This window comes from Pelmatolapia mariae, linkage group LG7 (assembly GCF_036321145.2).
Source record: "Pelmatolapia mariae isolate MD_Pm_ZW linkage group LG7, Pm_UMD_F_2, whole genome shotgun sequence".
Classification (NCBI taxonomy): Eukaryota; Metazoa; Chordata; class Actinopteri; order Cichliformes; family Cichlidae; genus Pelmatolapia; species Pelmatolapia mariae.
Genome location: NC_086233.1, coordinates 46,833,542 through 46,905,630, shown reverse-complemented (window position 1 = coordinate 46,905,630; position 72,089 = coordinate 46,833,542). Strand labels below are relative to the sequence as shown.

Here is a 72,089-nt window from a genome sequence, read left to right as displayed (position 1 = left end):
TGAGTTTTAATAAAAGTAAACACACAGGGTTAGTTCTCTGGAAACTGCATACCACACTGGGTCTGCTTTCTTTGCAAGGCTGCTTACCTGCTGCATTTTTGCTACATGCTGGTCAGTTTGTGTTATTGTGAGGTTCATTTTCAATTGGAAATGAACATACCATGGGCCACAATTCACCATAACTATGTAATAAGGCAGACTTTTTGTGTGCATCTTGTGGTGCTGCAGTGTCTCAGAGTTTAGAATTGACATAAAAGTGTCACAAACTTTGGATAAGAAGTCCTACATATTAAGTGTTTCCTACGTTAAGAGGATAGCCTAGAAACATGAATGCCACAGGTCATGATAACTGGCACATTCCACACTCAACTACCTCTGAGACCTTGTCCTCTTTTTGCTTTCTGAGAATCGCACTCCAAACTCTCCTTCATTGACCTACTTTCAAGGTGGTGCATAGATGATATATGAAGCAGGCTTTTTTTTGGAGAGCAGGACTAACCAAATGGTGGGGGTTGTCGGGGGCTGAGTGGCTACATACTTCTGCAAATGTACAAGTAGCAATTCTTTTTTACCTCTTGGCCTCTGTGCTACATTTGTCCTTGTAGAAGAGAACATCACCACAAACTGAAAGAAATAAAAAAGGAGGTGAAATAAGTAAAAGCTGGAGTTTCATTCTCAAAGTGAGAGCCAATTCACAAACCCCACTTCAGCCCCTATATGTACAGTATGTGAGTGAAGAGGCCACTTATGTTCAGCCTACAAATCATGCAGGCAGCTATAGGAGTTGGGAGTGATAAAGAGAACATAATAAAACAAGAGAGAGAAAAATAAAATGACTAGCATATTATCTCAGGTTGTAACTCTAATGAGCTCGACAGAAGACAGGAGCCAAGACAGTGAATGTGCAGCCTTTAAACGAAAGCCTTGGCTAATGTCTCCTGACTTGTCAAACAAAGGTGCAGCCTAACAGCATTTCCTCTTATGGTATTGACCTCTAACCTTTGACAATAGTAGGTCAGAATGACTGGCATGCACTTATTTTAACAGTAAACAGAAGACAAGAGTTCTCTCTGTTTTAATAGCACAGACTCACTTTTTACTACAACTGCTTTTAGACTTTAGATGAGAAAGAAGAGTTTTAGAAGAGTTAGTTCTATGATAAATATTTGTTGCAACAATTTGCTGCAGATTTGTGGCATTTTTCTATAAGGTTAGAACTTAAAGAACTTACTGGTGAAGTGAGTAGGATTAGAATAAAATAAGTCAATTGAAACATGGCAATAGAACAATTAAAAGCAACAACAGTTTGGGAAAACAACCACAGAAAAATAAATCTATAAATATGAACCAACAAATTAGTTCACATTAACATTCCTGTTACAGCAGACCTCAAATCTCATCATTATCTTTATCTTTTCTTCTCAAAAAACATGTGAATTCAATAGTCCTTTTACCCTAACAGCAGCAAAACACCATCATCTGAAGAAACTACTTAAACACATCTCTGTGACGTACAGATCAGTGACAATAGAAGTCAGCAAATAAAGAAAGAGTAAAGGCAACAGATTGTTTTTTTCAAGTTGCAAAACCTAATTGAGATGCTTAACACTGATGTAATATACTTTATTACTTTACGTAATAATACAATTTCAGATTATTCAGTTGGCATCAGCTGTTTTTTAATCATTTTAATAATTTTTGGCATTTTTTTCTATATTTCAATTAGATCATTCCAGTAACAATTTGTTATTCAGGGTTACTTTTCTATTGAAACGTGGAGCCAGCAGCACTTAAGTGCTACAATGCGAAGTGTACCAGAAAAAAATTAATTCATTACCAAAAAAGGTTAAATCAGACTGAACATTTGCACGCCAGCTTTAACCCGCAGTGCTGCATGGCCACAGATTATCTATGTGTTTACCTCGAAATCATCATGACTAAGATAAAATTGTTTTGCCATCTTTTTTTTTTTTTGTTTACACAGTTGGAAAAATCTCACCTGGAAACCTTTGTGCTGCATTTTTGGCATCTGATAAGCCTTTAAATACACTAAGTGGACTTCCTTGTATATCGTGTCTTACTGATATCTTAAGATAACACCCCCTTATCAGTCAGGACAACAACCCTGACTGTTTCGACTGTTTTCAGTCCACAGTCCACAGCTATCCTAAGTACTGATGTCTGCTAATATGCTCCCAGTGGTGATGTTTGCATGCTAATGGCCAAACATTTGCATTGTTCCTCATTTGAATCTAGTAAGTATACACCTTAGGTTGTATTAAACTCCACATTCAGCACTGTGCAATCTGAAGGTTGTATAATGGTGAAATAAAACAAAAAAACACAGTCATGTAATCTAACACCTGATCAACAATAAAGTATGCAATGACCCAGCTACAGCCACAGCCGTCATTCTCAGAACAGTGGATTAGAGGTGATGATGATGCACACATTGCAACCAAGAGCAACATGTTCCAACAGGTGTAGGTCCTGTACATCAGGAGATATTACATGTTGTCCCTGCGTCATTACATAAGAGGTTTCAGACCAGGGCAAAGCATGCTTTCATGATGATTCACGAGAGCAAAAGCATTATAAAACATTGAAATGAGTAGTCTGATCATTGATTCTGGGACAGGGAAGCAAACAGGAGACCTTAAATCAGATTAAGACCTGAACAGGACAGAGACAGGTGTGAGCAGTTTCCCAGGTGCACCTCCACAGGCCATGCAGTGCCAGTAATCAGCAGTCGAGGCTGTTAATGACAGGGTGCTGCTGTCAGAGAACTGCAGACATATACACGCACACTCACACAGAAGCACACGTAGTCATAACTCAGAGGCACGCTTGCACGCACACAGTCAATTAAGCATTCAAAAGGCATTTTGCTTTCTCAAGCATCTCACTCATCCTCCATCCGTCTGTCTGTCTGTCGCTGTTGACCACTCAAGCATTTTAACACCTTTATTCCAATCTTTCAGTTGCTGTTGCACAGGTCAGCACACACGCAGTGAACTTAAACTGCAGCTGCGCAGTTACATAAGCACCTGCTAACCTGTCTGCAAACCTGCTGACCTCTGGCCCTTTTATTACCATATCAAAAGTCAGCCAGCAAAACAGAACGCTCTTCAAAACAGAACACAGAATGCAAGCAACAGTGTTACTGATAACATGGAAAACAGCCCAGCATCATAAGTGAAATTTGGCCTCTCTTTACTTTATCTGCAAGTAAATAAATAAGGTATTCTAAGCCTGATTCTTTTGTGTAGTTAGCCATTTTTCCATGATAACAGTATAACAAGACACTGACATTCAAACAGTGTAGGAGGTTTCTGACAAACTGTATTAGAGCTAGAAAAGTAGCTGACAAAGCAAAATGTGCTGCTAATTTCTCATTCAGCATCACAGTGATCCTATAGCTTTAGGTTGATATTGCTAAGGGCTTAAGAAGTCCAGATAGTGTACATATATCTGTGTGTATAACCGTCAAAACTATGCCAAGTATGTTAGTAACATAGTTAGCTCAGCTTGCTAATGTTAGCAGTGGCTTCAAATTCTGGTCATACATACAGTAGGTGACCATGCGTTATAAAAACAACATAGGTCCTATTTTTCTGTTCCTTGTTTATGGGTTCATGTAGCTGATGTGATCCTGTAGAATTGTGTGACACTATGATTTAAACAATGACATTTGGTATGGGGATGCTATAGTTTTAATAGTCTAAACAAAACCTATATGAAAGTTTGTATATTGATTTCTCAGAAAAAATACAAAAGAATTTTTGTGAATTTTAGGCTACAACTTTTTCAGAATTTGTGAATTTTGTGTACATCTCCATTCTGTCAAAGTAAAGCTTTATGGAGGACAGATTTGTGTATCAGCATTTTTGAAAGACATGATGAAATAGGCCACCTGTGCGCTGCTGATCCCTTAATCTGATGGGGGCTCCAGGTATGTGGGCCATGCAGCCGATTCTGTCTTTTGCCTTCCCTCACCGGGGTGTGGTGATGGTGCTGCTGGCACATTGTGTCCTCGGTTCAGAATGCGAATGCCAATGGTGCGTTCAAAACCACACCACACTCAGCCCTGAATACATTTCAACTAGTGGTGCATGTGTTTCTCCTCAAAATTTCCATGATGGTGATTACAGACGTACAGGGAAACAAACACTGCACTTTCCAAAAGCAGCTAGGATGTCACTGTGAGATACCAATGACACCGCACGCTATTTTAACCTCACAGCCTGACCCTGAAGTCCAGTCAGATATGAAGTGTGTCACAGGGTTGTGCAGCTTGTCTCACACGCATCTCATGTATACCTGCTGATTACAGGCTCTGTCAGAACTTATTCAAAAGCGCTCAGCATGAAAAGCCTTGAGGGTATAACCATGGTGCTCATCCTCTTCGAAACTGCTGATGGTAAACACGCACCACGAGCACGCTTCAAAGCCTCCTTAAACTCCACACTAACAGAAACCTTGACCCTGTGAGTGTGCTGTGGCATTAATGGGCTGACATATCATGTACATGCGAAATATACTTATTGGGCTTTTTTCATGCCACATCCAGCTTTATTTGTTTTTTTACATGACAACATAACAATTAAAGAAAATGACATGGTTTTGATACTTACTGTGATGGAGTGAATGACTCAAACACATCTGAAAGCTGAGTGTTTTTTTCTGTCATATTAGTAATGAGTAAACAATCAAAATAAACTGAATTATTAGACAAAATACTACTAATTTGATCTGATGACTATATAGAGTTGACCTATTATTGCCATACTGTACCATGTGTTCTTTATATAAGACTCACATACAAAATCACAGTACAATTCCAATAAAAGCTAATTAAAATAAACTGAACTTTCACCATAAATATTTTAGGAGTGAATGAAAAGGACAGTAACACCACCCATGCTTAATTAAGGCTTTTATCATGGAAATGTTCAACAGATTTTAACAGTGAAGTGCAGATTGTGTAATGCACATATGTGTGTTCCCGAGGAAAGCCTCCCTTCCCTCCCTGCTGACAGGTCTTCAGCAGCTCTTCGTGCCACAGCTGACACTCACTTCAGATTGGCATCGCTGATCTTACATAATCTCCTTCCATTCTCCAGCCACCACCTCCGCCTCAGAGCTCAGTACAGAAAACAAGCTTTTGTCTCCAAACAAAGCCAAAACACCACATCTATCAGCAACTCTCATTTGTTTTGAATTTCTCTTTATATCCTTTTACATCGATATCAAGCATGGCCAGGACTGGTTTAATGACCTACAGCACAGAGAAGAGAAGTCCGTTGCCAAGCAGTTGTGTTTGTATAGGCTGTGGGTTTTGCTAAAGGGAAGCTATGGGTGGTGAGAGGAGGAGGAGTGAGGTGAGAGGATGTGGAGAGGACAGGAGTGGCTTGGCACAAGCTACCGTTGGTGAGCATCAGGCCTCTTTGGCTAATGGATAGAGAATATTGTGTTGTATAGCAGTGCACTAAAGGGTTTTTATTGAGTGAGAGTGAAAGAGGGAAAAGGGTGATTATTATGGCTCCTGGAATAGCATAATTAGAGGAAAGCACTGTTCCACTGTCTGTGGGTGTACATATAGGGGTAGGAGTGTTGTTTTTCTCTTTCTCGGGAGGATAAAATAGTATGCCATGCCTGGTACATTTCTGTCACACTTTTCTATATTTTCTGACTCTTCACAAAAGTTCTAACATTAGGCTGCATATAAAAGATGTGTACTGTTTCTAGAGTCCAGTAGGGGGGACTCCTGGTCACACTGGTTGCAAAAAGAAATCAGAGTTGCTGATTTGCAGACTGTATATAAAAGCTTGAAAATTGACAGCGCTAAAGTGGGTTTACTTTCGTTACCTCTAATCGACCTCTGGTTGCAATGTATCTGATGGCTATGAGAGAATGAGCCTACTGCTAAGTGATTTGGGGTTGCTATCTTTTTGATATAGTCTATGCTTTTAACAAATATGTAGCCAATTATTTTTAAAGTGTCTGACAAGAACTCATTGAAAAAAACAAGACCATCATGTTTTCCACCTTTGGCTATGTTCCTCTGCATAATTAAAAGCAGCAACCTGCCATAAATGCATTCTTTGCAGCAAAAAGAATAAACATTAATAAACAGCAAAAACAATTCCTAAAAATACAAAATTTGAATATCACCACCTGTCAATTTAGCAAAATTTGAATGTATAATTACATATGAAGCAGACAGAGCAACATAAAGCAGTCCTTTTTACTCAAAGTCTAGCTCTGTTTTGTGGAAATTCTTGAGGAAAATATATGGCTTTTTAGTTGCTCCATACTCCATAATGTGGGTGTGATAGCAGTTAAGCACACATCAAGGCTTTGTTCAGGAAATAGGAAGTGAACACTTAGCGTAGTTCGGCTGTGAACGGCAAAATGATTTTCTCCTCAGAACAAAGGCATAATCATGCTGTTTCCAAATTTAGTGCTCCAGCATTTCCTTCAGCAAAGAGCGCATTAACCACAAGTGCACGCGCGCACACTCCCGCATTCGTGTGCAGACACACTTTTACACGCTCTGAGCTAATTGCATACATGCATGTGTATGTTCATACACATGCTGCCATTCCCCACATCAGCTTGACTTGATTAACAGCTGCTTGTGTGTGGAACTGCTGTGCTGATGAAAGACAAGAAGCTGGTTCTTTCACTGCTGCTTGGGCATTACAAGCACAACAATTTACACAACAGTGGAGCACTAAAGTTGGCCTTCATTAGAGGGATTAGGAGCCTAATCTAAAACACTGTTTAAGTCTCTCATCCCAAACCCTAAACACTCTCTCAAGGGGGGCTCTTCCCTCCTACACCAACCATAACATCTCAAACTTCAAACACTCCATCTGTAACCCCAACCTCTGGGTGCTATCCCCTCTCTCATCGACCCCTATCTCAGAGTGAGGGGTTGCAGCGGGTGATGGAACCCACGTGATGGTGCAGCTGTGGAATGATTTATTGCTAGGTTAATTGTTGGGTGAGTGGGAATTGTGCCTGCAGGCTGCTAGCTTTTGTGTGATTACAGGTTCACCTGCTATTAGATTGAGCATACATTTCATTATCTTCTTAGAAGGGCTTGTGTATCCTTCTCAGCCTGTCTTTGGACAACTGAGGCCATGGAGGGAAAGGTTAGAGATCAGGGAATGGAGGCTACACTGGAGTATTGCAGCAATTAAACACAATTTGTTTTGAGCATTTCCTGCACTGACCAGCTGCACAGGGTCTGTCCACCATAAAACTGAGTGGAAATGCCCTGCAGGCCTAACAGCTATCTGATCTCTGTTTATACAATACATGTGTGAATATCAGGCTGTGTGAATATCAGGCCAAGACACTGAACCATCCACTGGAGTGTGTGCACAATGGGTAGAAAGAGTGTAAAGGCATAGAATGAGTCAATATGGCAGTGAGATACACTGAAGCTCACTTCTGTCCAATGACAGTGATACTGAGATGAGTTTCTGCTGCTCACCAGTGTTAGTTGAACTTTCTCTGAAATAAATGTAACAGTGTTGAAGTAAATAAACATGTACAAATATTCGACAGTCATATATAGTTTGAAAGAGCTTTTTGTGATCTTTAAATTGCAAGTAACTTATAAGAAGTACTACGTCCATAGTCTGTCTTTAGCCACAAGCATAAAATGTCCTTAGGTGAAACAGAAATGTCCATCTGGGCCACTGTATCCAAAACACAAAACAGTGTCTGCTCCTATGGTTTGGGGGTTTTTTTTAAGGATAAATTCTAAGTTTTTCGCATCAGTTTGCTGACAGACACAATTAACTATATGTTTATGAGTACAGCATAAATACATTCTTTATTCTATTAAATAACCTCAGAAAAAGTACTTACCTCCCCTTTAAAATGGGGAAACTTTATGCAAAGGTGCACTGGAGCCTACAGTAAATGACAAGTTTAATTTTTAGCTGTATTAGACATGTTGATTGGCATGTTTTGGTTAAGTATTTTCTTTAGGATACTAATTGTATACCATCTGTTACCCCAATAATCCACAATCAAACTTCCATCCGACTCAGTTGTTTGGTGTTGGCTGAACTTCAGTTCAATTTTCCAAAAACTTGGAACATAAAACCACAGATGTCTAAGTTACATCTTTGTGAACAGCGTGAGGTAGCTTTCAAGCAGACATAATATAAGAGAATTTGTGTAGCAGAAGTCACGAGGAGAGAGAGCGAGAGCCTTGACAGTCAGGAATGGGCTGTGGGATGCGGAATGAGAGATGGTATAATCAATCCTGGGGGATCAACCTAATGGACTGAAATCTTCTGTTTCCTGATATTAACTGCAATCAGTAATCAACCTGCACAGCAATTTGTGACCTTATAAAAACATGTTTCAGTGAAGAATCTGTTAGACACGCATGATAAACACTACCAATCTTGAAAATAAAATAAATTTTAAAAAACAGATTTAAAATACCAGAAAACAAAAAAAAACAAAAGAAAATCTTGCTCATTAACAGAGAATACAAATGAAGTAAGAAATTAATGTCAGAGTTAATTTCTGTTCTTAGCACATGAAGGCCTGAAACTGAGTATGGATGGAGGGGAACCATGGAAAATCAGCTGCCACATTTTTTAATGTGTGACTGGATTCATTTTCCCATGGCTTTTCCAGCACCACCTTGGAATCTATACCTTTTTTTTATTAATTCCCACAATATAGGTTCTGGCGGAAGCATGTAGGAAAAGGTACGCCTCTGAAAGCATGTGAGCTGTGAAGTAATCACCCAAATACGCCTTGTTAACTCGAGTCCAGTTGACACTCACTGGGCTTTTATGCAAGCTAAAAATATTTCTCCTTTTCTTTCATCTCCCCTCCTTTTTATTCTGCACGTGAGAGCTTTACTGGGTGCTGCTGGTCCATCGCCTTACTGAGCCCTACAGCCGCCCTCCTGTAAAGTAGTGGGATGCCAAACATCCCTTGATTTACAGCTTGGAGCACACGCTATGCGTTTGCTCCTATGGGCTATAAAAGGCAAATGAGAGCGAGATGTCCAGATCCCACTTGCTATATTAACCTAAATTCTTTCCAATAGAGTAGAGTGGTTGCATGAACTGACTATTACCACATGCTGAAAAGAGGAAAACCTTCCAGGCCCCAACAGAGAGCTCACGTGAAGGGCAGATGGAGGGAAGGGTCTGATAAAATCAGCTGCTGACCTTCTCTTGCATACTAGGGCAGTCAATAACATGCCTTTTCTCCTACACAACCCTGCTCCACAGCCTTGTCTGGCCTCAGACTCTTTTACTCTCTAAAATATGACAAATATCACAAGAAACTCAGTGTCGGGATGTGAGGATTTTTTATTTTGCTTTTGTTTATCATTTTTAACCTAATTTTTGAGGGTTTTGGGCTGTTATTCTGACAAATCAGATCATCTCAAGATGCCACCTTGAGACTTTCTGATAATATTTAAATTGAGATGTGAATGATGAATCCAAAAAACCCAGTGCAATCTGGCAAGAAATCAAAGAGGCATGTAATGTTTAGAACTAAACCTAAACAAGACCAAGAAGAATACAAACTCCAAGCTTTACTAAGTCTTAGCCTAAATAAAGAGTCGGGATTGCCAAGTTATTGCAATTCATCATCAGAGGAACACGACTGTCTCTGTCAGATTCTGCAGCAGTCCTTCAGACATTTCACTCGTGACCGAAGTTCTGGTCTGGCTGACAGCGTCATCCATCGACCCATGCTGCTAACACGGCTCAGGATCAGGAGACTAGCAGAGCCAATAGAAATCCAAGGTAACATGAAAGGGGATGAATCTATCAAGTTCACATACTTCTCTGAATTCCAGGACCTTTTGACCAGTGTGAGCATGTCCTTGTTGAGGTTGGCTCCAGGACCCTCAACTGCCTTTACCCCAGTCGTTCCTCTCAGGATTAGCTTTGCTATGATTTGGCGCTGATTCTCACTGGCCTCTGGAATGCGACGGATGACGGATCTATTTTCCTACATTGTTTCACCTGCTCTAAATGGAACCACATGCTTCACAAGACCGCCTCTCCTTTGTCTGTAATTGGAAGCACATGCACTCTGAAGTCAAAAGTAAAGCGAAGCCGACACAGCCGACAAGGCTCCCTTCCTCTGCTCCCGCCCCACTTCCCCTCCCTTTGGGTCTCGGGTGCCACTTTTTGGTCCAGGCCAAGTGGGAGAGCACTTATTGAACTAACTGACCTGGCATTACACGTCAGACTCAGTTCAGTGGGACGACTGTATCATATGTCCTTTGTGGCATTCGAACCTAAGACTTAAATGTGAGTGACAGTTACGAGTTTGCTGAGGAGGGAGACCTTGACATTGGGTCTGACATGTTTTCAGAACACAAGCAGCATACTGTACTATTCATTTGCTACGGTCTGTGATGTCTAAACGGGACAGGCCATGGATGCAAGAAACGAGCATCATCAGCTCTTACATAATGTCTTTGTGTCAGAACAGGATTGCATAAGAGAGGAATTTATGATATTTGCTGAAATCAAAAGTCACGATGATGCAGCATATCTATCACAAATGTAAGGAGACAAAAACAGCACTCTGTATTGCACATAAAGCTCTTTGGCAAGTCTAAAGCCAGGTTCTTTTTTAATGATTTAAAAGTAAATAGCTCCAACACAATAGACAACTATATAGATTCAAATTCTTGGCACCTATGCAAAAACATGAAGGTTTAAATATTTTCCGCCTTCACACAAAATCACAAAGGTCTGCAGACAGCACTGTGACTATTCCTACTTCAGTTGGATGTTTAACACTAAGTTTAAAGAACTGCTTTCACACCTCACCATCTCACGTTAAGATTTGCCTCCAATATTTGGAATATTACAGGAGAACATAAGGCCTCGACAGGGATTTTTAAAAAGAATCAAAGACCAGGTAGCTGTTCGCCCCGCCCCCCATTTTAGAGTTTAAAAGTTATCATAATAAAAAACTTTGAAATTCTAGAATGATCTTAAAACTGGCTGTATACACTTCAGGTTAAACTCAGGGGTACGTAATTGGCCTCACTGCCCTGAAAGCTGGTACGACCCCCCCTCCCCCTTCTGCAACCAAAACAGTAATTTGCACCCTGTTGCATGTACTGGGCTTGATTAGCAACTCTGGTGCCAAGATTAGTGCAAACCTCTGGCCTCTCAATTTAAATGAATAAGATTGTTAGAACTGATAGCTTGCTTTAACGATTTTGTCTCTTTGTAGACCTCAAAGAAGCTGCAGAGGCCTTGAGGGCGGGAAGACATACCTCTCATTTTTCATGGCTATTACAGAGGGAAAGATTTTAGACAAAAGTACTGTGAGAGTGCACAAGATTTTTGCTGCTGTTGCCACAATTGAAGCTAACGCTGTGCAGCAGTGACATCTACTGGTAAAAAGGATGACTTACAAATACAATTTCAAATAGGTGGCAAAGTAATATTTTTTTGTCTGAATAATAATTCAACAGTGCCAAAACAGTGCATAATATTTAATCGAATAGGGCTGTTTACTGCATTTGTCCTTTAAGATAAGGGAGACCTTGAAAGGAGACAAGTCTAATGGACCATCTTACTAATAAATCACTGTCTTCGTTTTTATTGAGGATCACAAAAAAACAGTCAAAGAAAGAAACGGAAGCACACCCTTTTTAAAATTCTAAGGTTTTATATATCAGGACAAGTGTGAGAACCTCTGTTAAAGAAGAAGTTTTTGCAGCTTCCTGGAACATTCAGGAGTTCGTTAACACAGTGCCAAAGAGGAAAAACGCAGGAATGACTTTAAGCAACCAACTGCTGCTCTCCATCAGTCTGGCAAGGGTTATAAGGTGGTTTTCAAACAATTTGAAGTCCATCATTCTACAGTGAGAAAGATTATTCACACTTGAAGAACATTCAGAACAACTGCAAATGTTGCCAGGAGCAGACAGCTGAGCAAATTCACCCCAAGGTCAGACCATGCAATGCAACAAATGAAACGAAATGAAACTGCAAAAAAAAAGAAAAATGTCATAGGCTACATCTCAGTTTCTACAGGCTTGCGCTCCCTGGTGGCCCTATACACATCTTAAGATATCCTTTCTTCATGAATTTGATTATAACACACTGTACAATGTCCATCGTCTATGCCATGAGCCAAAATAGTTGTAACAACGAACCAATGTTTGGTCCTGTGCAGCTGCTCAGTGGCCATGAGAACAAAAAATGGTAAAATTAAGTATACTTAAAAAACACTTGATTTTCAAGTGTGCCATTGATGCTGCTGCTATCCTCTACTGCCCTGCTGTGCAAAGCACAAAGAAAATGGAGAGGCTGTTGCGGCAAAATTAAATTAACACTGTTAGGTCCAGGGTTAGGTCTGATGCTAGCCTTATGCGCTTTAGAGAAATTTAAAAACTGACATTTTTGGAATAAATGTCAATAGTTTTTGTGTGTCAGTTAGTGCCCTATGATTGCCACGGCAAAAAGGATATATTTTGATACCACAAGGTTAGACTTTAGGCATGTTAGAGTTGCAGTTGGGTTGCAGTTTAGAAGTTGCAATTATGATTTGTCAGAGGTATTTCTTTTAATATTCACAATATATCAAAAAATAGATTATTGGGTGTAGCAGTGAATTAGTTTCAATTAAAATTTAAAAAGTTAAGTTTATATTTTCTATAATAATTCCTTTTTTAAACAAGTAAGTAGGTGTGAGTAATTATGCTATGAAGTGAAACAGATACTGGCAGACGCCAGTGTTTACTAAAAAATGTAAGCTTGAGAAAGAACAGCTGCTATTTCATGGTGGGCCAGATGCACAGATGATATGATTAAGGACCTGCTCTCAATCACGTACCTCTCACTGTTCACACAGAGTCAGATCTCTATCTGTGCATGATACATATACATGATTACCTCAACACAAAGACGGGAGCAATTTTGTTCAAACCTTTTTTGTTGTGTTTGATGTTGGTGTTCTGTTGAGTGGGACGTTTAACTCAGCTTGTTCACTTATATTACCAAATACAGACTACGGTATTTTTTTTTCTCCTGTCTCTCATGGTGCCCAGTCTTGTAGGTGGCCTTGGTTTTAATTGTCAGTGCTGAGATTTCTCTGACTTAAATTCTAGTCTCAGAACAATTTAAGTACTGAATAGATTTTTTTTATTTGATTTCGTTCATCTTAAAGTTAAAAAATGCAAGGTAATTAGTCTGTGACGTAACACAAGGGACACATTTTTCAATAGACAGAGTTCAAAAGTTCAGTAAATACTAGAACTTATAATTTTTGCCCTTTGTAATTTGGAAGAAATAACTCTTTAGCAGAGCTTGTGTAACAAAGTATTTCAACTAACACTGCATGTCACAGAGAACCACATCTGCTTCTTTGGGATGTTTTATATGTGCATGAAGGCTATTATGTATATGACAATATATGAGAAAAATGGAATATATGATAAAAAAAATTTATTCATATGTGAGTCAGTCCTATATGCTGCAGATATATGTCCCTTGATTACTTATTAGAGAAGTTCTGTTTTTTTCTTTTTCACGCACAGCTTATATTTTCTAGTTTCTGCACCAGGAGCAGAACATGATATGTGACCAGTGGAGAGGCTCAAACTGTTTGCATGCAATAAAAGAGGGGACAGTGAACCCAGCCTGCTCCTCTTTTCCTCTCCTCATGCGATCTCAGCACAGCCAATTATCAAGATGAACTTGCGATTGATCTTATTGCACAAAGGCCCACGGCAGTTAGCAAACCTTATTCTATTTCTTCATGCAGTCTGGAATATTTACTAAGAACACTTTTAATCCCTCAAGTCTGAAGCCTATTGATTACAGGAGGCAGATACGTTTCAGCAAAGACCACAATCAATAAACACAGCTGTGTGCGGACGATATAAAAGTCTTTAATTGTTGATAATTCAATCAGAAAATTGTGGATTTGTTGCACAGAGGCAGTCACATTTTTTTTAATCTTCAGCATCATTGATAGATTAGGTTTAGAAAGGAGTGATGAGTAAATATTATTTATGCGTGAAAGACAGACATGATAAATATCCCATAAAATGTTTTTTAAGCATAGAACATCATTGAACAACCCAAGAACCTCACTTATTACCTCTTGAATCATAAAATTTTACAGTGGTCAAACCACCACTTCATGGGGTGTTGGAATAAATAAAATATTTAACAGCTACTTTGACTCCAGGTGGTGTCCAGAATTTTCAGCATCATTATACAACTAAACCGTAAGAATCTTTTATTTAATACACAAAAGGAATAGTATTACAGTTTGAAGAAAGGCATTTCATTCCTTTCTTGCTTGTATCAACAGACGTGTCCTTTTAAAACTTACTTTTGATGTTACGTGTTAAATGGTGACCTTTAAAGGTAGGCTGTTTCCCTGTTTCCAAAGTTTATGCTAAGCTAACAGGCTGCTGGTAGCTAGCTTTGCTTAGCATTTAACGTCCATAGCAGTTCCTCCCCCAAAAAATCTTCTATAAGCACAGCCCACCTCTACTACATTCAACACGCTGTACTGCAGCAACTACAGCAGCATTTTAATGTAGAGGACATCAGACAGTTATATTCATCCACATTCTGCCCCCTTGTCCCTGTTAAGCTAAGTGAATAGGGCAAAGGCAGTGACATTCATCATATACAGGAGGAACAACCATAAAGGGCAACGTGAGGCTGATAGAAGAGGGAGAGGCAGGCAGCACAACACGCTGTAAAAGCCAAAGGCCTCCGGTGGGGACAGCAGTAGGGAAAAAATGTAGACATCAAAGAAAAGGGACAGCAAAAATGCAATGTCTCAGGTGGGTTTGCTGATCAAATTTGTGATCTGGCACTGTAGGCACACTTCAGCTCCTTTTATTATTCGCCATTAACTACAAAGTACATGAAGCAGCTCTTTGTATCTGCAGTATAATCTGTCTCTACAACAGGTGAACAATGCACACACTGCAACAATGTGAGTAGACAAATGGCTCGCAATTAAAAGACACTACACGAAATCCCTTGGTATCAGCTCGACTGATAACTGGCAATGCAGCTTGGCAGCTAGTGGGCGTCGATGTGAAGCGCCACCCGCAAGAAAAACTGATAAAACAGTAAACAGTACGCTTGTGTGCTGGCAGGGTGAAACAATTCCTCATTTTTATGAGGCTGGTCAGTTGAGGCAGTCAGAGCTACACAGACAGGCGTATAAAGAGCTTTGTGTAGCTCAGACAGAACATCTCTTGAATCTCAAGTGTTTAAAGTTGGCCTATTTCCACCCTCCCCTAAAGTCTTGGTCAGTGGAAGATGTTGTACATTCATTAGAGGAGAGAACTGTCAAGAGTCTGGCTGACAAATGACCTTAGACCTTAATGCTCGCCCAGCTGTAATGTGTTTTTTCTTTTCTGGGAACATCGTAGTGCTTGATGAGGTTTTACTGTTAAAGTATAAGGCTGATTATATTGTGTATTTTTTTCTCGAGGTCAACAAACTTCACAAATGGACCGATCCCAACAACGAATTGATCTACTAATGCACCATCTATTAGAATTCATTTGTTCCTGCAATGCCCAAATTCTTTAAAAAGAAATCTCTTAACAATATGGTGGAGAAACACATAGACCCTGCCTACACTTGATTATAAATTGCACCTTCTGGGATCAAATTACACACGGACAGTGCTAAAGATAAAGAACAATCAATATCATGCAATCTGATCCACTTACTCAAAGCGCTTTCTGTGTTGGTTTGAGCCACATATTTATTGTAAGGTCAATGCTTTCATTTTCTGAATTGCCTAAAACAAGAAAAAACCTGGAAAATTGTTATGAAGCATTGTCCTTGTTGCAGACAGAACATTTCCTTCATTTTGTCTCACAAATTACAATATCAATAGCCGGAATAACTCGTACACAAATATTAGTTCTCGTTCTCTTTGCTAACCTAAAGTAAATCTGGCACTTGAGTGGCAATGAAACATCTGTGTTCAACAGTAGCAAAGACAGCTGGAGACACATGATTGTCACAGATTCGCAGATATAAAACAGCAACGTGTCTCTGTAGTCCAATCTTGATCCAATCGCCCAAGAAGCATTTTAGCATTAAGTGTGAACAGGGTCGCAGAGTTTATTTCAATCTTAGAGTGGACTGAGCAAAGCCTAAGTTAGACACAAGAATCTTTGATTTCATTTTTTTTCATTAGGACTTGTTGACAGTCTAAAAAAAATACAAAATAACACATTTCATATAAAGATAACAAAAAGCAAACAAACATAAAACAACTATGCTTATACAGTATAAAGTAGAATTATAATAAATTCAATGGAGTTGCTACAATGGCAGTTTCACAAAAGAGAAAAGAATTCACTTTTTTGGGCGGCTGTCTCTAGTCTTCACATTTTTTTGTTATTTTTGTTTTTCCTTTTTTTTTGCAAATGAATATGAAATATTAAGACGTGGTTTTTTTTTTCTCTTTTTTCAGTTGTGTGTAACATACGTGGATGTTGTGAGATTTGAAGAAACTGTGTCAGTTCTACATCTGGAGCGAAATTATAAGAATTATGTGAATGAGCCACAAGCAGTATAAACAGGGGGAACAGGAAAATACAATCCTGCAGACAACTGAGAAGGACGGAAAGAGAGAGAGAGACGGGTGGACGGGGAGAGCTCCTCTAAGTATCATGACTCATATGCTGTGGTTACATAATCAGTCTGGGGCCAAGCTAAGTGATAACATCAGGTACGACCTGCCTGCTGCACTCGGGACATTTAGGAACATCATCTGTGAAACACTCGACTTGACTCGTCGCTGTTATTAACATTTAGAGCCATTGTTAAAATCAGTGTCATTTCAGACTTTTCTGTTGCAGCAGCAGGACCCTGATTGCAATCAGCACTATTTTCAACAACACTGAGATGTTCCGTTATACGTTAACAGGAATGTGTGTGTGTGTGTGTGTGTGTGTGTGTGTGTGTGTGTGTGTGTGTGTGTGTGTGTGTGTGTGTGTGTGTGTGAAACTCTGGTTTATCTCTGTCTCTCTATAACTCTATCCCTGCCACACAATGAATCATTGATGGCGTTTTAGAGAAATAACTGAGCAGTGATTATTATTGCAGAGGGCTATTGGGAGTGTGTCAGCCCCCACCCAGTTATTTAGTAAGTTGGCTTGATCATCTGTCTCCTCCTGAGAAAGAGAAATTTCCAGTGAATTGACCGAGAAATCCAGATGACTGTCAATAAGTCCGGTGCCGCTGTCCACAGCTGCTAGTCCCAGATTGAGTGCTTTCCTAGTATTTGCAAAGTAAAGGGCGATGATACAATCCACTTGCAGGCCTCTCATGTGCACCTCTGTTTCACTTTGCCACCCATTACTCCGTGAGGGAACATTCCCCCAGCCCCAGCAGGCCGTCCACATCTTCGTAGAGTACTAGTGCCTGAGACTTTGTTCAGTCTGTGGTGGGGCAGAATCAGAGGGCTTACATGCTCTTTGCTTGTAATGTGACTGTTTGTACGTAAATTAATATGCAGGATCCTGTCAAGACGAGAGAAAAAAATGGAGTCAGCGGCTTTCACATGAGTCTTTTGCACTGAATAAGCAATGTTAAAAGCCGAACAAAGAGGCTTCATATTTCAGGTACCTCTGTTGCGTTTCCTTGAATGGTTGTTAGTCTGCAAGACGGAAGAAACAACTGAGTCAGTGTTCAGATATTTATAGGACAATTATTTGACAAAAAATGTTTTTATTCTTCTCTGGTGTTTCTGTCTCACAGTCAAGACTGTGTTGAAAAACACCCACACACTCCACCCAGCAGTTTGAACATCTTGGCTTCAATACAAACAAGAGCCAATACTTCTCATGCCAGAGGATACAAAACTGAATCAATCCATTATTATATTTAACCTCAATGAGCACAAGGACATGTATGCGAGAAGAAAGCCCTCAGGGCCGCAAAACGCAAGAGCGAGGTGAGTTTACTCTAAACTCTTAATTCAGGAGGCATGGCAGTTTATCACTTATATTTCCCCATCAGAAAGTCATTTACATACATAAAGATGTTTTACTTTGTAAACAGAGAAAATGAACAACATTTAAAATATGCACAAAAATGTGGCTCTCTGTAAAGCCCATGTTGATTAAAAATACAATTTTTGGACAGAATAATTGTCGTCAACTATATTTAACTTTGCAAATATCAGTACCCTGTTGGGTATAGCAAAGTAAATGTTTATCATTAATATTCAGTAAAAATAAAGGTCAAATAAAATCGAAGACGCTGCTGGCGACGTGGTTCCACGTGGTGGCGTGGTTTCATGTGGTGAGATGCCTGAGAGGCTGCCAGATGTCGGCGGTATAACAGCTCACTGTTCGCCACACCGAGTTCTGTTTCTAAATGTGAGAGATTCGTGTACGTAATGCGTGCTGCAGTTCACCTTTACGTGTAGCTTTGGACTGACTGGCAGCCACAGTTGTCAGGTCTGCTGGCAGACCTACATACACACCACCATAGTTCCTGAGAGGAGAGCAGAGGAGAGGGGAGGAGAGGTTTTAAAGACCAAGTAGCAATTAAAAACCATAGATGGCATTGATTTTTGTTTTAGTGGATGTTTTTAATAGCATTACCAGTATCCCATCAAACTGACAGACCTCTAAATGAAATTCATTTATCATTTTATTCATTTATTTTTTGAGTTATTGTTCATTTACTTGTTTAAACCTTGCACTTTATTATGAGAATGCTGCAAAACTAACTATTTGACATTTTTGCGATAAAAAATTTATTTCAAGTATATTTCATTTCAAGTATAGCCGTCTTAGCAAAATGCACTCAAGGGCACTGCAAAGTACCTTCTTTTCTCATCTTCTGCTGAGGGATCTTCTGTCCTGATTGAGAGAATGGGCACAGGTCAGGTCATATGGGAGCAGAGAGGAAATAAAAAAAATCACAAATATACAAAATAGAGAGAAAGTGCAAACATTGTTCTTTTGGAGGTTCTTTTGCTTAGCCTCAGAAATCTTCGGTATGCTGCTCAAGCCCTGTAGGGAATACTTCTCTGTCAGGAACTTCTATAGACCAAACCGCCAGTTTTATTTCAGGCCTGCTGAACAACAAACTTGAAGTGGTCTCAGGTTTGATGTGGTGGCTGATCATTAAGATCAAACATGGTAACAACATGAAGCCGATGTGAAGGTTTATTCACTGTGTGCTATCCCTTTGCAAGCCAAGCTGTATCACGCTTTTTAGTTTTGTGAGTATATTATTCCCTTAACCTTGTGTCTTGCTCTGTGAGTGTGTGTGTTGGTGCATGTGTGTATGAGTGTGTGTGCACATGAGCTTTTGTGTGGTAGTTTGCTGTGTAGTACAGACCTAGATAGCTGTGATTAGCTTCACTGAGTCAATGCTTTACTGTCAGCTCTCATGGGTCCTGTGCTGGCTGTTCAGATGGTTATGAAGGAGAATACACACACTTACACACACAAACACAAACTACAATAAAGCACAAACACACACACAGACACACAGTGTTTCCAGGAAATGCTTTGGAAAAAGCTGCCCCTCCCAAAGCTTTTTACTGTATTCTAGATAGCAAAGAAAAGTATATCTCCTGTATTTCAATTAGAATAAATTTAAAAAAAAACCCAAAGAACAGAACACAAAACTACTATTTGGGGGCCAAAATAAATAATTTTTAACCAAAAGTATATACAACAAAAGCAGAGTGGTTAGTCTGAAATTAAAATATTTCTGTCACTGTCAACAGGGACAATCCATTTTTGGACCCACAGTAAATTTACTTTTAATTTTTGCAGTTAGCAAACTACGCAGTATTAGGGCCACATTAGGGGAAAAAATCATTTTAACAATAAAGTCGTAATTCTATTTTGAGAAAAAAGTCCAGATTACAGTTATTGTTTGACGACAAACTGCCAAATTTGCTATAAACCTCTACAAAATGACTTGTGTAAATGACCTAATGAAACAAACTGATCAGCTATCTTGTGATACAACGTACGTCCTCTTTATTGCACAACGGTGTAACCAACCATACTCTACATTATGCTGCCTAAGATTTTGTTAACTGTTCATCTTTGACTGTAGGAGGAACCCACACAAAAACAGGGAGAACATGTGAAGTCAACACAAAAGGCTCCAGCCAGATGGCAGAGTCGATCTCAGGACCTTATTGTTGTGAGACAACATTGCTAACTACCACTGTGGTGCCCAACTTCACATGTCACATGTAAATTTCCAAAGGTTGATTCTGTTCATCTGGACGTAGCGTTTTCAGTGGGAGAAACGTTTTGTCACTCATCCAAGTGACTTCTTCAGTCTCAGCTGACTGCAGGGTTCCCTAATCTTATAAACAGTCAGCTGAGACTGAAGAAGTCACTTGGATGAGTGACAAAACATTTCTCCCACTGAAAACGCTACGTCCAGATGAACAGAATCAGCCTTTGGAGATTTTCTTACCTGGATGATTGAGCATGCATCAAGACACATGTAAATTAAAAAATGTTAACAATGATGATCTTTACTGTCAAACCCTTGCATATTTACCATTGTTAAATGACCCTACGTGTCAGTGTTAATATACAGTATTGAGGTATAAAGCTAATTTTGTACAGTGTAGCATTTGATGCAAAACTTCAAGGCCTGGAGGCTGCAGATGATGAGTTTTAGAAATACTTTAAATAATTAGAAAATGGCTTATGTACTTACACATCTTTGGAGGCTTCTGCTGGCCCTGAGAACAGATGACAAGCCAAAAGTTAATTTCATTCCATTATGAAATGCACAAGCGGTCAAAGCAGGTGTGTTTTACCAAACTGATAATTAATTTCTTTGCATTTACGATCAGTGAACTGCACAGCAGGTTTTTAATCAACAGTCACTGAATGTGAACTACACACTCACTGAGCACTTCATTAGATACACCTATGCACCAGCGTCATTCATACATCATTCTCCAATCTGTCAGTCTTGCTGCAAGAGTGCAGTGCAATGTCTCAAGGGTAAAAATCCATGCACCCAATGTGCTACAATGACTTGATTCCTTTATGCTCCCAGTATATGTTCCCATAAAGTATGACAGAACACCACATCACAAACATTGTCTCACACTGGTCTCATGACGAGTCTGGTGGACCTGAGAGTATCTCAAGTCAGCAGATCTGCATTCAGCATAACACTGCTAATATGTCCAGTAGCACAAAGGGAGCATGAATGTGCAGTTGACGATTCTACAAGAGTGATGTAATGCAAATATGTCATTCGAGGAATCCATGCCACAAAGAATAGAGGCTGTTTTGTGAGCAAAACAAGGCCTTGCCCAGTATACTGGCTACTGTATTTTTAGATACTTCAATGTGCATAAACAATGCCTACACTACTTCTGTATCTGCCACACTTATCAGACGTACCTTACAAAAATTCAACACTTTATTGGCTCCTTTAATTGCTAGGGGTGACGAAAGTGAACTGTTAACTGGCAATATTTTTCGGAAGGTGTAGAACTAACCCCTCCCAGTGTAATTATCACGTTCGGTTTCGACAAACATGAAATTCAACCAGGCATTACAATTGTTATTTGTTGAAGCTGAATGAACTGTTAACCAAAACCACAACTTCTGCCAACTATATTCAAAATGCTTTTGTTGCTTAAACTCAAGTAAACACTGCAAAATTCTCGCTAAGTATCAAAGTCCTGTGTTTTGTACACCTGGCATTCACCCCGACTACCTAACTGCAATTCCCCTCAGTCACAGCAGATGCATTTCCTGTACTGAGAAATGTTGCTGCTGAACAACAGGATGGACCCAATTTAGTGCACCCTGCAGTGACTAAGATACAGGATTTACAGAGACGTGGTCATTTTCGGAAATGCTTGAAAAGAAATAACGCACACACACACTCAACTCATATCCGTCCATTAAAATAAAAAGCTGCACGATACAGAAGGTACTTAGCTTCATGCAACGTGAGACAGTTTATTTGTTTGTTTACTAGTTTTTAAAGGCAACAAAATCCACCTAATTAAAATGTCTAATGTCCAATAATTAACTCAATAAATACAATTTCTTTATAATGTTAATAATTGCACATTTTAATTAGGTGGATTTAATTATCCCAGCCTTTATTTTAAACTAGATTTAGTCTAGTCTAAAATTTGCGAATGAGACAACCTTTTAAGGTACAAGAGACGTTTTTATTTAAAGTCGTTATTTGTTATCAGATGCTGTTAATATTTTCACTACATTTCAAAAGGTAATATTTGATATTCATTTCTAATGCCTTAGAACATTTTTCAGCAGCTAACATTTTACAGATCACACATTAAACCTTATACACAATGTACAGCGTTTAAGTACTGGGACAATAACATATATCCAGGAAATGATAGGATATCTCGGAAACACCTGGTTGGAAGTGTGTTAAATCTGGGATACAAGGATCAACTGACTAGAATCTGGTGGTCAAAGATCCTCACTCAACATATTTTTGACTTCCACTCAAATTCATATGCAAATTGTGACAACATTTCATAGAAATGCTTAATATGATAAAAAAAGAAAAGAAAAAAAAAGGTGATGACCGGTGAACTTCTGTGACCTTATAATGTTCTGTAAAAATGCTTTTCTGGCCATTACTCAGCACCATAATTCAGCAACACAAGATGTGATATTGGCCTTATTTCACATTCAGTTGGATACTGAATTGGTGACACTAATCTTTGGTACTCACAATAATATTCACAACATCACTGCAAGCTGGTGTTTTATTTATTTACTTACTGAAATCTTTTTGTGGAGGTAGTTGCACACCACCTCAAAGACTTAGTGACCAAAGTTATAGCTAATGCTGGATTTATTCATTCATTTTTTATAACGGCAAATACACAGCATGAACCATTCCCAATTTAACAGCATTTACAGCCTATGTTTGAGATGCCTGTGATTTCTCATAGCCTTTAAATGAGCTGCTCCAGAAACCAGTTTGGGATGATCTGAGCTTTGTGACATGGTACGTTAACAGGTTGATAAGAACCATTGTGATGACTTGATCTACAAAGAGGAACACATTGTAAAATAACTTTGGACATACAGTGTATGATGCCTCAGTTGCAGATACTCACTGAGCTCATCTCCATGCTGTTTGACTCTTTTATGGACCGACAACACTTTGTGCTTTGCCAAACTGCAGGCAGTCAACTGAGCTTGATTTGAATTGTAATAACATCATAATGCATTCTGCAGGAGGATAATCTACTTTTTTCTTGAATGTACAGTCGCACATGACAACAGCGGTGGAACAAAAGCCTCAGTTGTGTCCTTCAATTGCTTTTTCATGTTATACCTTATTTTATAAGAGTAGAAATGTACCTTGAAAAGAACACCACAAGAATCACTTGCAATAGTAGAAAATTGGATAATCTACATTACACACAAATAGGCTACAGCACATTTTATCCTCGTAGAGGGAATGCTGACATGACACAGGGGCCTATTCAGTGGCCTGACAAAAGCTCATTCATATCCAAGGCAGCACATCAGGGTGCATAAGACTAGGGACAGGCAATGTGATATAGAACCACTAAAGCCGTCATTTTGAGTTTTATAAGACCATATCCTGAAATTAGAGCATTTTTTGTAGGACTCGACTTAATAGCTTTCTAAAAACTTGGGTTACGGTCAGGACTTTGTTGCCTTGAAGCAAACAACTTAGATCGTACAGTAAATATTGGTTTATAAAACACTATAAAGTCATTATATAATGAGGAAGGTTTAGCTTGTTTTTAATGTATTCATGTCTCAGTGCTACCATTTAGCAAAATAACAGCTGTACATCAGAGTTCTTAAACTTTATACCTGAAAATGTGCATTTGTAGGTTTGACGTTGTCCCTCACTAAAATCAAATCAAAGCAAAGTTAATTTTATTGAACTTAATGTTCTCTGTGATGAATACTTGCAGGCTAACTTTCCAATTTGTGTTCACTGAGTGGAAATGGTGTAAAACAGATTTCACTACAAGTCAGAAATAAGCTTAAAAATATTTATATATTTATGCATTTTTCCACATCACCATCTGGGAAAGTGACAAAATACAGTTCGCACCATAAAGTGTTACTTTATGGCTTTATTCATTGGCATTATTAAACTAAGGTCAAACAGCTATGTATAGGTGTGTATATATGCAACTTATCACTCACAGAACAAAGTATAGAGACAAAATAATTGTTCATAGATTAAAATAGTAGGAAATGTAAACAAGAAATGCTTTTATCTTTATTTACAGAAAGCGAAACACTTGATTCTGACCTGGTGTCAGCCTCTATGGACAAATGAGTGCAGCCACTAGTCGAAATTTATCAGAGTGACAGGATGTCACATGCCCTTGACACTGTGCTGATTGCTGACCTCTAAGAGCAGAAAAAGTGGCTAGGGCCTGCCATGCAGAAACAAACACAGCTGCTGTCCTTCATAGATAAACAAACCACAGTTACAGTACACTCACACAACTGCCGAGATGCTGTTTGTGTACCTCAAGGTGGATCTCATTTAAAGCATGAAACAACACTGGACTGTGTTTCCCTGTAGCTTTTTGAGCTCTGTTAAAGCACCTGCTAAGCACTGATTAGGTACCTGCAAACACACACACACATTTGCAGAAGCACAAACACACACCGTGCTTTAATAGGTAGTGGTGGGTGAGGTAATCCTGCAGATACTTCAGGAAAATAGTTACCTCAATTTGACTCTGGAGCCCAGAGATTTACTTTGCAAAACTTGAAACATGTCTAAAATCAGCCTACATCGACTAAGAAAGGTGTTTTATGAGGAAAATAACAAACGGAAAAGCACGATAGCCCAGTGAGAGTTGGTAAAATCACGCGATACAGGATGTTTTTTTTCCATTCAAATATGTCCTCCAGGCTTTATGAATGAACCTGGCTGTTGATTAGGTATTTTTAGTGTCGCCTGCTTATAGGGCACAACCAACATCAGTCAAGCGGGAAGACAAAGATGGATGGATGTGAGTGAAATTGCTTGTCTTCCATCCTCAGCGAACCCTTTCAAACAAGCACTAAGATGCTGAGAGAGAAGCTGTTCACTTAGATGGTAACGCCACATTTATGGTGTCAGGAGCCGGGATCTGCATCAAAGCGGCACATTCTTCAGACCCAGGTGCCTCAGACGAGGGAGATCCTTCGTGATCGATCTGCCACCCATGGCTTCGAGAGACCACCACGGGCATACACACGCACAACCCCGCCCCCAAACAAACACACACACACACATTCTTTTAAACGCAAGGGCAACCCCGACACACTTCATTGACATTCAAGACATCTTCTCCCACCGCTGCAGATACAGTGGCAACTCTTTCTTTCAACCCCCCCGCCTCACACACACACACGCTCACCCAGTATTGCACACACAAACGGATGTACACAGAGATTCCTGAAACACTCACCCCCTCCTGTGGTGCTGGTGGCTGAGGAATTGCCACAACCCATTTTGCATCGATGCAGCCACCGTCCAAGCTGAGCGGACACGTTTAATGAGTGGATGGATGGGGAGGACAGGAGGGGAATGTACAACTCATTGGGAGAAGAGGGGAAAGTGGGCAGGAGAGGTGACAGAGGCACAAAGGGAGGGAAGGTCAAAGGAAATGCCTAGCAGGGACCTCCATTGGTTGTATCCCCTCCCCTGTCTTCAACCCTTGCGCCTGCCTACTGCGATGCAATGAAGAGCTCAGAGTGAAGTGAGAGCATGGCGAGAGAGGCTTTTATACACACACACACCACACTCACTGACAAGAGAGAACGAGGGAGAGGGGGGAATGAGGGGGGAGGGAGAGAGAGAGAGAGAGAGAGAAAGATGCTTTACCCTCACATGATTTGCTCTTTTCCTCCACCCTGACAAGGTTGCCCAGGAAACCAGGGGAAAGGGGGCGGAGGGTGGAGTGAGAGCCAACCAATAAGAAGCTTCCTTTATATATAAAGGTGTAAAAAAACTGGAATAAATTGAATGGCATCAATATATCAGCATGTTTGTGTGGCATACTGTAAAATTCCCAAAGTGCTCTGAGTATGCTAAAATATAGAGAAGCAATACTTGTGCTTTTTTTACAGAGGCGACGCACGCGTTCATGCTCACTCATAACCTAAAGCTTATATACTTGAGCTGCTGGCAATCAGTGAGAATGAGAATATGGAAAAACCTTGAACAGTGAACAAGTGGAACCACAAAGGGTTGTGCATAGGCCTCTTTATAGCCCCGAGTGATTCTCAGAGCATCTCTGTTCTTCATGTCACTCATGATGTATGCGCTTAAAATGCAAGAGCAGTCACATGAGTAGAGTATGATGGCAAGAAGCATTACATTAGCACTCTGCACCAGTCAAACCAATTCACACTTTCTGTTAGCTGTGTTATCTATATTATAATGGGAGTCGAGATTTTTAAAATTCAAATGAGAAGTTTCCAGAGGAAAAAAAAAAGACATCATGAATTCTCTTTCTGTTTTATGCTAGATGGACTCATTTCCAAAGGCCCTTAAACAGGCCTGAGATGCTTCTTATGTGTAGATGAATTGATGTGTGAGACTAATTTTATTCAAATTTCTAGAAATGTCTAGAACAATAAGAAGACTTTGTGTACAGTAAAGTCAGTCTTAAACTGTTGTGCACAATCCATTGCAATCTGAAGTAAAATGCATTATAGGAAAAATGCTTTTTTGCCTCATGCTTGCTCTTTATGTGCGCTGTGAGAGGACTGATGACACTGCCATCTGTCAGTTCATTGTAAAACTGGCAGCTGGTTAGCTTAACACACTGACTGAAAACGGGAGGAAACAACTATACTGGGGCTGTATCCAAAGGTGGGCTGCAAAAGTCAGCTTTGGACCTGATTCACCTCCTTACACAGCAAGAGCTGATGGCGCTTGTGAGGACGCAGGGCGTAAGAGATCCTGTGGAAATCAGCGGCCACTTGGAATGGTTTGCTGCTACCACAATGAAGGAGTGCAGAATGCCACGGAGCCCCCCCCCCCCCACAGCAACTTCCACCTGCTTGGATGTACTTCCAAGCTTTGGTGAGCTACTATCAGTTGCAGCTCAGTTTGTGCTAATGAACAACTATTCTCTCTAAAAGATCATCTTTCTGTACCTGTCACTTTTAGCCACCCACACAGAGAATCATAAAAAGGTGACCTTGAGTGGTAAAGCATCTGCATGAGATTCACCACGTCCAGTCTTTATGGCACACAAGAGCAGGACAGAAGGCACATTTTAAACGTCTGGGGGTGAATTGTCAGAAAAAGTCTCAACACAATCTGATCAAGAGATCATCATGAATGGTTGACCTTAGGCCATGTAAATAAGTAAGCATTGTCTAGTTATATTCCAGTGTTCAAGATCAAAAGTCACAAAATAAGACATAACAATTAAAACAGGTGGGTCCCAATCTCCTCTTGTCTTTAACTTAGATCTAGGTGCAGCCAGCAGGCTGATCTCAGAGACCTAGCAATTGCATGTGGATGATGTAGAAGACTAATAAATCCAAATCCAGGACATCTGATTATGAAGCGCTCTAAATGTGATAACCAAAACTGAACCCTAAATTTTACCAGCATGAAGAAGATCAAATCGGCGTCACAATGGACCTTATAGAGGACCCGGTGAGTAGTTTCGTAGTAACATTGAGAATCGATTCAGGAATAATTTCCTCAGGCAAAGCAATAATGAATTACATTAATCGAGATGTGAGAAACAAAAGAATGAACGGCCATTTCCAAATCACACTGAGACACAATATATGTGTCAATAAATGTGACACAATATATATTAACACCCAGGCGTTAGCTAAGCAATCTGCTTTCTTAACAGCTGTTTGAAATGTATATGAAAGGATCTGTATGACTAGTCTGTGGGACTATATGGTTACTGGGCAGAGGTATGAGTTGAAAGCAGAGGATCTTCTGGATAAAAATGCGTCAGTAAAAAAAAGATGTCTGTCATCCCCTTTATGTTTGTAGAAGAAGTTCTAAAAGTTTTGGTGCTCGTCTGACTTTTGCTTTGGCACCTTGACAAGGTTTATAACTGCATTATCTTTGAGAAAGGTTGACAGAGGGATAGTGATCACATTTACCTCATGAACATGAGTATAATTATTTTATATCAACAAAACTGAGATATTCTCAGTCTATTTTGCATTTACACTTTGTACTTATCACTATTTAGGAACTGTTAGAAGGCTAACATGCTAAAATTAGTATGGCTAATACGACTTTTAAGGTATGTTTTGACTAGGTGGGCTTTACTTTAGCCCTGGAAAAGCAAAAATTATTAACTGTACGCCAGATAATCAGTGGCAATGCAGCTTGCTCCTTTCAGGGTGGTCTTTGGTTAGCTGAATCACTCTTTCATTTAAAAGAGGCTATCCAGACATTATGCATTGCTGTTTTACCAGACTTCAAGCATAGTTCATTATCAAAGTTAGAGCTGAAAAGCTTTGTCTGATTTACAGCCACAACTACACCAATTAAACAAGGCAAGTCCACTGGGGAGCGAAGAATGATCTCCCACTCAGGCCGCCTGGAAGCTTGATGAAGAGGCACTGCTTGTCACAGCTTGCCTAGATTATCGAGGCACAACACAACATGACATGGCCATCCTAACAAGTCAACAAGACGGTTATTCAGATTGGAAAAAATGTAAAATACTACACGAGTGCATATTACATGCTGTCTTCTTACTGTGCCACAGCCTAATATAGCCGGATTTGTTTTAGGTTTTTAAGTTTTAGGGCTGATGTTAATACAGATTTTTACAGAGAGAAAAAAAACAGTGAGTACTCTCATATTCATTATATCAAAGCTATATAAAGGTTTAACTTTGCAAAGGTTTATTTCTCAAACTACCTGTTAGGACAAAACAGTACATATGTTTTAGTTGTTGTTTTTATTTTACTTTGTATAGCCTTTGCAGTAAGTGCGATTTAATTAGAGAGCCAGAAACTCAGCACATCACATGCTCAGCCAATTTCTCAGTTGCAATTGATGCAAATCAAGACAAGAGCTTCTGGTCCTGATTACTTACCAGACTAAAATGTAATTTTAAAAGGTTTGTGCAACTCATCACCATCCATTGGTTTACATCCATTTATCTCTCAATAAGTACTAACTGCTTCCTCATATCAATCAATAATATTTTTTTGTTGTTGTTCTTGTTTTGTTTTTTGTTCCTCAAAGTAAAGGAACATTTTATTTTGTCATGAGTGGAGTGAGCTTTTCCAGGGTAATAGTGCCTCCATCCATATGGCATGAATTGCCACTAAATGGATTGATGAGTATAAATTTTATAGAAATGTTATCTATACCCAGCTGAACATCTATGGAAGACATTGGTCCAATAAATCAGACAGTGCTTTCTCCCACCACTTAAACAGGACTCCAGTAGAATTCAGTGGCGCACTAATGTTTTTCTACTGGCACATGATGATCCATTTAGAGGTTGGTGGATGGGATAGGTATCAGATTGATACTTTGTTCCTATCCTCTAAGTTCAGTACGGAGCATAATGAATTGGGATACATTATTTATGTTTTGCTTTGTTTTTTCTTTGCTTTTTTTGGAAATGAAAAAAATATCCGCTATGAAAAATGTCTGAACCCTTTTGTGTTGACTGTCAAATCTATTTTTATAGCCTATAGCACATTTAAACAACAGTAAATAGAGAGAGAGGAACATTTAGAATTCTGAAAACCCAAATTTCAAAATACATGAATAACTGAAATGTGTGTTTGTTTTATTAAACTCATTAAAATGTGTTCAGAATTTGTCAGTTAAGGAGGCTTTATCTCATACAACATGACACATGCTCTCCACTCCGTAAGCTTTATAGCTTTAAATCGTGGCTCTCAATATTGGTATCGGCAGTAGTGGCCCTTTATTTACTTGATATTGCATCGATACTAAAAATTGTAGTACTGCATAGCACTACATTCCGTCACCTCACGAAGAAACTTTGTGTTGTTTTTCCTTTAAATTTGTTTAAAGCCCTATTTGAAAAATCAATGCTGCAATTCTTTATGTAACCACACGGGGTCACTGTTGACATTAAAATCTCCTAGGATACCGGGCCATTATCGCCGACTCTTTGCCGTAAATAATTCAGAGGACAAATCAACTTAAACACTGAACTATATATATACATATATATCTATATATATGTATATATCTCTATATGTCTTTAAACAACCTCAGAGTTTGAGAATGTTTACTCTTACTGGTCACCGGCTGTTAGATGACATCATGACTGGGCCTGCTACCAATTGCATACGGCTTCTCTTTCGCGCAGTAGTGTCTGGGAAATTGAGTCCGTACTCTAAATAATTCAAGCCCTCGTTCCCTTCTCCTGCACAGCTAACAAGATGCCGGCCGTACATCACAAACTGCTCCTGGAGGACGCTTTACAGGACAGTCCTCAGGTAGGCCTGCGTCTCTTTTCTCATGTTTGCGTACCCAGCTGTCTCATTAAAGGCGTTACGAGCGCCGAAGTTAGCTTAGCCCAGACAGTATCCAGTACCCGTTGTAGTCTGTTTCCACTGGTCGATGACAGTTCTCAATTGACACATTGTTACAAGAATTGTAATCCCCCTGTGAGCAGTAGCTGCACCTTCCAGTCATTTCTACAGCATGTCACGGTTATCTGTTTTTTTTGTGTGTCTCTGTTGTATTTACAAAGCTACCGCCCTTCTTAGGGATTCCATCTCTCTGCCAGAGATGATTTATCTGCTGTACATCCAGACCTGTGTCAATCACAGCCATATAGCTCCACCAGACTCGGTGTCCTGCAATCGTTTTATTTTCTAATGCCTTCAAGTTATTTTGATCTAAATTCTGTTCTGTAGCCCTTCTGGGCCTGATTCCCAGGATGTGGGAGGGGTTTCCATTATCGGACTCCCCTGGAATTAGTCAACAGTCTGCAAACAGGGCAGTGTTACTGCAAAAATAAGATGCCAAATCTTTACAGGGTACAAAACGCTTACACTGTGTACAAGTTATTCACCAAGTTCGGCATTCATTTTCATGCACGACCGTGGATGATGAATTCCGTCCTTGCTACATCTAATGCATCCTGTTTTCTGTAGTCTGTTGCATCACTCTTTCCTAAAGAGGGCTGACCTCTTTGGAGGTTCTGCTTAAGTGTAGCCCACGCTGGAGGGTCACTGTCTGCTTAGTGGTTTGCTTCCTCAAAACAAGAAATGGACCTGGCATCTTTGTACAGTAACACACATACAGCCAAACGTCATAATGTCTTGTTGGTGTGAAATGTCTCATGGTCCTTTTATTGGATAAGTCCGCTTGAGTGAACTATAAACAGACTTCACTCTCTGGGTGTGTTCCATTCTGCTTGAACTGCCCTACCTTGCTGCACCTGTTTATGGAAAACACTTCACCAGACAGGATTTTGTCTGTTTGCATATCCACCCTGCAGTAAAATACGTATGCCTTTAGTTTAACTTTAAGTTTTGCTTGAGTATAATCCGGCTACCCACATTTCTTGAGCTCAGTGACTTGTGTAGATTTTTATCTGACTTAAGGTTAAGACCAGTATTTATCATCGGAAGTACTTGTTTATTTACAGTATATCTGTTCTTCAAAGTTTTTTTTTTCTTTTTTCTTTTTTTTTCATTGGTCAGAAAACAGTTTTAAAAGTTTCCATTACAACATTCCAGGATGCTGGGCTTTCATATGGGTTTTCATGCAAATCCACCACAACAAAAAGTCACAGTGATATTTTTCACCTTGTGAAGTAACTGAGATCAGTTATCAGAATATTTAAGTTCTGTAAGTTAGTGGGATAATTGTTGGATAAGGTTTTTCTAATTATTTCACTTTGTGTTCAGCTATTCATGCCATTATAGTGTTCATCAGAAGAGTCTGTAATGTTTTTGTTTTCCCCCCCCTACCCACAGACTCGCTCTTTGCTCAGTGTGTTTGAGGAAGATGTGGGAATGCTTACAGACTACACCAACCAGCTGCTACAATCAATGCAGCGGGTGTTCGGAGCACAGGTACCAAAACAAATTACTGTCAGGCGCATGCTTGCACTCCTTTCCATTTGCTGTTTGGAACAGAGCCACATGTTCAAACACATAATAGGAGATTTTTTCCCCCCCTTATGTTTGTAGATGAACATGAGTTCTAATTTAACTTGCTGATTCTGGGGTTTTGCATCACTGAACAGCAGCAGAGTGTTGTGTTTGATTTGATTTGATTTAGGATGCCATTTGAGCTACTGTTTTTGATGAGAAACATACCAAACTGTAACACCATACTCTCAGCCCCACACAGAAAATTTGTCTCCTGTAGAAATGGAGCAGAAAACATTTGGTGTACAAGTTTGTTTTTGGCCTATATTTACTTTGTGGTTAAAATGTTGTGTTATTAATGTAACCCTGGTTCTCTGAGGTATCTCATTATTGAAGGAGCCCTCTTGTGTTTTTGCCAGCTTTTCAACAGATATTGAATCACATTGCACCCAAAAAACGTTTTTTATAAATGTTCTCAGTAAGTGAAAAAATGCATGATGTTAGCGCTTGAAGGAGTAATCAGTCCTTTTTGTTAACATGTATTTATTTTCCTTCTTTCGTTCCACCACAGAGTGAGATGGGACTGGCCACAGAGCAGCTCTCAAAGCAACTTTTGGAATACGAGAAGAAAGTAAGTAGGGTTCATATGCTTACTTAATCGTGTGATTGCACAAAAAAGATAGAAGTCTGTGTTATGACTACTGTCCATGTGGGCTATAGAGACTTTTTTATCATTTTGATCTGAACTTTCTGTCCGTGTGTGAGTTTGCATGTGTCCTTCCTCCTGTGTGCAGCAAAAAAACCCACAAATCTATTAAATCATTTAGGGAAACATATGTGGATAGTTGACCTTTGTTGGTAGACTTTGTTCTGGATTGCAGGGTGAATGTGAACACTTTAAAAAACAAAAGCAGCAGTGATCTGTAACTGCAGAACTTTCTTATCACTCTTATGATTAAAACTCAGCATCTTGACTTTAACTACTGGCTTTATTACCATCTTTGACCTTGTCTGTGTTTTCTACCATGACCCGGATGACCGAGAACCTACACAGATATCTTTGGCCTTGTTTAATGAAAGGGATGTGCCAGAAATCCTGGCAGAACAGGGTTGTTATTTAAAATGTGTCTCACAGCGAGAAGATTCTGGGTTTGAACCCCAGCTGGGGTCTTTCTAAACGGAGTCTGCATGTGCCTGCATGGGTTTCCACCAGGCTTTCTCTCAAAATCAAATGACATATGTGTTAGGTGAATTGGCGATTCGATGTAAGGTAGATAAAGTGCTTAGAGTGTTTTAATGTATGGTTAAATGTGGCTTGTGGTCTAAAGCACTTTGAGTGCTCCATAGGAGCAGAAAAGTGCAATATAAATGCCAGCCCGTTCCATTTCCTACACATTAAATAAATCTATGGCACATTACACAGTTTCATGGTCTAAACTCATTGCTCTTCCTTTTCTGTCTAGAATTTTGCCCTTGGAAAAGGTGATGAGGAGGTAATCACCACGCTGCAAAACTTCGCCAAAACTGTAGTGGAGGTGAGGCCCGCGATTGCAGTTTTTCTTGCTCTATGAGTATTTTTACACGTGGTGTGTGCTTGCACAGCAAAAGAGTGAGATGATGAACTATCCCGGAGTCTGTAGTTGCTTTTTTATCATGTTACAAAGGGTATTGCACCTGCGTTTCCCTAGCATGGCAGAGAAAATGAGCTCAATGAAAAGACCAGAGGACTTTTATGACTGTGCGACCGGAACTGATTGATAAGTGTATCTCACCGGATAGAGGAATACAGGGAAAGAGCAGTGGGCGGGTGGATGGATGAGTAGATGATGGAGTGGTGTGCCGGCTCACGTATATAGACAAAACGGATGGGCCTGTCACTGTCAGCCATGGGGGTCCACAAGCCTTGCCCAGTTTGCACTTATGACACACACCCATATGCTCAGAGGACACACGTTGATTGTTTGCTTGACCTTTTACCTTGTCATGCACAGGAAACAAATTTCACACTGAGATTAGGCCTAAAACTGCACCTAATCTTGTGAACTTTAGAACTTGCTAAATCGTCATGTGGCTTGTTGATAACCACAGGGAATAATAGCTGAATTTGTCTGATATGCAGCCCTGTTTCCAATATCAGAGTAAACAGTAAGCTTTATTATTCTTTTTATGAAATGTACTCTTCCACAGTATGGCTTTATTATGATGTAGGGGGAGGCATTGTCTGCCACAATGCCCCCATTTCACTGAAAATGCAATTTTCCAGCTTGCTGGCAAGAAATTTTACTGTAAATATTAAACCGAAATCCCTCAAGATGTTTGGGGGAGGCTCATCTTCTGTTTGTGTCCTTGCACGGCGCCTCATATGTGTAATCTGTTTTGTATGGTCCAGCTGAATGCACTCCACTCCGAGCTAGCTAACCAGATGGCTGACAGCATGGTCTTCCCCTTGATCCAGTTCCGAGAGAAAGACCTCACAGGTAGCTTCTGACAGACTTGGATTTTTTAAAAAAAAGCCCTCATCATAAAAACATAAGCAAAACCTACGTGATAATGCATTTTTAAATACCTGTTATAGATGTATCTCTAATAATATTTGTCAATTTTGCAGAGATAAGCACACTGAAGGAAATATTTGCCATTGGAACTGATGGTAAGCACATTCTTTTGCCAGTCTGAGAAAAGAAAATGACAGGAAATAGTTACTATCTGATGCTCACGGTCTTTCTGCTGTTCTGTGCAGAGCATGAGGCAGCTATGGTCAAGTACAGTCGATTGCCCAAGAAGAAGGAAAATGAGAAGGTAGAGTAACTGCCAAGTGCTTTCTTAGCTTCTCTTTCTCATTGATCACAAGCTGTAAAACGAGCACGCAACACTGTAATGCTCTCATTAATGCAGTGGGAGTCTTTTAAAAGCATTTGAAGTACAAATGGATTAAACTAAATAATCCTCTGCTTCCGTGCCTCCTCGTGGGAGTATGACTGTAACTACACTGCAGTGTATGCATTATAATGGGTGCAAAGATAAGACTCTTTTTGCTATGCTAAACACATCAACGTGTTTTCTTGGATGTATGAGATTGTGCTGCTGTGCTGCTTATTTGCATGTCCCTCTCCTGTCTGAATAGTTGAAGGCAGACTTGGTGAAGGAGGTGGCTTACACCAGAAGAAAGCAGCACCAGGCCTCACTGCAGTATTATTGTGCCCTCAATGCCCTGCAGTATCGCAAGAGAGTAGCTATGCTTGAACCAATGCTAGGCTACACTCAGGCACAGGTACTCAATCACCCCATCCTGTCATCATATCAGCATTCAAATTAAGTGCTTAAAAAGAGAGGGAAGTGATTCCTCATTAGACCAGATTTAGCTTTAAAGAGATGTACAATTTCATCCTTTTTAATAAATGCCCAATCTATGGGCACGTGAGCTGCAACATGCATGTGCAGTATGGTACAAAGTGGCTCAGTGTTATCTTTGATTTCGCAGATCAGCTTCTTTAAGAAAGGCTTTGAGCTGGTGTCAAAGAAGATGGACAGTTTTCTCGCTTCTGTTTCCAACATGACACAAAGGTAAGTCATATCCCATTCACAACTGTTTTGGTTTTGGGTGGTGAGGTTTATAGCGAGTGATGAAATATGGCTTTGGAGCAAGTATTATGGAGTATTGATGCTTGTGTGTGACTGGAAAAAGAAATAATGTTACTATGATTGTTTTTGTGCTCTACATAATAGTGTTGAATGATTTTTTTAAATGTCTTTGTATTTAAATGCTCTGTGGGGGGAGAAAAAAATTTCTGGAGCGAGTTTAGATGGATTTCGGTTTTCCATCTCAGCATCCAGGCCCAGCTGGACTCAGAGGCGGAGGCCATGCGAGTGTCCCACAGGGAGCTTCTGTCTGTGGAAGACACTGTCTACATGCCAGATAAGGACACAGAGCCTGTCAATCGCACGCTTATCCAGAAGGCTGGCTACCTCAACATTCGGAAGTAAGATTAATTACACTCATTATGGCCCTATCTGAAAATCTAAGGACACTTCCTACTCACTATCTAGTCAATATGTTAAAGGATGCCACGAAAGGAAACAACCTGAAGTGGCATTTCCAATTTTGTCAGGAAATTAAATGCGGTTCAGTAGATGGTGCCATTGATCCATGGTGGCTCCGGGAGATTTCGAATGCATAAATTACCAAACACAACCAGAAAATGATTTTTTGCTTCTCTCTCTCTCACCAAATACACTTAAAAATAAGCCCGAACATGGTAAACAGTAAGTCTGTCACAGCAGACAAGGTGTGTCAGCTAACATGTTGACAGTGTGCGCTGTCAGCTTATACTAGACTAGATGTATGGCAAGGGAAACTTCCTTAATGGCTTCAAGGGATAAAACTGCTGCGTAGCTCGCATTGTGATTTACTGAAATGTCAAAGCTGTCAAACTCTGTCTCTCCCTCATATACATCCAAAGTCTTTGACAAATGTCTGTGACACCGGAGAAAAGGTTTCCACAGAATGCCATTCTGTTTAATGACACACACTGCCAGCAGCCTCAAACGCTTGTCAAATAGAGCTGAGGCCAGAAAACATTTTCTGTTTCAAATGGTTTCTCAGTATTAAGGGTCTGAGTCACCCAGGGCAACATGAGCCATACACTTAAGTATTTATCAAAGGACATTTATTTGGAAATATTTGGTGAACAGAGCGTACAAAATTGAAGGTTTACAGATGCGCAGTTGAAATGAGTCATGCACGTATAGATCAGTTTTGAAATGGGGTGACTCAGAGTTGAATTACATCCTAGCTTCGTTTTAATTGCATATACAACATTAATAGCCAAAACAAATTTAGAGCCAAAATAAAACAACCCAAAAATAAAAAAAGAAGACAACTCAGGATCTACTTCTGGAATCAAATGATGAGCGGGGAAAAATTGTTGGTGTGAAAATGTTATTAAAATAGTTAATCATGGTTTCAACAATGGACGTGCAGTTCGTGTTTTAGATTCTCAATAAAAATTCTTCACATTACCGAAGACGAGACATTAAGTGCATGCTAAAAAAATGACTTCTGTACAATTACCCGAACTCTAATGAATATCGCTGACCACAGCAGATACGTGCAGTTTTGTTCTAATCAGTTATTGCTTTTAAGTGCTTTTTTTGGAGATGGATAAGAAGATTTCTGCCTATTAAAAACAAAAAAATGTAAACAGTAAAAAGAAAAATACCAAAATGACAGGAAAATGGAGTTCTGTGAAACTTCTCATAGTTTTCAGGTAACAAGCATTCATGAATATATAATAATAATCGGTAATGAACATTATCCTGTTTGTATTACCACAGCAATATTCCATAAAAATGCAATGAATGGATGAAGTAATTAAGTGTCTATCATGTAGGAGATGTTATTATTAAAATGTGAGCTCAGGTGGGCTGTAAGCGACTCATAATTAAAGCTTTATCAACAGCTTTAAGCTGCATGGATTGAAAATTAAAACGAGGTGAATCTTTATTATTCAGAGAAGGTTACCCGCCTGTCAGATCTTAGCTCAAGTAATGCCAGGAATTAAGTAGTAGGTGCCCTGTTTGTGTGCTCATATATCTGGTTATTAAATATTACTATTGTTTCAATGCAGGAAATAGCACCAGCTAATAGATGAGCACACAGTGTCTTTTTTTAAATCAGAAATCTGTCATGTCTTCAACATTTATAGTTTTCCAAAGGTATGCAAACTCACTATCCATTATGATGGATTTTGAGCAGTGATTCTAATCATCAGGTGTGTTTTGAGGGCCCACTGTTTGTGCTGTATAATATGACCTTGTGCAGGGCTTCTGGCTGGCTGCTGAATACACATCCTCCATTGTTTGTAAGTGGGAAACTTGTCTGTAAACATCTATAGATCTGCTGCTACAAGTATAACATCTGTTTATTTCTTTGCTCTCAATGTACGTAACAGAGTAGACAACAGGCGATACAGACAACAACTACACGTATAGCATATTTATATTTATATATGCAGTGGTGCAAGATGTTGGAATAAAATATGGAATAAATAGGGGATGAATGGATAAAGTTAACCTACCGCTGCACGTGCATCTCAGTTATAATAACATTATGAATTGCAGACTAGTTTCTGTGTTCGATATATTTTCCAAGAGACATTTTTACAGGACTAGTTCATCTATATGTGTTTTTAAAGCGGCTCATATAAATTTGTCCTGTGGCAAGTATTACTGTAGTCATACAACCACTGGGAGTTGTTGCACTGAATCATGTCTTGCCTTTGTCTTTGTACAGATGGGATAGAGGTCCTCTGGGGCCTATATGTTGACATATATCATTGATTTGTGAAGACTGTTTAATAACGAGCTGTGTTTGCTCTTTCATACAGATAAGTCTGACACAGTAATTTTACTTCTAGAATGTAAGGTCACTAAAAAAACTAAGAGATCCCTCTGAGGCGCAGATTAAGAGACTAATCTCAGAGGTCACTGGGTCATTATGACCTTTGAGAAATTACCAGATGGAGAGGCCTGCTGTAAAGAATAAATAAAAATCGTCCACTTTGTTGTTCAAATCACCTCGAAGCTAATTGCATACATGCATACATATAGTATCCATTATCTTACTTTACACTTACGATCTGGATCTACATTTATGGCTTTGATTCAAACGCTGTTTCTTCTGTTTCTTCTTTTTCTTCCCCAGTAAAACAGGCCTAGTGACCACAGCCTGGGATCGTCTGTATTTCTTCACCCAGGGAGGGAATCTCATGTGCCAGCCGCGGGGGGCTGTAGCAGGAGGCATGGTGCTGGACCTGGATAACAGCTCTGTCATGGCGGTGGATTGTGAGGACAGACGCTACTGTTTTCAGATAACCTCCCCTTCAGGAAAAACGTATGTACTCTTTTTTTAATTTCTCCATGTTCAGCAGTGAGAATAATACACAAACATTTTAATTCTCTCTGTTATTATTCCTGTCTCTGCAGGTCAATGATTCTACAAGCCGAGAGCAAAAAAGAGTATGAAGAAGTGAGTGAAGGGGCAGCTCAAACAGCTCCATTTGACCTTCGTTTTTGTTTTACATCCACTTCACGAAGCTATCCGCTGCTACGAGTATCTGTCATAGAACAATGGAGAGACTGTCAAGACTCATTTGTGTGTTTTTGTATTAAGTTTTGTGCTCGGACACAAGTGACTGGCCTGTCACAGCTGGTATCAGTCAAGGGATTTCACGCTGTGCCTGAGCTAGATGAAGCCTTAATGTAGTAATTTCTGTTTCTTTCTCAGTGGATTTGCACTGTGAACAACATCTCCAGACAGATCTACCTGACTGACAACCCAGAGGTAAAGATTTCGTACTAACCAGCACAGATACACACTGTTTAAATAAAAAATAAAATAAAAGACGATTAACCAGTCATTTAAGGATAAAATTTTAAGACATTAACACACATCAAGTTAACACATTAACTGGTGAATGTTTAATCTATTTAAGTAACATAACAAGTAATGATTAACAAACCTTTACTCCACGACCGTCACGCCCTCACAGTATCTCAGTTGTCTTTGCCTTGAGAGCTATTCAATCCCAGAATCTTGTATATTTGCTTTGCAAATGTTTATTCTTCACATTCTCTAATGATGAAATAACTAGAGCTGCATCCAAAACTGCCCTCACTCTTATGCGCTTACTTTTCATCCGTGGTAATCGTTTGGGGGGTTTCACGTAGATTTCAGACACCGTTAACAGATGCACTGTTATAGACCTGGAAATTATGGTTTTATCACCTCAGGAGCAAGATTTCAGGATTTCTAGTGAATAGCTGTTGGACTGAGTGAGGTTTTTTTTCCGAGTTTGAGAATTTTTGAGTGGGCTGGATAGAATTACCAGAAGAGCTGGTAATGAAGTTAAGCGCGCCAGGCAGCAGATGGAGAATGATTTTCGACGCAGCTTCTCTTGTTTATCTAATTGTTAAAGTTGTGCAATTTGCCTCCGTTCTCTCTCCCAACTCAAGTGTTCGTGGAGAGCTGCGTGACCTCACCCTCATTTTTCTCGTCAGTGATGTCACTTTTGTTAATTGTTTGGTGGATTTTTCTTAATTAGAGTGAAACCTCTTAGTGCAGTGAATAAACCTGCTCTCCAGTATATCCTTTACGTAAAACATTCTCGACAGAATTTGGTCAGGTTTTTTTTCTGATTTACTAAAGCAGGATTTCTAATTATTATTCAGTGATTGGTTTCTTTTTCCAGTTAGCATTCCACCTTACTGTAAATAATTACGTCCCTCAAATCCTATACGTAATTATATATGAACTAAACAACAAATAGAAACCAGGAAACCATCTGCTGTTTTTTAGGGATGCCACTAAATAAACTGCTTATGGTACACAGAGTAAACATGAGGTTGAGAAAATACACTGAAGACAATGAGACAAGTACTTGGAAAGTACTTGGTTTTAGGATCATTTATATTCGCTAAATGACTCAAACTACTGGTATGTGAGATACTAAAAAGTCCCTGATTTTTTTTATATTAGGCTGTGGCTATCCGACTGAACCAAACCGCCATCCAGGCAGTGACTCCCATCACCAGCTTTGAGAAGAGACAAGACGGCTCACCCAACCCCGACAGGTCAGGCATGTAGCTTATGTGAGAGTGTATTCAGAATCCTACATTCAGTACTGCATAACAATCCAAAGCTTGTAATGTAATGCTTCGTGTCATGGTGAAAGGACAAACAAATGTTTATAGGGTGATGAAACATGCAGTTTTCTTAGTTCTGTGCTTCAAAAGCTCCTGCAAATGAAGTCGGGTAACATTAAAAAATAAAAAAGTGCCACTGAGCTTTGGAAATGTGGCCAAAGCCAAACATCTTATGCATCCCTGTAAATACCTGTTGTTGAACAGGGTTCTTTTCCTCAGATTAAGCTTTGTGTTTTCTTTTAAACAGAGGAGGGAGGGTTTTGTTTGCTGTAATCTTTCCTTCTGTTCATGCTGCTTTTAAAGCAAATTAAAGTTTAAGAATTGGTGGAAGACCAGAAATACACTCTGAAGTCTGTCTTAAGTAGTTATCTTTCATTGTTAGGATTTTCAGTGTGAAATCCTCTCTTGAGGATTGTAGATTTTTGCCCCCTCCCTGACACTCCATGAATCATTTCACGGCTGCTGCTGACTGAAGTATTAGGTTCACATTTTTCCAATCTGTCTTATCCTTTATTGGTGGGGGGTGGGTGGGTGCGTTCTTGGTTTATTCCTTAGAACTCATCTTTATTTTGTCTCATTCCTGCAGAGCTAAGCCAGGAGGTGTTCATACTACCAGCAGTGGTTCTCAGAAAACAGGAGTTGCCCCAGAACCAGAGGACCTAATAGCCCCGGGGACGCCCATTCAGTTTGACATCATGCTGCCTGCGTCCGAATTTCAGGACCAGAACAGAACTGGGGGGAGGTGAGAGCCCAGCTGAGACAGGAAGTTTGTGTGGGTGCTTGTTTGTGTTTTTGCAAAAGACAGGGGCGAGTTACTGGTGGGCGATGACACTAATTTCCTAAATGTTGGTCTCATTGTGGTTTTTACGTCATTTCCAGGAAGCAAATAGCTTCGTAATTGTGTAGCGCAGTGCTTTAATTGTTTTTTTTCTTGCTGGTGTGTGCTCCCATCCCGACAGACGCACAAACCCATTTGGAGAAACAGAAGACGACTGTTCGACAGAGACTGATGGTAACAATTTCCTGTTCTAAGTGCACTTTAATAGTCCACTCTCTTTCAAGTACTTTTTAAGTTCACCTTAACCTCAGTGTGTGGTTGTCATCGGTCAACTTCTTTGTTCACTGTCCTTGTGCTTTTATTCTGCTGACATATTTAGCTTGCGATGTTTGTCTGTCTCTGCAGACTCCCTGCTTCAGCAGGTATTCGCTGTGCGCTTCCTGGGCTCCATGGCGGTTCGCTGCGGCGACAATCAGGAAGTGATCTACGAGGCCATGAGGCAGGTGCTGGCTGCCCGAGCCATTCACAACATCTTCAGGACCACAGAGGCCCACCTCATGGTCACCAGCAGTAGCCTCAGGTAGACTTTCAGCACAATTTTAATAAGTTTTACATCAATATGAACCTGCTGGAGACAGATATGGGGACTTGTTTTGAGGCACTTAGAAAGTTCTTTTCAGTGGTGCAGGTACATGTGCAAAAAGGTAAAAAAAAAATATTCATAGTGTTTTTCTTTCAACTCATGGTTACCCTGATTCTTCCAATAGTTTCAACACCTTGACAAATATTTTTTAAACTTTAATTTTAGTTTTTATTACACTCAGCTGCAAAATGTTGACAAAGTATTGTTGTTAATCTGCTGTGTGGGCAGCCAGACGGGCAGTGTGGACACCCAATTTTGTGAACACGAAAAGTCAAGAGCGCAATGATGTAGGATTGTCAAGTTGATAGTAAAAATCAATTTCAAATCGCAGGTCAGATTTTCTGAAAATCTTGTAAACACATAAAACAGAAAGATGCGACCTAGTCTGTGCATCTACTGGGAGGCTGAGGCTAAGCTGAGACACTGGCGGTTGTCAGTGTTTTTTATGTATACATTTACTGCATTAAAGCCTGAGTGACATAGTCCGGTTTGGACAGCTACATCTGTTTCCTGTAGCCAGGCACGCCATGCAAAGCACTTATTTAGAACTTGAAGTTCCTTCACCTTGTGCACGCAAATCCAAGTTGTCTGTAGCACCAAGGCAGCACACGTCATTTACATAAATTTAAATGTATTGAAGTTAAGTGAGAGCCATTGAAAAAAGAACAAACAAACAAAAGAATGCTAGGGCGTTCCTGTGGCATCTTGACAATCTTAAAGTTGGCAAGTTGCCGTAGATCATTGCCTGAGGTAAACTACAAAAAGAACCTTGAAGCAGGAACCCTGTGAAGCATGAATATTGGCAACAAAGAACAAACTTTGTGATGCTGAATTGCTACGTAACCCACGGCTGCTTTTTTTTTAACACTCTCAGAATAGAAATCCTGAGTATGACTTCAGTGTTTTTGTGGTTTGTTTTGTTTTTCTCAACAGGTTGATAGACCCACAGACTCAAGTTACAAGACTAAGTGTAAGTATCACAACAGGTATCACAGCTGCTCTTTTATTGAGCTCTGTCGGGTTTTCTGTAGTTGAACTTCTTTAAAAGACACTTCTCAGTTTTTATTTTATTTATTCTCAGTTCCAGCTTGGAGAAGTGTGTCAGTTCGCAGCCCACCAGGAGAATGGCAGGCTGATGGGATTTGTGGTTGAAGGCAGAGACTGGAGCGATGGAGACGAGGAGGGAGAACCATCGTTTAGCGCCTTCGTCTTTGAGAGCAACACGGAGGGCGAAAAGGTTCACAACCCAGAATCAACAACTCTGATAGGTTTCAAGTAGAAGAACATGTTAAATGTAATATATAATATCAACACACTATATGTGATTGTCTATTCACAGATATGTTACACCATAAACCTGGCAAAGGAGATTACAGAAGCTAAGAAGGTAATGTCTTAAAAAATGTAAAACTTTAGATCTTTTTGCTTTAACCTTTAAAAACAACCAATATATGTTTTGATTAAGATTATTATTTCTTGCTATCAAACATCAAACCATGATCCTGAGTAACTATAGCCAACAAAGCTGATGAAAGTTGGGGAAAAAATGGTATAAAATAAATTAAGGATATTGTTCCTCAGCAAGTCTGTTTAACATTTTTAAGGACCCGGAAGCCCTGGCCCAGCTAATGAAGAACATGCCTCTGACCAATGATGGCAAGTTCTTGCTGCTTGAGCCTGAGACGGGTGACACGACCGAAGGAGCAGGACAAGAAGATCTGGAGTCTGAGGCCTAGTTCCGGTTAGATTATTCTCCCACTTAACCACCCCCAAAAAAGATGAGCCAACCAAAACCAGGGCCACAGCTCTGCTTTTGCCCCAGAGGTTTCATTCTGACGCCCAGCCCTAACTTTGGTACTGTGACATCAATATTAGATAGGCCACATCCACCGACCCTCAGTAACTACATCTCTCTATCTCTCTTTTGCTGTGCTAAAATCTTAAGATGTTGACATGGGTTTGACCACACACACACACACACACACACACACACACACACACATTAAAAAGACAAATTGAAAAAAGAACTTATTTTCGCCCGTGCTCAGACTGCAACATGAGTCTTTGCATTTGGAGTTTGTCGCACATCAAAAGGGACAACACATAGATACTGGATGCGTTTTTATCGTCTCCTAAAATCCCGAGCCGTTTAACAGAGTGGTGACTCATTTTCTTTCAGTTTAGGTTTACATTTATTTTTAGGTTTACATAGTTTGAAGTGGTTTTTTGTGTTTGGAGAATTTAATCCCTTTACCTTACTTTGCTTGTTAACACGTATGTAAGGCTCTTACGCAAATACTTTGGCATTCATTTCTTGATTATTTATGAAAGAAAACGTTACTGCACTTTGAGGTTTGTGTTTGTGTAACACCATCAAATTACCACCAAATGTACTAATTGATAGGATTTGAGACTTTTATGATAGTGTAGGGTAGTTGAAATGACATCAGTTCCTTTTGTCCTTAGAGCAGTCGCTCTTGCCTAGTTTAATATTTTTATCCTTTTAGCCTCGTAATGTGTGCCTCAAAGCAGGGTACACACTTGGCAAAACATTTTCTTCTCGGCTCTCTTGCCACTGTGAAGTTAGACTTGGCACCCTGGCTATCTTAAGCCTTCCCACTAAACTGAATTACTTTTATGCTCGACATTTTCCTCAGCTACCTATGTAAACAAGTTCTAAGATGATTTGTATGTCAGCGGGAAACGGCCCAGAAACGACTTCACGCTTGTTTCCCCAAAAGCCCGAGTAAATATGATCTGTCTATGTATGTTTAACCAGAGTCAATATGCTAGGATCTATTGCAGTGCATGATTAAATAATGGCATTCAATCTAGTTCCCTCTGCAGAAGATTAAAGCTTATACTATGAGCACTGAGCCGTAACGCTAAAAGAGAATCAACTCAACTGTCACAGTCCACAGTGCACTTGTGAGGGGGGAAGCAATTTGCTCTTCTTTACATATGAATGCTAATCAGAGCAGAACAACTAATGGCAACGCAACCTGTGAAATTCATCGCCCCCTCTGGATGCCAGTGCAGTTTTGTTCAGTTTCAGTCCGTTTGAGCTGTGACACAAATCTTGATGGACAGCGGCAGCCTATGCAGTGTCAGTGTGTGACCGTGTTTAGAAAAGGCAAAGGTGAAAAGAAACTGGCTGGAAGTAGAACTTGAAAGTTGCAGCGTGGTGACCAGTGCAATTTGTTTGTGCCAGAATCGCCGTGCCAGAAGCAGAAACATGTCACACATTTTATTTAGAACTTGGAGCTGCACTAACAAAAATTGTTCGACTGCTCATCACCCTACGCATCGGAATTACAAGTTTGATCTGCAAAAAGAATTTCTTTTTGTTTTCTTAGAGGAAGAGGAAGTAAAAACAGACCCTCCTGGTTTACTTAACCAACCAGGTAGATCTTGTTTGTATACAAAAATCAACACCCACTCACTATGTAGCAGATGGTAATTGACAGACTAATGCTTCCTTTCATTCAGGTCAGAAATCCCTAAATTGAACATTTTAAACTCGAGCTGGAGACGTTCCACATTGATGTCAAGCGTAAATACTCAGCATGAAACACTCAGCTTCTTACAGCAGGCAGCATTTTAATATTTATATCATGGATACATTCGAGAAAAGGAAGATATAAAAAGTCTGTTAAGAACATTATATACAAACTAGTGTCCTATCAAGTACATGTTTAAGATGGCTTATGAAACTTACTAACCCAGGCAACTTGTAAATAGGACCAATTTGTGATGCTATCTCATAATCATGAGATTCTCTCATAATTTAAACCCATCTAAATAAAAGTGGGCTGCACCAAACAAAAATGTTAATTGGGTTAAATATACCAACCAAATGAAGAATTGCATGTTTGGATTCACTGGGAGAGAGCTAATTGATTAGTTGGTGCTGATGTTTATGGCATGTATTGATTCAGGCAGTAAACACGTAATGAGGATTACAGATCACCTGTCAGAAATCTGCAGTAGTCAGAAGCACATTCAAGCTCACCAGAGCATTAGAAGAGTGAGTCTCGCACTTCCAAGGGAACAACTGCTATCTGGGCAATTTGTCAGAGTAACTTTTTTTTCCCCTTTTTCTTTTAATGGCTGAGTTCCCAGAGTTGACTCATGAACTCGTGGTGTCGCTTGTAGCCAGAAGAATACACACGTAAACACCGACTCTGTTCCAGGAAACCAAGCACATTTCCCTAAACGTCAACTAACTTTGTAGCCTGATTGGAAACTCCAAACTGGCAGGCTGTTTGATGCCGCATAGATAAAACAGTTTATCCAATATCCTCCTTTCTCAGGGGACGGCAGAGGCACTTTAATTACACCTTTACTAAAAATGTGCTTAGTGCAGTGGCCAACAGTGAGTAGTTTGGAGTTTGATGATTCACATATAAGCGGATGCCTGTGCTTTTGCTGAGCAGTGGCTTAATTGGTGAGATTTGCTCTAAATGTTTCTACCCAATCACAAAAAGAAATCTTAGTGTATAGAGGCTGATGCAGCCCATTATGCTCATTACAGCTGCATAGTCTTGACATATTCTCTTGTTATAAGTAATGCACAGTCAGTAAAAATGTGGGTTATGAAGTTGTAGAAAATACATTTCTGTAATATAGCAAGGACTGCATTTTCTCCCTTTTTTTTCCCTGTCTTTTTGTAAAAGGCTGAAGTTGCCACTACCCGTACAGCTTTGCACTTAATTTGTCCTAATTTTCTAGAACTGTGTAAACATGCATCCTTTAATAAACATGGGTCATTTTTCTTACTTGTTTAAATGTTGTTTTCTTTATCCCACAAAAGAACTTTAAAAAGTACAACACAGACACACACACATCCAGAGAATAGAGATTTTATTTAGAAAAGCATCTGCTGTAGCATGTACATTTAACTGACACTTATAGTTTCTAAAAATATACACAGCTGTGTGCACACCTCAGCATGTGATGTATTACAATAGTGTCATCTCAGTCTTGCTCACACTCTCTCTCTCTTTCACACACACACACACAGCACATAGATTTATTCAGAAGCTGTTTTTAATTATTCAGGCACACATTAAATTCTGCACACTGATTCAGGACAAATGCCTAAATAGTTTTGAGTGTCACAGCTACGTCCTATAATTTACTGCAGGCAGAATTTAAAGGTATTTTGGTCATGAAATGAAGGTGGGGAAAAAATTAAACCCACTTTTTAGAAGAAAGGATTCCTTTAAGATCATGAGTCTTTGTAGTAGTTGTTGAAGTTGATGCGAAGCAGGAAATCTTCTAAATGTGGTTGATAGCCTCTGTTCACCAGCTTGGTCACCACTGAGAGAAGAAAGGAAGAAAAGAGACATTTTTTTAATGCTTTACACTCAATGAAACCAGTTTTTCGGCAAAGTCAAAAATACTAAGACTGCACAGACTAACTTATTTATTGATGCCTCACGTGAACCCCTGACAAACCTCTTTGAGCTTAGAAGGAAGATAAACAAGCTGAACTTTCGTTCAGACAGACAAAACAACATTCCCTGGCCTTACCTTTGAAAAGAAAGTGAGAGTAGTACTTGAAGGTGTTGTACGACTGCTGCATGGCAATGAAGCTTGGGTGCACTGCCTCCCCCTGCTGGTTGTCCCAGGGCTGTGCAATTAGCTGTGCCCGAAACTTGAGGATCAGGCTGAAGATGCTGTGGATGATGTTCATGACCGGAGCTGCTTTCTCTGTCAGCAAACCCCTGGAGAGTCAAGAGAGGCGACGAGTGCAAAGTTTAAGAGACATGACAAGAAACTTTGGAATGACTTTCAGACGGGCTGAAATTCGACAAATACGAGTGTGATACTGACAACCTCTCCTAATGAGATTAAATCATTCATGGAGTTCAAGAGTTAGCCTCAGATTCAGCTGGAATTTTAATTAACTTGTTACGTGGAGGTTTAATTAATTTTAGATGAAATTCTTAGAGCTAAATGCTACTTTGACATGCTTTGCCCGTACAGAGCCTCAAGAAATGTTGTTAATCTGCTGAACTGCAGCTGTGATCACTCAAAATGCTGATTTTTGTTGTTGAAAAATGTATTTCATTCAGAATTTTTGATCTTGTTTTAAGTTATTTCTCGACCTCTTAAAATAAATAAATAAATCCGCCCAAAAACTAGTACCTAATCTATGCATAGTCAACAGAAAAATCAAACGGCAATAATTACTTAAGCGGCATTTCCCCATTTGCAGTTCCAGCACTCACCTGAAGATGGCTCTGTTGAGGTAGTCTGCATGTGTACGGTGGATGGCATCTAGGTCGTTGGCAGTGGCCAATTTGGCTGTGAACTCACTCCAGGACACTTGCAGGATTTGATTAGCGATGTATCCCTGTATCACCTTGACAAAATGCTGCATCTCGTGTCTGTACAGCTGCAGCTGACGGAACTGCACCGAGCGACCTGCGCCTTTCACCAGCGCTAAGGGACACAAAGGCCATGAGAACAAGTCATGCTCAGTGCTGCAAGGTCTGAGAACATAAACATCTGCTGGTTACAGACTCTGACACGCAAGGATTTGTGGCTGGTATCAAATCAATGTAATAATCAAAGCCTCCAGGCTCTCTGTATTCTCTTGGTGTAACAAAAGGCTATTACAGCTGACTTTGGGCTCTGGAAACTTGTGGCAGTCATCTTTTTTTGTTTTGTTTTGTTTTGTTTTGACTTTTTGACAAAAAGTCAATATATATAAATCATTACAGAAAATAACTGATAGCTGAAACTACATTTATGAAACAGATAGACTTTGGTGGATTGTATTTTCCTGCATGTGGGACATTCATCCAGTTTACAGATGAAAACTACTAAAGGATCTGCCTGAGTCATAATATTATTTCTGTATTATTAATATTAATTCATTTAGGGGTTTTTTTATCCTATCAGGACCTCCATTTATGTAGTCCACACTGACTTTAACTGATCAATATTACCTAACCCAGTGACACACACGGTTTTACGAAAATCCCACAGGTCTAAGGTTTGCTTTGTATAAATAAAAGATAAATTAATCTCAACATTCCCTTCCATGTATATTTTATAAACCACTGCAGCACAACAGGGGAGATTCTTAACTCTTGCTTCTCAGAGGTAACCTGGAGTTCAAGCTGGGTTCTGAATCAGCAGCTCCGTCCTCTCACCTGTTCTCTTGAGGTGAAACCAGACATCACGGAGGCTCCACACCATGTGTTTGAGCTGCAGCAGGAACGAAAACAGGCGGTTGTACTTGTTCGTGCAGCTGTCTGTGATGATGATATTCAATGGCCAGTCGACCTGGGAGATGTTGCGAGAAAAAAGAAGAAGAAAAAAATGTAATCGCTGTAAGGAAGAACGGCGTGTGGAGCTTTGAGTGTGAAGGAAAGTGAAGGAAAAAGGAGCTGAGAAAAACAGGTAAAGAGAGAGTGATGGATGATGTGGGGGAGGAGAGGAAAAAGGTGTGAGTGCAGAGACGTTGACAGAGGAGGTGAGAGGATTGTGAAGTTAAGACTGGTGAGAGAGAGGAGTTAGAGGTAGACGAGAAATTGGGTGGAGAAATGTGGGGAAACAAAGCGAGAAGCAAAATACGAAAAGCAAGCGATAAGGACGAGGAGGGGAAGTGGGCCAGGACAGTTAAGACTGAGATCCACCAAAAACAGGAAGAGTCTGAGAGCCAAAGGAGGGAACGAACACTCAGGACAATATGTCCAGCATTAGTCATTGTGCATGTCACCCAAAAGACGCGACTCCAATCGATATATGAGCTTGAACCATTTAAGTGCGTGATAAGCTCATTTTCCACACCCAAAGCAGTTTGTCAAAACATGACAGGCTGTCACAGTCAAGCTGCCACTCAGGCTGAGACAAGCACACCCATGCAAGGGTACTCGCTCATTCACCCCATTAAAACACTCAGCCTCACCTTGTAGCGCAGCTCCAAGCAGTTAAGAGAGTCCGGGGCATGTGGGTGGAAGGTCTCGGGGAGGAAGCGAAGTGCGAAGGTGAAGTTTCCAGCCAAAGGCGTGTCCCCGTGTAAGCTGTACTGCAGGGCCTTGCTGAGGATGGAATTCAGGACTAAGGGAGTTAGGAGCTCGCCTGGGGTTTGGCCACTGGCCAGCTGGGTGGGAGATGGAAAGAAGAAAAAAAAAAGTAATGTGTTGTTGGGGCGCATGTTCATTTTTAGAAAGAGCTGATTGACTCATTTTGGGTAAAAAGGAGTGATAATCAGTGAAATCTGCATTTAAGCTGGATAAACAAAACCTTCTGTCTCGTGAGCGTCAAGAAACAGGTGTACCTGATCATTTCGCCAGAAAGGCAAGAAGGTGTTAGCAAAGGCTCTGCTTGTTAATTCCTGGCAGGAAGAGGTTGAAGTAAAGAGTCTAGAAATATCACACTGATGCTTCGTGTGCTTCAAAACAAGCAAACAGGGATGGAATTTGATATAAATTGCTTACAAGGTTAAAAGTTAAACCTGCTTCTCTTTATGAACAAGCCCTAAAAGCTCTAAATGGAAAAGCACAACAGCATCACCGCTGTGATATTCTTGAGATTTATGAAATATTCAATTTTTTGCAAACCTAATTTTGTATTCGGATGTTTGAAAATGGTTTGCAGTACTGCACGGCCACCTTTATAAAGATTTGTACAACTTTGCTCACAGCAGATGAGCAGAACCTCAGCATTAGTGTTCAAGGTAAATCCTAATAGATGCTCCACTTTTGTGCAGAATCGTCTTTTTCATTTAAGTCCATTAAAGATCATAACAAGCTCCCGACCAATTTGAAAAATGTAGGTTTTTAATATCTCTTCTCGTCATCCAAAAAAATGGATTCTCAGAAACCAGAAAACTGTCCAAACGAATCACCGAGCACTCATCTTTTTCAAACCTTTTTCAGCTTTTTCAGCCACTTAAATGCTGATAGGATAGTCTGGCTTTAAATGTAAAGTGCACATGAAGATTTTATAATGTGTATGTGTTTTGTTGGTGGCGTGGTGCTGGACAGTTTTTAAGATTTCATGAATATAATATTATTTTGTTGTGCTTTTATTTAGCGTTTAAAGTTTATTTGTTATTGTGTCCACCTGTCCAGAGACTGCAGATGAAAATTAACAAGTGGGTAAATCTAGTATGAGGTATTATGTTTTTGGATGAGATCTATGTTTTTGTGTTACAGTCCCTGAAAAAAACCCCCAAAAAACAAACAAACACCGACTCCTAAAAAGAAATCTGGCTCTTTAACTGCTAAATACTCCAGTAAATGTACTATCCACTTGCTATGTTAGCGTGCAGTTAGCAAACAGTGGTATTTTAGACATTTTTAAAATAGAAAAAGCTCCCTCCAACCCCCTTATATACACGTAGTCACCGAGTCTATTACTAATATCAAAATATTGATCTGATGCAGCTTTTGGAAGTTGGGCTATTGCAATTTACATGAGCGATGTTGTGAGATTATATGTGACAGAACCACAGTGCACACACAGGCTCTAGGGTACTAAATCACATTTGCAGGAGGACATACGAACCCTTAGAAACTGACCCTCTGGGTAATGATGCAAGAAACGACTGCTATCTAACTGTGGCGTATACATTCTAAAACTGTGGCTGTTTAGAGTTATAAATGACCGGGGAATTTTCAAGGTTACTCGTGCCTGCTTTTTACAAGCAGACAACATTTAATACATGTAGCATAAATAAAGCAAAAGGCTTTAGATTTAAAATAAAAATAAAAATTCCCAAATGGAGACCGGGCATTTGACCTTGCTCTGAGATTCTCTTTCCTGTCCTGCTAGAATTCAACACCAGAGAGAAAGAGACAACCAGCCCATTTCAAATAAAGACAACAAAAACATATGAAGCACAAAAGAGCGTCACCTTCTCAAACAGCAGATCGCTGAGGGACTGCGCAAATTCGCCATCCTCCATCAGCAGGAAGTGGCGCAGCGCCTCAAAGTGTCTTTCCACACCGAGCTCCACAAAAAAGTAGTCCACCACAGCCTTGTTCACTAAAGATACACTGGGAATGGAAGGTGAGGGAAAGAATGGCCAAGTTAAGGAGAGAAAAGTTTGTGAAGTAAAGAAGGTGCTGACTTGCAAATTCTATACAGGTTGTAGATAGGACAGGCATCAACCCTACCGAAGCTCGGAGAATATACCAGCGTTTTATTTTCCACCCCGTGGATGGCTTTCTATGTGGCATTACTTTAAATCGTCTCTCAGCAATTCACATTTATAAAACATTCTGATTTTGAGAAGGTTCTCTTTCACTGAGAAGTTAGCAAGGAAGAGTCGAAAATAGATTTCTGTCAAACTCCACTGCATTGTCTATGCATGGAATAAAAATGTCTTAATAAAAATTACGAGCTATGAATTCCAACACTAAATATTCGGCACCCTTTCTGTGTGCAGTGAGGGATGAGAAAGCCATTTCTTTTACACACAAAGGCTTGACTGCATGGGGTGCAGGAACACTGCAGGTGAAGACTGACAAGCTTGTCTGGAGTTCTGATGGAATCTTAAAATGGATGAAAGGTAATAAGAATTTAAATTATTCCTGCAGCTCCGAATATATACTCGACTACAGCTTAAGTGGCCTGAATAGAATCTATGAAAACTCACACTTGCATTTCTCTAAACATTGTATTTGGCTTTAAACACAGACACTCGGTACTCACTTGTTAAGGTTGTTATTACCATTTTCTAACACAAACTCTTTTTTTCAGACACTCACTGTGTGATGAGCGGTGCAGTCACAGAGTGTTTTATAAGGACTGGCAGGGAAACCATCTCGCTGAGTTGGACAGCTGTGGTGTCTGTGGCTCTGTGGAGTGTGGGGTCCACAGGAAGGCCCCAGGGGCCCCGAGTTACCTGCTTCAGCAGCTGACACGTAGGGGAAGAAGCTGTGAGAGAGAGATGACAGGCATGTCGCTGAGGAAATATCACTCCGACAACTGCAAACAACAGTGCCTCAAAGTGTAAAAAAAAACAAAACAAGACATTTAAGTAGGTGAAAATGGACTCAAGCAAAATGTATTTTTTAAACATTTAAGCTGTTATGAACCAAATGATTAATCAACTTATTGAGAACCAAAGCCTATAAATGAATTTGGAATATACTTGTTTGTTACAGCCACTGAGCTACTATCTTAACTCTTTACCTATTGAAAGCCTCCTAGCAGTAACCTTTAAACCTCTTTTCTGAACTGAGCGGTTTCTCACATATTTCAGGCCTGCTTATGGACCAAAATCAGTGGGTTTGCATCAGAAGTTAGTGAAGATGATCTCTGTCTTTGCAGCTACCCTCGGTAAAATCCGGAAACTATTCTAGTGGTCGTCAAACCACATTTTTATTGATATATACCGAGGTGTCAAAACCCATCATTAAGGATCCTGGGGAGGACATCAAATCTTCTTTATAGGGGTAAAGAGTTCAAGGTGCTCTGTAATGTTCATTTCCAGCTCCATATTAATAATATTGGAGTTGGTATCTTATACTGTGCCTCTGTCATCTTCTGAGAGAAACCTTAAGGCTGCCCTTTCAAAGAGCCTATTTTCTTCTGTCCGATTGGCCATTACAAAGTTGGAAAAGCAGGTGGGTGGGGCTTCCACGGTCACAACCACCAGCTCCATCCCTCTGTGACATCACAAAGGTCCAGGAGTAGAAAAATGTCAGTAACTGAGTGTTAAAAGTTGTCTGAAGTTTAGCTTTTAGGCTTACTGGGATTATTTGCACATATGCTGACATTATTTGAAACTTTTGGGAGTAACCATTTATTTGTACATATAGGATTAAAATGAAGGAAAAAGAAATTGGGTCTAATTAAAAATTATTCAGAATATATACAATTACCATCACTTTGATTTTCTTGAATAGCTATAGCATTTACTGCAAGTTGATCCTGTCATTTTGTTTTTTTTCGTAGCCTCATATCTTTCATAAAACTTCCTAAATTATTGCTCCTGACTTTGCTCAGTGGTGTGGAACACGTATTTGTCTGAGTAGATTTCCATGACTGATTTCACAGTAACTCTAGAAACAGGGATGAATAATAGCAGCATGACTGAATGTTGAATACAGAGTGAACAAGACAGGATATTACTCCACCGAGCCACGAGGCATCCCACCCGAGCATAAAGCAGACCTTTATGAAATATTACTGCTTTTTATGCAAACCTTTGCTTGCTGATGGAGCAAATATTCAACAGCCTCTGGATTTGCAACAGTCCTGAACATGTAAAAATAATTGTTTTAATTTACATCAAGTATGTCCCACAAGCCTAAGCTGTTACACATTTTTACTTCTTTGCAATTTGAAATGATGTTTTAAAAAGATGTGCCCAAGGCCTACTTGGCGTAGGCTGCAGCTATTTTAATTTCTACAAGAACAGATTAGCCTTAAAGTGCTCCGTGTGCTGAGTTTCATCTCATTTTCAGCAAAAAGAAAAACATAGCAGTTTTAAAGGAATTATTTGTGGTTCATTAATGGCACAAATTAATATAAATAGTATTGAAAATGGAGAGTAAAAGAAAAAAAAGCTCTTATAAAATGAAAAGACAAAAGTACATTCATTATTATAAATTGTTGATATCTACAGTACTTCTGTGAGTGCCGTTCATGTAAAATTTTGGAATTAAACTTTTTCAGCTACTCGCTAAGTATAGACAGATAGGCAGACAGATTAGATACACAGATAGATAAGCTTATTATTTGAATGCACTGAAAATGCATTTAAACTGAAAGGGTTTTATAAAACAAAATCCTACAAGCCATAAATTGAAAATATTCTCTTGGGCACAAAAACATCAATGAGCCATTTAAATAGGAACAAACTGTTTCCGTTTTGCTGCTGTGCTGGATGTTGAATGCCAAGTACAAACTGATCAATTACACCATATGCACCTACATTATGTTGCCTCTTATCCACAACACACAAAGGAGATGCCACGAGATGTGGCCAGAAATACTGTTCCACCCCACCCCTCCACCCCCACCCCTATACAAGTCGCACTTCACTTTGCCCTCAATAAACAAGTCCCAAAGGAGCCGTTCATTTTGAGCCCTTGATATTTTCAACTAACCCATTAGGCTATAGCAGTCCTCATACTGTTCCACCTGGTATTGGGCAGCCAAAGCCAAGAGGTATTCCTGCTCGGACTTTTCTCCAGGGGACAACCCTAAGCAGGTTGTCCAGGACCCCATGCCCTCAGCCAGCTGCTCACTGGGGCATCCTGACACAAAACCTAAGGACAAATGTAGACTAATTACTTTTTACAAAGAAAGAACATAATTTGCAGTGACATCTCAATTTACACTACATGAAAAAACACTTTACACTTCCAGCTTTTCACACCTTAACGCAAAGAGTCAGGTGACACAAATTTTGCTGTTACAATAAAACTGATTACTCTAAGCTTCACATGAAAATGCTAATGTGAAAACAGGGTTAACAGGGGTAATACACTTCAGATATACTACTTAATACCCCATTACAAGCCCTGAGACAACAATGTGGATACAAGGAATAATAATTTTGCAAATTAACACTAAAGAGCTTGGGTTCAATTTTATATCCTCAGAGTTCGTAACATCTTAAAAATTACTGAGTGTAACATGTGGTTAATTACATGAATGTCACAACAGAATGTGTATGTGTATAACAAAGGCTTTGTTTCGTACCTTTGTTGTATTCATTGCCCTTTACTTTCTGCTGATTTCCAGTTTCTTTGTCCTTCACCACACATCCAACACCAAGTGAAGAATCTGATGAGTGTCCATAAGTACTGCCTGGCAATGGGGCAGGTTGTGGCTCAGTCCCCAACACCACACAGCCTATCCCCAGTGTCGAATCAGACGAGTGTCCATAGCTGCTGCCTGGCAGCGGTGATGGAAGCGGTTCACTTTGAGAAACAACACATCCAACACCTAAATTTGAGTCTGAAGAATGGCCGTGGGCACTGCCGGGCAGAGGAGACCGCTTGGGCTCATCTCCTGAAACTACACACCCAACACCTAACGCTGAGTCTGATGAGTGTCCGTAAGAGCTTCCAGGCAAAGGCGACAAGGATGGTTCTGCTCCAGATACCAGACAACCTGGCAGAAGGGTGCTGTCTGAAGCGTGCCCGTGCTTACTCCAACGAGGTTTTGCTTCGGGAATGTTGGACACAAACTCACCAACCTTTATATTTGCGTCAGAGGAATGACCGTGGATGCTGGGAGCAGGGAGTGGTACAACAATCTCCGATACATTTTCTCCAACTTTAATATGAGCATCTGAACTGTGCCCGTGAACACTGGGTGAAGGTAGAGGGGCAACTACATCTGGAATGAGTTCCCCAACTTTTATGTGGGCATCTGAGACGTGGCCATGGACATTTGGAGTAGGAAGAGGAGCGACAAACTCTGAAACGTTTTCCCCAATTTTGACGTGAGCATCGGAAGCGTGACCATGGATGCTAGGAGAAGGTATAGGAGCATCGACTTCTGAAACATGACCTCCAATTTTGATGTGTGAATCTGATGCATGGCCGTGGATGTTCTGCGAGGGAAGTGCAGCAGTTACCTCTGATACATACTGTCCAATCTTTATGTGAGCATCAGAGGAATGTCCATGGATGGTGGGTGAAGTTTGACTGACATCTGAATGAGGACTGGAGAGAGGCCTGTGAAAGACTGGCAAAGGAATATTTCTTCCATCTTTATTGTGTGTGTCTGAGCTTTGCTCTTTAGTGCCTGTCTCCTGTGGCTCCACCCCACCATCATCAGAAAGACTTGTCAGGACTTTGTGATCACCTTGGTCACCTTGCACTGTTGTAGTGGAAAGAGCCTTGTTAACCACGTCATCTTTGGATTGTCTGTCTTCTGGTTTACTTTCGAAAATCCCTGTTTCTGCATCCTGTTGGGGTATAGCTGTAGATTCCTTGTGTTCATTGCCTGTATTTGAGCCACTCCCATCCACCTGCTGTGCTGAGGCTTGTGAAGGTTGTGTGCACACACTGCTCTTTTCAGACTCCTCTGGGGTGTGCGGGCCTAGAGAGCTGGACTGAGAGGCTCCGGCTAGCGGGCTAGCTTTGGTTACAATTTCCTTGACTTGAGGAATTTTCTCTTCAGAGGAGATGTGAAAGGGGTGGTTTTGGATCATGTCAGGCAGCACTACAGGTCCCCAGCGGGGCCTGGGCTGGACTGAGGCTTGGCCAGTGATACCCTCAAGTGGACTAAAGGGGGCACTAAAGTCATAGTCTACTAGTGGAGCTGTAGGACAGGCTTTGGGTAGGTCAGAGCCAATCTCCTGTAGAGCCATATCTACCTGCTGACTCTCAGACTTCGGAGACTTGGGAAGAAAGTCACCGATGTCAGTTTCCTCAGAGATGAGGGCAGGGTCCGCTGTAACCTGTGCAATCTTTGGCGAAGGCAGATCGTGTGGTGGTGATACAGCTTCAGATTCTTGAGCCTTTGTTGTCTTCTGCTCTGACATTTCCTGGGTGGGAAATTCCTGTCAAGATATGTTAACAATTCAATATTATGTTTCTGGAACACACATCAAGTGACCATGAAGTGAAAAAAGATTGGATGTTCAAAAACTAGCTTGTTGTTTGTTGTGGAGGAATCTGTTGTGCTGAGGGAACAGGTGACATTACTTCCAAAGGAGGTCTCTCCTGACCCAAGGGATATTTTTCCAGTATGGCCTGGAAACAAATCACAAAAGGTTCGGTTACAAAGTTTTTGTTATATGTCTTTGTTTTCCATTCATTTGTAACAAACCTGAGTTTTCTGCCTGTCATCCCTGAAAAAGTGAGCACGAGCTTCATCAAGTCTCATTCGCTGCACTCTCCACATGGCTCGTCTTTCTCTGCGAGCTGCTTCCTCCGATAGACGGCTGTACTGAGCGATCAGCTCCTTCCTAGAATTAAATAAATGGAAAAAAAAATGTTAAAGTAGCTGAAGGTCTTATCCTCAGTCGCTTACTGAAGTCTTGTATAAATGGCCCTGCCATTCCCGAACTGACCATTAAGTGATTTTTTTTATATTTGTGCTCAAGTTTTATTCATATTTGTGCATGACTGTGATGTATTAATGTCATATTAAAGTAGTGTGTCTTATTTGACTGGCAAATAATTTGTACTGAAATTTGAAAGAAAATTATCCAGAAATATCCAAAATGTTCACCCCACCTGAGCTTGTGGTTTAGAGGGACTCTGAGAGTACTGGTAACCTGTGTGCTTATAATACGTGTTGGCTTTAATTAGAACTAATTTCCTCAACAAACTACAGGCAATTAATCAGTAAGACCTGCAAAAACATGAAACCTGTGCTTTCCTTGACAAAAGCCTTATTTATCCACATATGAAAAGAATTTAGTTTTTTGCCTAGCACAGCAAGAACTGCAGCTGTTTCTCAGATTTACAGTGTACATATTATTTATTAATACAATTTGCACTACTACCTTGGATCTTTGTTTTTATTCTTCTTTAACATAAACTAATTTTATTTTATTTGTTTTCTAATCACAGTTGTATATTTAGCAGTTATTAAATCATACAATATAAAGCTATCACTGTGCACCTGTGGCACCTTTAACTGTGTTGTTTATTTATTGTAGACTGCACTACTTTTTTATTCTTTATCCTGCAGCTGAAACACAATAATTTCCCTTGTGGGATCAAGAAAGTATCCATTTATGTATCTATCTATAGACAGATAGAAGGTATTTATATTTTGAATAATGCAAAGGTTGCACCAAGGGAGGAGAAGTAAGGACGTGAACTGTTTGGAGGAAAAGCTCTAGATGACAGGTGGGGTTTTTTTTAAGCTTTGGTACCCTCTGATCTCGGCCATGTCATTGTAGTAAATAAAAGCTTAGTGTTCACATTATTTGCTCATGGTGCTGAATCGGTTATGGAAATTTGGCACATTAAAACACGGGACACAGAACTGATGTCCCATCATGTTTGCATGGAGTAGGTTAATATAGTCTTTTCAAATAAAATCTTAACAGCTGTAAAGGCAGTCAGACCTAGCTCTCTGCTCCAGCTGCTCCTCCAAAGCTTGAAGTCTCTTTTCTCTGTCCCTCAGCTCTCTGGCAAAGCTGAAGTCATCCTCCTCCTGCTTCTTCTTGGCTGCACTTCTCCACTGGCACCACACGCACATACATCATTACTGTTTATCACATGGTCTTTTCTTACTATCTGAGGATCACATGCAATACCTGACAATACACAGTTTAATCTAGGCACTCTTATTCACACACTTTTTTTAACCCTCTCTCTCTCTCTTTCATGTCTTACTACCTCTTGCTCCTGCTCCAGGTGCTGTTTCAGTTCCTCAAAACGCTCCCTCTTCTTGGCCTCCTCAGCCAGACGTTGTGACACCTGGCGCCCTACAGGAGGCGGGGGAGATAACAGTGAGCTGTTTACCCCTCCACACACACAGAAAAGTACATAACATTCTTGTCTGCCTCTCGCACACACTTAAACAAGACAACATCACCATCTGCCCCATATAAACAAACTCAAATATGCCCGTGCCAAGACACGCAAAGCGCATCAGGCTGAACACTCCCCACCCCCCCCACCCAGCCACCACTGCCCCCCAACAGTGCCACACATCCTCTGAAGTAATAAATGATGTGAAGAGTTAGAGCTAAACTGTGCAAGTGATGATTAGATTTCACAACCCATGGTACTGGAAAGTATTCAAAGCCTTCCTCACTGCAATTGCCCCATGCATCTCCTCTGCTCTCCCGAGGGGTGGGAATGGAGCTGAAGGAAGCTCTCGCATTTAGCAATCAACAAGCGAATCAGGCTTATACTTAGAGTTGAGCCATTTGTTAAAGGTATACCCAGCGGGATGTGGGTTATGCATGTACGTCATGCAGTATATAAAATTCTACTTACAGTGTATGTGTGTGTGTGTCTGTGTGTATAAATGTTACACTGACCGCGGATGCTCTCCAGGGTTTTGGCTGCTGACTCTCTGACCTGATTGATCAGCTCCTGGCGTGCCTGCTCTGCCCTCAGGGCCTAACAATAGACAGAAAAAAAAAATATCATCATTAACAAAGATCTATGTCCCTGCCCTGTCTCTCACCTCTCCTCCCCCTCCTCCCCCTCCTCAGCCAGAGGCTCACACAAGATCCGCCATACAAGCCAGGTTGTTACACTAAATCAAGTACAAGCTCGAGACTTCATCCACATCATTTTAATGACTTGCTGCTGAAATCCTCTGTACTTGAAGAGCAGTGCCACTTTGATGGATTGTGTAATGTAAAAAAAAGAAGAAGAAAGCGAAAAAAAAGTTCTCCTTTCTCTTTGACTTACAGGACAAGACCTGTAATCAAACACTGTATATAAAAGATGGACACACCCTCTGGATCTAAAAAGCATAGAAGGAATTTCTGTAAAAACATCATTGTCTGGATATGAATTTGCTGAATCAGAGAACAAGATTTTAAGCAGTGGAAGCGTCCTGGTTTCTGTTTTTCAGTCTGATTAGTACTAAACAATCCTGGCTTTCTTGGCATTTTATTTTAAGATTTAAATCTTAAAAAAAATAAAAACAGACAGAAAAAAAGATCTGATTCTCTGATTACTACTAACCAATCCTGGCTCTCTTGGCATGCAGGCTAACAGTCAGCAAAAACTTTGGACTGTATTTGCTTAACTGCAATCCTGAAACCATCAACTGCTATTTGACAGTAATCACAGTTTCCATTTGATTTTTTTAAATTCTGCATTTATTCTAAAAGTTTAGTAAAACTAAATTAAAAAAAACATTTTAGTTTATTAGTGTAATCTGCCTAAGGAGGATGTATTAAGACTGAGTCAACTGACTTCCCAAAGTGTTGTGTTTGTATTGAAATATCTATTAAATTTACTCCAGCTGGTAGTGTAAGACTGCACACCTTTGGACCAAGAGTCGCAAGTTCAACTCCCGCCTGGCAGTGGTATCCAGTAAGGGTCCTGGCAAGTCCCCCCATGCTAAAGCCAAGCCCTGAAATGGCGCAGCCACGTCTGCAGCCTGTCTGCTTGGAACATTTCATACATGCTGTACTCTGTATGATAGCGTATGTGACGAATAAAGGTTCTTTGTTGTTGTTCTTCTTGTCCAGAAATGGAAACCAAACTGAATTGAAACAAAAGTTAAATAAAGACTGAAATGAATTAATGAAACAAAAATACAAAACTAAACTGGGTTCACAGATTAATGCGAAAGAACCCTAAACCTGCATATACTGTTCATTTGGGAATAGACAGCCCCATGTAGTCCAGTGTAACTATTGTGTAAGTCTGCAGTATCCTCCGTTTTTAGTCAAATACAACCCCCTGTTGTTGTATCTCGTTTCAAAAACCTAACGTGACAACTGCCAAAATGCCAAACTTAGGCTTTAAATGCTAGTCCACAAACCAATGGATGGCATCTTGGTGGCTATGTCCATATAAATATGGACTACATATAGTCTATGGTAATGATTTGTCTTGTTAAAGTTCTTTTTTCACTGCCTCGACTCTAGGCTATATAGCTGAAAAGCTCTCATAAATGTAACTGATGATTTTGAGCAATGAGAAAATCTCAGACTCAGAAAAAAAAGAAGAAAAATACATCACAGACATCTAAGATGCACAAGAATATCCATGTGTGTCATTACTTGTTCCTCCCTGCTGATAGCACTGTGCTTTGCAATTCTCTCCATGCGTCCACGATACACTGCACAGTCTCTCTCAATCTCCTCCACCTCCTGGAGAGAGAAGGTGACAGCGATGCGGGGTACTGGCAGCTCCGACCAGCAGATGTAGTGCTGTGGACACACAGTTGACAGAGTCTTAGTATCATAAAAAGAGGAAAAAAAATTTTCACGGATCAATTCGGATGACTCATTTGGTGGATTTTGACATATTTTATAACCCCAGAGTTTCTTTCATATTAAAATATGTGTTACCAGCTGTCTGAAAATGTAACTCATTTTTACAGCTACCAGCACAAAAACAAACTAGCAATGAATTTAGGATGATGTTGAAGACCGGTATGGGAATGAATTTGAAATAGAAGCTATGCAATGACCTGGTTATGGTGGTGCTGCTTTTAATAAAAAAAAAAAATCAAAGTGTTCATTATTCCATCATACAAATCTGTTATACTGTGTTTAAAGAAGAAAGCATAATGCAGACACTGCAACTGGCCTTGTTCCCGTTTATGATCTTATGACTGCATGGGATTAAATCAGAGTCAAACCTTCAGAAACTGTATTAATTACTGCCAAAATTGAAAAACTAAAATGGATATCAAAAGATCCCCTGGCCCCAGACTTCAGAAATGAATAATTACATTGCCTGTGACATAAGACACTTCACAAAATATGGAGAGTTGTTTTTTTTGTTTTTTTTATCTAAATCACACCGTGCCTCTTTTGGGTGTTTGATTGTTTCATGTAATTATGTTTTACCATGAATCAGTTTTTGTACTTTTGTTCAAATATGTATGGTTTCCTATAGGTTTCCTGAATTTCTTTGTGTGCTTGTTTTGCATATATATCAGTTTTATGCTGTACATTGCATTACGTATTTCATTCAGAAGATAACGGTAACAAAGTATTTCTTTAATTAAAGACATGGATTCATGTGCCATATCAGCTAGTAAGCACATTAATGCCCATCACTTCACTCTTGTGTTTTTAATCCATAAATTCTTCCTAGGTATTGATAACTACCCTGCAGGCAAGAAAGACTCAAGCATCAGGGGAAAGAACAGAGAGAGGAAAAGTTACAGAATGCCAACTAGAAACAAAGGTCCTACAGCTTAGGTCATGGAGGTCAGATTGTAAAAAACATCATGCTGGGGAATCAGCAGGTAGGGAAGTTATGCAAAATACATTTTCATGAAAACTTCACCACTTTACTGATTTTTCCCCTGGTTTGCTAAATAAGTGATTCATTTACTTACAGTTTAAGTTATTTTTGGTCAAATGTGAAAACTTTCTACATTCTCTTGTTATGATACTAAAGTGAATGAATTTGAAGCTTCAACTCCTGGTTGACAAGAGGCGGACCAATTTACTGGCAGGCTAATCTTATCAGCTGATACTGGCTATTTTTCAATTTATCAGGATGTGTATTTATGATGGTTGATAAATGTAAAGAAGAGAAAGAACAACCACTCTTCAACCATGTTGACGGTGCATAGTTTGTCCACCAAAGAACACTCTGTCAGGGAACATACGACTAATGAAAACCATTGGAGAATAATTTTGACAACCAGCTGAGTGATTTAAAAAGTAATATTTCATGATACCTAGGACAGCAATAGCAATATTATTATTTCCAAAGCAGGAGTCAAACTTGACTATGGAAGATGAAAAATCTGCCTGACAATAACAGGAAATGTATCACAATTCTGATGACAGCATATTAATAAAGTTTCAAAGAGACCAGGTTCCCATCTGTTGCAGTAATTATTATTTTTTCCACTATTTCTGGCCAGTATAGAGCTTCAAGTGAATAGAATTTGTACTGTGACAGGAGGAAAAACTGTGGCATTTATATACAAGCACATACAGCCAATTCAATTGATATCAACAGCAATAACAGAGGAAAAAATGGCTAGGTACTTTTAACTATTTCTTAACATGTTTTCTGTATTTACAAGACTCAAAAATTCTATACTGGGTAAATTAAGAAGGCTATCTACGTTATATTTGGTGGTAATTTTATGCAGAATTCAGCTGTTGCATCTACATAAATGTGGATCTGTGAATGTGCAAAACAAACCTGTGGGCAGCAGATTTTGAGGAGGTTGATAGTCTTTCCACACACATACACATCATTGGCAATGTGTCTCAAGAAGACTGGCACACAATCCTCCACATCCTTTGAGATCAGAGTGTAGCCTTGGACCCAGAAGTGTTTGTCTGCAGGAATTCAAAGATGTCTATTACGTGTTGTCCTACAATTTAGAGTAAGTAGTTTTCTTGGTCCATTATGCCTCTTATAACAGCACATCGTACTCGGCACTGAAACATCTTAAAAGCAATGGTGGTGGAGTAATACCCAGCCCATGCTGGGGCTGAAACTTTTCCTTATTAGTATGACTTACGGGGCATGGCAAAACTCTGGCTGCTTGAATTAACTCTTGGAAATTGTTAGCTCTTAGCTCAGTGATCCTCAGCAAAAAGTATAAGAGAACATGAATGCACGGGGCTTCCAGAGCTCTTTACAGAAAGCCCGCGGCTTGCCAAGAAAGCTTAGCTGCTGATTGCTTCCTTGGCCGATGGAGTTCGAGGAGAACAATGACATTTGTGTGTCCTCCAAAAAAGCAAGAGTGTGAAGTGCAGAGGTTCGCTGCAGGAGTTGATGAGGTGTAGCCGATGAGCAAATGGACCTGTTAGCCAGACAAAGCTGAGGTGGTGGTCTGACCTTGAATGGGGTGTTGCATGACGTACAATATTTGGACAGTCTTGATTCATGTAGCAGTGTATATATATGGAGTAACTGTCAAAATGGAAATAAAAAGAAATGTATACAAAAATGTGTACAAAAAACGAATAAACTAAAATGGGATGCTTTCACGTACAATTCTGCCTGGCTAACAATTTAAAAACCAGAGAACCAAAAAGCAGCAAAATCCAAAAGTTGATACCATCAAACAGCGAACATTTTTTTCTTACCCGAATAATTAAATTATCAGCCAATTACAAAAATACTTAGTGGTTAATCATCTGTTCAACTGACTAATCAATCACTCAGTGACTGGACTGACACACATATCTTCATACACGTCACTACCAAGCACTTATCTGCACAATCTCATACACTCACGCACACCTTCATGCACCAACTTACTTTTTGCACAATACTCAGTCTTTTGCACATCTATTGCACATTTGCGTCCTCACCGTCTTGTGTCTGTATCGTTGCGCTCTGTCTGGTGTTGCACTGTCTTTGTTATGGGTTTTTTTGCAATTTTTGCACATTGCACTTTATGTAGTCCTGTGTTGATGGTCTGTTATACATCATATGTAGCACCATGGTTTGGAGGAACGTTGTCTCGTTTCACTGTTTACTGTACCACTGCACATGGTTGGAATGACAATAAAGCCACTTGACTTGACTAATATTCAATTATTCTCAAATAATTTGGTGAGATTTGAACACTGGCCTTTTTCTTTTTTTTAAAACTGTTTTTTTCTGATCCTTTAAGGACTACACCCAGGACTGTGAACAATAAAAAAATAATATATAGCTGTTCATCTTCTGATAATAGCAACAACAATCAAATGACAGATAAGCTACAACAACGTTTGTATACAGTAAACAGCTATTGTAACGTTTTTTACTTTTCAAGTTTTGATATTAATGAAATTAAAGCCATTACACAATACAGATAAGATGACCACAGATGAGAAATAAGACATGACAATGAAAAGCAGTGTGAGCAAAGCAACATACAGAGACACACAAAGTCCCTCAGATCCTGCAGAGTACAAACGAGTCTAATTTGGCCTCAAAGCCTCTTTGGTCTCTTCTGGTCTCCTCAAGGGATCAAGTCATTAATAAAGTCATTAGTTTTTCTGGAAGCAAAAAATAAATTCAGCAGGTCCATGTGTGTCCATGGCAATTAAACCAGAACCAGAATAGTTGTACCAGCTAAAAAGAATAAAGGACCACTACTTATTTGTATGGCTTACTGAGTGAAGATATCTCTGGTTCTTCCAGCTGGGGTATCTGATTCAGTTTCCCACTGATTATCGTGCAATAACGTCATGACAGCTTTTATAGACACAAGGACAAATCCTACTAGGCAACAAACGCTGTAATAAAATCTATTTTTTTCTGCTCAACTATGTATCTGGCAGGTTTTTCATTTTCAGAGCCTGCAGACCGAAGCCAAGGTTTTTATACGGCGACGTGTGTGCAAGTACTGTGTCTCCTCACCTCTGTAGCTAAGGTATTCCTCATTGACCTGGATCATGAACTCTCCATAAACATCACGAAACACCCCACTGTACACCCAGTCAGACACAAACCTAAGTGAGGCACGGAAAAACAAAACAAAATAGTGGTGTCACTCTTAGACAGATTTATCAACCATTTAGCTATATCACTAAAATAATATAGGGTATATTTTGCTGTTTTCAGGATGGCTGTCTGCATGGGGCGCATAGAAACTGACCGTGTGTAAGGTTCACAGCTGCTCTTCAGCAATGAAAGAAGAACAGGGTAGTTCTCGTTGCTGCAGTTATTCTGTGCTTCATTGTACAGGTAGGACAGCAGTTTAACACCCTGAGGAGAGCCACACGGCACTAAGCTGACAACTCATCTGATAGGCTAAACACAACTGTGATAGAAGACATATTGCAGTTTGCAGATAAAAGAGCACTCACCACAGGGAAGGTGGCCTGGTCTGCACCCAAAGGCCCATCCACACAGCACAGTTCTGACAGGTATCTTAGATTAAAAGAAAGCAAAGCATTTTTGATTTGCTGATATTTACATCAAGGTCCTCTCTGAAAGGATATGGCTGTACTGTCAACTAAGTGAGGTGGAGGTTCAAAATGACAAAGTTTACACCAGAAAACCAGCGTGTAAAAAGCATTTGACCTCACCTGAGTTGGCGACCCACTTTGCGGAAGAGAAAGCCAATGGTCAGCAGGCTAAGAGTGGGTGGCGTACTAAGAACGCAAGCCCTGTAGTAATGCAGATACTTCCTCAAGCCACCGGTAAAAGCCTAAGAGATGGAATATATGTTCACAGATTAAAATGCATGTGGACTTCTTTCTGTGCCTTTGTAGTATTGGATTTTGTTGCCTGCTATGGACTGCTTCATTTAGGGCACTTTAATTTTTTCTTTCCCTATTTTTATATATTATATAATATTTTTAGACGTATTTATTTATTTTGCTGCGTACGCAAATAAGATGCTCATGTGTTTCTGTCTCAAAGTGCCCATTCAGGAAGATTATTTCCAATTTCTGAACACAACACTAGTAACAACAGTACAATGCAAGCAGAGAACTTAGAGGAAATAATTTGCAGCGTTAGTGGTATTAACGATGCTTATGCAAACATACCTGGAAGACTAAGCCCTTCTTGTCAGCACTCTGCAGAGAAAAGCGGCTGAGCCTCAAATAATAGGTGCCGTACTGGGCCAATTCCCCCAAGAGACGAGACACGCTCTCTGGAGAGGCTCCTGACACACACACACCGGGCCTGACGTCAAACTGAACACTCTAAGAAGGAAAACGCATATTTACAGATGGTGGACAAAACACAATAAATAACTGTACAGTCTAATAAAATCCAATAAAACAGCCCGGCAGCAAAGACTGTCTTTAGTGCATTCGATATTGAATTTTGCCAAGGCTGTAGGAGAGTCACGTCCATGGTGATTTCTGAAGGCACGGCTTCTGCTGGTATTATTTTAGACTGCATCACATAATCTGCTGTGTGTTATTTTTGTTATTTTTTTCTTTCACATTGATTTTTTTTATAGAGAGATATTTACAGTACTTCAAGACAGCACACATCTGGGGGGGGGGGGACAAACCACATTTTCCAATCCACAGCCTTGATTGCACTTGCAGTAAAGAAAACACCTATGTAACTATAGAAACAAAATTTTACCTCAAGGCAACCCAATGAAGGAGGCAGGACTCACTTAGATAACAATATACACATACACATATATACAATATATTCTTTATATAGTTTCAAAAAACCAAAAGTGGGCAAGGGTGATGATTATTTATTTGGTTTGCCAATTTTATGAGAATACATTTAATTTCCTTGCACTGCCATATGCCCCTAATGCATTCTGCCGTCATTTACAGCCATCCTTGTTTCTCTCCTCTGCTCCGGCTTCACTGTGTGTAAAACCACTCACTATAAGCACAGAGCAGGGCAGTGAAGCAAAGTAAAGATTGCATTACTCGAGTTGAAGACAACTCGCCACATTACTGCAACTGCACAAAAAGCTTCCCAGCAAATGTTAATCTGCGTAAAACAACAGGGGCGATTGACTGAGATTTGTCGTTATAACAAAGAAGGAAGTGGGAAAAGCTATGTCTGCCCCGTACCCCCTGGGGCCCCACCAGCAGCAGTCAGCCAAGGGGAAACACTGATGTTAATGATAAAAATATGCCGGAGAGTCAAGATAAGGAATTGAGAAGTAAACAAGATAAGTAGGATGCACTTTATGTTGTAAAAATAAGTATAATCTTCCGACAAAAAATAAGAATTTAATGGGAAACAATAAACTACCAGCAGAGCTCCCCTGGGTTTTTGTGTTCAGAATTAGGAATATTTTATTTTATTTCATGATCATTTAATCAGGCAGCTGACTTAAGCATACACTTCACACTGTTACATTTTATGAGTCAGTACAGCTTGTTTATATGCACGAATTTCCCATTATATCACATTCCAGCTTCTCCTTTTAATCTGTTTTTCTATTTGTAGGCTGTCACGGCGCTTTTAGTTACTTTTATCACTTCTGCCTGACAGACTACTAAAAAACAAAAAACCCCAAAAACAAACAAATAAAGTGCATTTTAGAGACTAATAAAAGATAACGAGCTGCACCTGGTTGAGAGGAAAAGTAGCAGAAGCCACTCCAATCAGGACGTTAAGGAGATCAGACACCAGTTGCTTCTGGGAGTCCAGGGGTAAGGGGAGGACAGGAGACGGTGTGCTCGTGCTCACCACCCTCATTTCACCCTCCCAAAGCCTATAGAGCTGGTCAAAGGCCTCCCTGCCTCCCTCTGTTAGATAGAAAGACTCCCTTTTTCCAGGTGGGCTAGTGGGACAAACAAGGCATTCAGTTCAGTTTTCCAGAGGGAAGAAAAATACAAAACCAAAAAAAACTAAGCAAGTGGGCCTCTCCAATACCTTGATGACTCTGTAGTTAATAGTGTATGTGTCATTATGTCATTTTCTAAACTAAAGGCTTTGGTTTAATTCAGGATACCAGCTAAAGTGGATTTCTGTTCATTTACATGTCACAGATTTTGTTGTCATTTAACATTTAAATGTTTATTTATGCTAGACCTTACAACCCAAACACAGACTGGTTTATTTTTTCAAAAATGCTTTTTTTTTTTTTTTTTACATTTTCATTAGCTTGGCATCTTCGGTCTTACAAAAAAGTAAGCAAGCTTCTATGATTCAATCTATCATTATTTATATTTTTTTCAGCTTTTTCTGGCATTTTATAGACTCATCAATTATTTCAAAAAAGGCAGAACAATAAAACTATGAAAAGAATCGGTAGTTGCTCTCATATTATAGTGAGGAACTAGATTTACAACTGTTAGTGGGTTACAGCTGCTTTTTTTAAATACGAAAAGAAGTTTGGCATGCTTAGAGCATAATCAAATTGACACATCACTTACCAGCCAACAGACTCCCAGCAGCGGCGTCTTCCAGGTTCAAATGTGCGTAAAGCCTCCCAGATATCAAAGTCTGGAATGGGGCTAGGCTCTGACTGAGAGTCTGGGGTCAGGTTGGAGGCTGACTGGAAGCCCTCATCTTCACACTGATCTAAACAAGGAGGCACCTGCAGAGAACAACAAAGAGAGAGTGCATAAAGCAATGCAGATATAAATTATTTAAATCAAACACTGTGCAAATATGAATACGCTGAGCTGCTGAAGTGGACGTGATAAAACAGCCTAAGCTAAACTAAATGTATTACTTAAGGATATAATATGGTGTCTTACTCGTATCGCCAACCCTGTTACATCAATATTACTGGGGATTGGAGGCAGATCTAGTCTTATGTCCATGTCTGAGGTGCGAGTGTGCTGCAGTGCTCCAAACAGCGTCAGCCTGGTCTCCTTTTCAAATCTTTCTTCTGCTTCTAGTTTTGTTCTCAAAGCTAGCAGTCCTGTGCCAGGTGGAGCATCCATCAGCCTCTGAGTTCCATACAGACTCTCCAAAGTCCCCCATTCCTCCCCACACACCAGACCCCATGCCCGGGCCTCCAGCCTCTGCAAGTCCTCACTTTGGTAGCTCCATGGTTGAGGCATCCGCAGCACAGGCCTCTCTCTTCTCATATAGTCCCTGCTGAACGAGGTAGGGGGAGGAGGTGCCGACCCAGCAAGGTTCACAAGAAGGTCAAGGACTGCATCCACTTCCTTCAAACCAGAGTATTCTCCCTCTGGCAGCCTCCCGAGCTGCTCTTCCAGCCTTTCTGCTTCCTCTCGACAGCCAGCCACGCGTAAATCAAAACATATCATCAAGACTTTATTTCTCGGTGGTGTATTAGCTGTGGCACTCAGTCCTGGTGCAGGTCCTTTGGTGCCATCTTGAAACAGCTTAGACAGGAGGGCACCGTAGGCGCGTTTTTTAAGAGCCCTGTGGAAACTTTCTCTTGAGACTCCTCCCAGTGCTCTGCGCTTCCATGACACCCCAGAAAGGCTGCAGTCACACAGGGCACTCAGCAGTTCAGTGATGCTGCTGCTGGTACAGCTGGGCATCATGCAGTTGTTAAGGCTTGGGTTCATGGTAGCTCTCTTCCCTCAGCCTGTATGAGTAAAACAAACAAGTTTTAGGTGATTGCTTTTAGAACAACTGTAACTATAACAGACGTTTTCCTAACAACACATAGACATCAGACAATAACTCAGTCCAACCAACACTGGTGTGATAGACATATTACTGTTGACTACTTCCTTTATAAACCACAGTATACATACGTACACATACACTGTATATAACAGTGTGTTATATACACACACACATTGTACATAACAGTGTGTGTGTGTGTGTGTGCGTATGTATCATATACATAGTGCGCTTACTCTGGCTGTTTTTATATGTATACTGTGTGTCAGCTAACTAGCATCACTGTTAGCCTTATTAGCTAACGTTTGAGATATCAAACGGTATGTTTTTGTTTCTTTAGCAAGCCCTGTGCTATTCCGAGCTAAAACTATCTTTCCTTCTTGTAGTTTTCTATCTTCTTGGTGTAGTATTATATTTATTAATTCACCTGAAAATTTGAACCTTGCATCCACCTCCAGCGACTCCTCCCGTGCATGCTACCGTTTGTTGTGACCAATGTACCTCTGCATCGATTAGCCTTCCAGCTACGTTTAAGCGCAATAACAGTCGGACCAATTATATATTTATTTTGATTAGTTTTTTTACTTCAGCTACAAATTAATATGCAGTGTTGCTGCACTTATGAGCCAAACGCAAGCTAGGCGCCTCATTCATCTTCCATCGTCCGCCGCAAGGAAACAACAAACAGTAGATCTGCCTCCCCCTGTCTCTGATTGGACAATCAAGTTCTCCTCTGCAAATGACTGGCTAATGATACTGCAGAGGGCAGGCTGATTGGTCCGTTTTGTTAGTCCGTCAGGGGATGAGAAAAGTGTCATTTGTAACCGCGCTTTGCTGCATTCAGGTGTTACACGAAAAATGTATTTTTGTCTACTATGACAGGACACTTTTAAGTAATTGACGATAATTATTAATGAACAGAACTCTTAAAATGACAAAAAAAAAAGAGATATCCAGAGAAAACACTTTCAAAGCTACTGCAGCCAGTACTGCAGTTCTGCTTGTTTGGGAGTAAAATCGTTTAATAAATAGACCATTTCAATGATTTATCAGCAAAACACCTAAGTAGTCTCCACTACTTATGGGTGAATACATTCTAATTACAGACCTGATGGTCTTTTCGCTGATCAGATTCCTGAAAAAGTTGACAGGCACTCATGCAGCTTCCAACAATTATGCATTCCTAGTGTGAATGCAGTTAATGACCTGGGTCAAAACCGATAGGCTCAGTTTCCCAGAAATGGATCATGCCTAGTACTAACCACCCCCGTCCCCAACGGAGGTCTTTACTGAATTTAT

General features: G+C 40.0%; 3 protein-coding genes across 3 annotated transcripts; 1 reads left to right on the top strand and 2 right to left on the bottom strand.

Moving 5' to 3' along the window:
• Nucleotides 1-13,939: 13,939 nt before the first annotated feature.
• On the bottom strand, nt 13,940-25,787 carry LOC134631212 (overexpressed in colon carcinoma 1 protein homolog). Its single transcript, XM_063479316.1, has 6 exons — nt 25,489-25,787; nt 20,736-20,760; nt 18,863-18,898; nt 18,448-18,527; nt 17,655-17,685; nt 13,940-17,548 (listed from the first exon to the last, which is right to left on the bottom strand). Exons 1-5 carry the CDS (start codon nt 25,529-25,531, stop codon nt 17,681-17,683), a joined length of 189 nt encoding a protein of 62 aa, XP_063335386.1. The 5' UTR covers nt 25,532-25,787; the 3' UTR covers nt 13,940-17,548; nt 17,655-17,680.
• A 4,509-nt stretch (nt 25,788-30,296) lies between these two features.
• appl2 (adaptor protein, phosphotyrosine interaction, PH domain and leucine zipper containing 2) lies at nt 30,297-47,015 on the top strand. The gene is made up of 21 exons (XM_063479315.1): nt 30,297-30,505; nt 31,997-32,095; nt 32,685-32,744; nt 33,577-33,648; nt 34,503-34,590; nt 34,722-34,763; nt 34,854-34,912; nt 35,238-35,384; nt 35,595-35,677; nt 35,941-36,093; nt 38,817-39,005; nt 39,098-39,140; nt 39,399-39,455; nt 40,650-40,744; nt 41,403-41,558; nt 41,776-41,828; nt 42,000-42,174; nt 43,171-43,207; nt 43,319-43,474; nt 43,577-43,624; nt 43,842-47,015. Exons 1-21 carry the CDS (start codon nt 30,449-30,451, stop codon nt 43,971-43,973), a joined length of 2,001 nt encoding a protein of 666 aa, XP_063335385.1. The 5' UTR covers nt 30,297-30,448; the 3' UTR covers nt 43,974-47,015.
• A 70-nt stretch (nt 47,016-47,085) lies between these two features.
• tubgcp6 (tubulin gamma complex component 6) lies at nt 47,086-71,454 on the bottom strand. The gene is made up of 25 exons (XM_063479314.1): nt 71,218-71,454; nt 69,944-70,749; nt 69,617-69,780; nt 68,808-69,021; nt 67,298-67,456; nt 66,833-66,954; nt 66,611-66,674; nt 66,400-66,509; nt 66,162-66,253; nt 63,999-64,138; nt 61,883-62,032; nt 60,176-60,257; nt 59,526-59,614; nt 59,252-59,367; nt 58,000-58,138; nt 57,876-57,923; nt 55,918-57,730; nt 55,320-55,481; nt 52,971-53,139; nt 52,115-52,256; nt 50,162-50,356; nt 49,404-49,536; nt 48,474-48,687; nt 47,773-47,966; nt 47,086-47,559 (listed from the first exon to the last, which is right to left on the bottom strand). Exons 2-25 carry the CDS (start codon nt 70,727-70,729, stop codon nt 47,468-47,470), a joined length of 5,589 nt encoding a protein of 1,862 aa, XP_063335384.1. The 5' UTR covers nt 70,730-70,749; nt 71,218-71,454; the 3' UTR covers nt 47,086-47,467.
• Between the last annotated feature and the right edge of the window lie 635 nt (nt 71,455-72,089).

Bases quoted from the DNA above. Each gene is read 5' to 3' on its own strand.
- LOC134631212 (XM_063479316.1), bottom strand. From the start codon at position 25,531: ATGGGTTGTGGCAATTCCTCAGCCACCAGCACCACAGGAGGGG. The intron at 20,761-25,488 runs GTGAGTGTTTCA...ATCTGTTCTCAG, and splicing joins CACCAGCACCACAGGAGGGG to GGCCAGCAGAAGCCTCCAAA. The intron at 18,528-18,862 runs GTACTTTGCAGT...CTCTCCTCTCAG, and splicing joins GCAGAAGATGAGAAAAGAAG to GAACTATGGTGGTGTGTATG.
- appl2 (XM_063479315.1), top strand. From the start codon at position 30,449: ATGCCGGCCGTACATCACAAACTGCTCCTGGAGGACGCTTTACAGGAC. The intron at 34,591-34,721 runs GTAGCTTCTGAC...TCAATTTTGCAG, and splicing joins CCGAGAGAAAGACCTCACAG to AGATAAGCACACTGAAGGAA. The intron at 36,094-38,816 runs GTAAGATTAATT...TTTCTTCCCCAG, and splicing joins GGCTACCTCAACATTCGGAA to TAAAACAGGCCTAGTGACCA.
- tubgcp6 (XM_063479314.1), bottom strand. From the start codon at position 70,729: ATGAACCCAAGCCTTAACAACTGCATGATGCCCAGCTGTACCAGCAGC. The intron at 55,482-55,917 runs GTACGAAACAAA...ATTTGTCCTTAG, and splicing joins GGGCAATGAATACAACAAAG to GTTTTGTGTCAGGATGCCCC. The intron at 53,140-55,319 runs GTTAGTTGAAAA...TCTCTCTCACAG, and splicing joins GGACTGCTATAGCCTAATGG to CTTCTTCCCCTACGTGTCAG.